This window comes from Phacochoerus africanus, chromosome 14 (genome assembly GCF_016906955.1).
Source record: "Phacochoerus africanus isolate WHEZ1 chromosome 14, ROS_Pafr_v1, whole genome shotgun sequence".
Taxonomy (NCBI): Eukaryota; Metazoa; Chordata; class Mammalia; order Artiodactyla; family Suidae; genus Phacochoerus; species Phacochoerus africanus.
Window position 1 is genome coordinate 44387013 of NC_062557.1, and position 70012 is coordinate 44457024.

Consider the following 70012-nt stretch of genomic DNA (forward strand, 5'->3'; position numbering starts at 1 on the left):
TGGGAATCTGGGAGATTCCTCCTGATACAGCCATGCCTAGGGCTAAAGTCAATGGCAGCCCATAGCAACTTCATAAAGCAGAACCACTATCAAGGACTCAGATCCTTTAGACCTAAAAATCGGGACCGCACTACCAGTTAAAGATCCCTGACTTTCTGAGTTGCTGGCTGTGAACTAAGGGAGCGTGGAGCGAGCGGAAGGAGGACGTCGTTAAATTGTCAACCCTAACCTAGGGACTGGTCACATAAATGAGCACCATAGTGTTGCCTGTATTTTCCTTTTTGCTGTGTTCATATTTTTAATTAGTTTTTCTTATCTCTTTTCCCTGTTTATAAAAGGTATATTTTTTGTTGTGTAAATTTATTATCTATATGGTGGAATACCAGGTTTATGACAGAAATAGAGGAAGACAACGGACATCGGCTAGAGATCCTAGTCTTGGAGGCGGATGTGCTAGGTCCCCGGGCTTTTAAATGCTCTGCTTTTGGGGATAGGCTCATTTTCATTTGTATGCAGGATAAATGAATTGTTAGGTAAGAAGAATGTTATTGTTACTATTTTGGGATTTTGTTGTTGTTGTTGTTTGTTTGTCTTTTTAGGGCTGCACCCACAGCATATGGAGATTCCCAGGCTAGGGGTCGAATCAGAGCTGTAGCTGCTGGCCTATGCCACAGCCACAGCCACGCCAGATCCAAACCATGTCTGTGACCTACACCACAGCTCACGGCAATGCTGGATCCTTAACCCACTGAGCAAGGCCAGGGATCGAACCTGCAACCTCATGGTTCCTAGTCGGATTCGCTAACCACTGAGCCATGACGGGAACTCTTTATTGTTATTATTTTGGAAATATAAGTCTGAAAGATGTTGGGTGGCCAAGGAGAGGAATATGTGTGTTTGTGCATTTTTAAAAAATAGCTTTCCTGGAGTTCCTGTTGTGGCTCAGTGGGTTAAGAACCTGACACAGTGTCTGTGAGGATGCAAGTTTGATCCCTGGCCTCACTCAGTGGGTTAAGGGTCTGGTGTTGCCACAGGCTATGGTGTAAGTCGAAGATGGCGGCTCGGATCTGGTGTTGCTGTGGCTGCGACCATAGCATGAGCCACCAGCTGCAGCTCCAATTGGAACCCTGGCCCAGGAACTTCCATGTGCTGCAGTTGCAGCCATAAAAAGAAAAAAAAAAAAAAAGTTTTCCTATTTAGTCAAAAGCCAGGATATTCTGAATAGCTTTCCTACGGGGTGAAGGGATGGATTTCTCACATTATGAGGTGCACCTGACAAAAGAGGAGCTGGAATTTGTCTTCCCAGCTTCCCCTGTTGCTCAAGCTCAAGCACATGATCTGTTCTACTAGAGACAATTTTGTGTGTTAACTCTAAAAAGAGAGCGACATGAGGAAGCAAGAGCAGTGTATTATCTACCTTTTAGCAGCTGTGGCCTCAGGAACAGTCGGCTCCTCAGGGGTAGCCGTAAAGGAAGTCCTGGTCACTACTGCTCAGGGTTCTTAGTGCAAACTGTGATGTCTGTGCCCAGAAATTTGGCAGCATGGTCGCTGCTAGAAGATCCTTGTGGCCTGGTTTGAATGTTGTTAATAGCGGCAAAGCGTCTAAGCCTGCCCTCTGGATTTGATAACAAAAGCCTTTAATGAATGGTTTTCTGTTAAAACCAGCTAAAGTAAAACACTATGTTTGCAATTAAGAATCCTGTTTGAGGGAGTTCCCGTCGTGGCACAGTGGTTAACGAATCCAACTAGGAACCATGAGGTTGCAGGGTTCATTCCTGGCCTTGGTCAGTGGGTTAAGGATCCAGTGTTGCTGTGAGCTGTGGTGTAGGTCACAGATGCAGCTCGGATCCCACATTGCTGTGGCTCTGGCATAGGCCAGCAGCTATAGCTCCAATGGCAAAAAGACAAAAAAAAAAAAAAAAAGAATCCTATTTGAACCACATTTAGAGTTTTTGTTGCTGTTTTTAATTACAAAAATAGAATCACTTTGCTTGGTTCATTTGATAGTATATGGTGAACATTTTTCCATGTCCATTCATAGAAAGCATTCTTTTTAACAGTTGCATGGTATTCTAGTACATGGATACTTCATAGTTTACATATGAAATCATGAACTACTGAAAACCAGATTTCAATGGTTGTCCTGTACAAATATGTTTGGGCATTTTTGTAGGACAGATTTCACAGAAGAGAGAGTTCTGAGTCAAAAGGATTTGCATTGAAAACTGGAATGATTACTGCTAAATTGCTTCCAGAAAAGTTGTACAAACTTTTACTACTCCCACTTAAAATTTAGCCCATTTCCCCTGATTCTTACCAGTTCTTTAAAGTTTAATCTGTTGGGCAAATAATGTTTTATTTGACTATTTGTTTGACTGTTGCTGAAATTTAGTAGTTTTTCATGTTTATTAGTCATTTGCTTTCTTCTGCCAACTGCTTATACAAATCTTTTTTTCCTATTGAACATTTGGCCTTTCTCTTAATGGTGTGTAGGAGTTTTAAATACTTTATGTACAGCAGCTTGTATCTGTTATAGTCGTTCCATATGTTTTTCTCCTCAGCTATAGACTGTGCCAATTTTGTTTATAGGGTCTTTTTTAGCCTTAGAGAATTTTTTTAAAGATTTTTTTGACTGCACCCACAGCATATAGAAATTCCCAGACCAAGGACTGAACCCATGCCTCTGCAGTGACAATGCCAGATCCTTAACCTGCTGCACTACAAGGTAACACCTTAGTCATAGCAAATTTTAAATGTGTGTTATTATGTACAGTTTCAATCTTTATTTACTTCATTGTTCAGAAAGAACTTGGAGGGCTTACAAAAATATATGTCATAGGCTGAAAATTGAGAATAAGATCCTGCCCAAGTGAGTTGGTTGATTCTATCAACAGGGGGGCGGGCTATCAGGAGCCCCAGCACCAGAGCCACTTTAAAAACCTCTTATGTTCAGCTGCTTGATATTCACTAATAAATAAGATGTCCACCCCACAGCAAATAAACTTTACATGTTCAGTTGCCCTGACAGGTTACTTTTAGTGAAAACTGTTATTGGGAGTTCCCATTGTGGCTCAGCGGAAACGAATCCGACTAGCAACCGTGAGGTTGTGGGTTCGATCCGTGGCCTCGCTCAGTGGGTTAAGGATTTGGCATTGCTGTGAGCTGTGGTGTAGGTCGAAGACATGGCTTGGATCCCACGTTGCTATGGCTCTGGTGTAGGCCAGCAGCTGTAGTTCCAATTAGACCCCTAGCATGGGAACCTCCATATGCTGTGGGTATGGCCCTAAAAAGACAAAAAGACCAACAACAACAAAAAAAGAAAACTATTATTAAGTTGTTAAATTTTCTTGGCCATGCCCACAGCATACAGAATTTCCTGGGCAGTGATCTGAGCTGCAGCAGTAACAATGCTGGATCCTTAACCCGCTGAGCCACAGAACTCCCTAGGTGGTTAATTTTAACTTGCAGTTTGGTTTTTGTGTTTTAATGCCACTATAAGTTTATTTTCAAGTCGCAAATTCTTTCACAGACTGTTGAAAACTGCCTGGGTCCCAGGCACTCTGGATAAGCTCTCCCACCTAGCGCGGCTTCCTCCCTCTTCCAATTTGGCCTTACCTTATCAGAGGCCCAGGTCCCAATCTCCAGCTGCTACCAGGACCTCCTCCTCCAGTCTGGGACTTACTCCCTGGGGCTTCGATGGACTCATTTAAGGGGAAAATGGAGAAATAGAAAACTTCCAGCTCTTTGTGCTTCCAACCCCAAATAGATCTTGGGGTGCAGATAGAATCTTGACCACCCAAGATGCTCTTTGGAAGGCTGGTAAATCCTTTCAAAGGACTAGGGTATCCAGAAAAATGAACAGGTGCTTCTTGGACTGGTAGGGCCGGGTTAGGCACTGTTAAATATCCCTGACCCACTAGATGTGGATTCTGGCACTTAGCATGCTTTTTTTTTTTTTCTTCTTCTTTTTAGTGCCAAACCAGTGGTATATGGAATTGGAGGAGAGTAGGAGCTATAGCCATCAGCTTACGCCACAGCCACGGCAAAGCTAGATCCAAGCCACATCCACAATCTCTGCTTCACATTTTAGCAACTCTGGATCCTTAACCCACTGAGCAAGACTGTGGACAAACCAGCATCCTCATGGATATTAGTTGGGTTCTTAATCTGCTGAACCATGACAGGAATTCCCTAGCATGGTTTTTAACTGCATATTTATCTTTGTCATTGTTAAATAGTTTACCTCCCTCACCAAACTCTAAACTCCTTGGGGACAAGGTTTGTCCTCGTTGCCCAAGCCACAGTAAGTGCTCAGAAGATATTTGTTAGGCAGATGAAAGTTGAATTGATACACGCAGTGAATCTCACATGAGATTTTGCTAGATGCTAATTTAGTGATTAAGCTCGGAGCCTAAACACTACCAAGACCCCATCTGTAACCGAACTTAGGTTTATTAACTTGGCAGAAAAGGAGCACTCACACAATGGGGGACGCTGGGGCATCTTGGAAAGAGACAGTTAGGATGGGCCTGTTATAGGATTTGGGATTGTGTTGGGCAGTTCTGGAGAGTACTTAGGGAAGCAAAACCCAGTGGCTCCGTGGGTTAAGGATCCGGTGTTATTACTGCTGTGGCTTAGGTTCAGTCCCTGGTCCAGGAACTTCCACATGCAGCAGGCGAGGTCAAAAAAAAAGAAAAGAAACAAAATTGCTCTGAGTTGGGGGCTGACAAGAAGCAAGGACAACTTGATGATGTGGCATCTTAACTTTTGTGTAGGAGGTAAGAAGGACAAAGCAGGGATGGTGTTCTCACTGGTGATGAAGCGGTAGCCCCTCATGTTAGCTGGCGAAGGATATTTGGTCATTTTTGAGTTGCATGGTGTCCTCCCTTTTGTCTTGTCCTGTCATGGCCACGGAGTGTCCTCATCTGATGGTGATCTGTGAAACTGGTTTTGCTCAGCAGGGAACACGACGGCCTGTTGGCTGCCAGGCCAGGAGGGTGACCAACATCCTAACCTGCCTGGGGCTGAGGACTTACCCAGGATGGAGGACCTTCGGTGCTACAACTGGGCCAGTCCCTGGCAAACTGGGACAACTGGTTACCCTGCTGGCTGGCGAACAGCTGTCGATTTTTTTTTTTCTTTTTCACTGAGTGCAATGATACATACGGTCATATATGGAATATCTATATACATGTAGACACGTGCATTCCAACATGCATCCCGCCAAACACTAACATTTATAAATGCATTCACATCAACACACACGTTACAAATACATATGCACTATACTCACTGTGTGTGTCTATCTACACACGCACACGTATCACAAACTCTATATACATATAAAGAAATGTATCTAAGCCCTCCTACCAATACACATCCACACACCCGAACACAAACACAAGCAGGTACCTGTAGGCCATTGGAGAGATGGGGAAAACAGAGAGAGGACCAGGGAGAGGGCCTGTGTGGATGAAGCTGGGATTAGAAAGGGAAGTGGCAGCAGGTTATGGAGGGAGGACTCCGAATAGTAAATAACAAGAGTGTGTTGATGCCCTGGAAAGGCTCTGAATCTGGAATTGGATAATCCCGAGGTTTCATCACAGCTCTGCTGTTCACCAGCTGTGTGACCTCGAGCAGCTGACTTGACTTCCCTGTGCTTCGGGTTTCCAGTCTGTGAAATGAGATGTCGTAAAGACGGAACGAAGTTCCAGACTATTGTAGGTGCTTCATACCAGTCACAACTGTTGGTATCATGAGGTGTGTGGGGCCTAAAGGCATTTGAATGGAGCCCTGACCTCCACGAAGTGGTTTCTAGGAGAAAAAACCCTCTATATAGACCCTTACTCTCGCACCCCCACTTGAGACCAGGAAATCAAGGCCCAAAGAAGGTAAAAGTACTAACCCGAGGGCTGAGTGGGGAGGTGCTTGCATCGTAGGAGGCGTCCGGCAGGATGCATGAGCCAGGCCCGGGCGGTGGGTGTGGGAAGCCTTGCTTGTCGGGCCTCTGCCCGCTCTCATGGCTCCTGAGCCAAGGAGTGGTCATGCTGCATTCCTGAGAATTGTGAGCTTGCAGGTTACATAAGGCAGGGCCATACACTCCAAAAGGCCACTGTTTTGTCCCCATGCCATCATCCGTGCCACCCAGCGTCTCCAAAGGACCTTAACCCTTGCCCTTTCCTCTCAGCTGGACATGGGTGCCCGCTCCCACTTCAACCTTTCAGGATTGCCAAGGAGTTGACCACAGGCTTGGTGGGAAAGTGCTGAGCTGGCCCTTGAGGTTCTGGGTTCAAGTCCTGACTTGGCCACTCATTAGCGATGAGCTCTTGGGCCGGTCATCTCCCTTCTGTGAGGCTTGCGTTTGCCCCTCTGTCAGTGATGATAATGACAGTGACCTCAAGCAGTACGGTGAGATTTAAAGGTTGCAGTGAATGTGGAAAAGGGCTGGCCAGGCCTGGCTCACAGTGGGGATGCACTCATGTTGCCTAAATCCTTGGAGTAAAATTAATAGAGGAAGAGACCTGTGTTCTAGTCCAGGATGTGCCCAATGCCTGTGAAAGTCTCTTAACGTCTCTGGGCCTCCGTTTCCTGAGCATGAAGTGAGAAAATGGGCCTCCAATATCCAGCCTCCTTTCCGGCACTATTATTCCCGAACTCAGTGATCTGAAGTGTCAGGGTGTCTTCCTCTGATCCCTTAAGGGCACCCATCTGCAGGAAGAAGGGTGCCATGGTTGGGGACAGAGAGCAAGGCCTCCCTCCACCTTAGAGATCCATATGCTTGGCAGATGAAATGGCAGGGGCTCTGCTTTGACATCGCGTTTAATGAGGTCAGCATGTGTATGCGTGTCGGTTAATATGTGAGGGAGAGTTCTGGATGCCTGATAGGTCCACCTGTCAGTCACGTTGTTTTCTGTCTGTTAGCCATCACCACCTTTCACACCTCTGTTCCCAGAAGAGCACTGGGCGGCACAGTCGGTTAAACTCACAACCAAGGGCAGGCAAATCAGATCCCCACCCCACTCCCCAGGCTCTTAGAGTCTAGCAAGGATACGGCTGGAACAATTGTGACCACAGAAGGCACCGCTGTGCTAGGAAACCAGAGCATCTGGTATGTCCTAAAAAGGGTTCTGAGGACAGTGTAGGTGAGATGGGCCGTGATATCCGGCAAGGGTGGCAGGTGTGACCTACTCTTAATACGGGCAGCGTATTGCAGACATCGAGGCTCTATTAGGCTGCTGGGGGTGTGGGGGTGTGGTGCCCTGAGGATGTTGAGTCAGAAGGAATGTGGAGGTCTGGTAGCTGAGTCCATTGACAGATGAATGGATAAAGAATATATATATGCACAATGGAATAGTACTCAGCCATAAAAAAGAAGGAAACAATGCCATCTGCAGCAACACGGATGGACCTAGAGACTCTCACACTAAGTGAAGTAAGCCAGACAGAGAAAGACACATATCATATGGTATCACTTATATGTGGAATCTAAAAAAAAGAAAAAAGAAAATGAACTTACCTACAAACCAGAAATAGAACCACAGACATAGAAAACAAATTTTTGGTTATCAAAAGGAAAAGGGGAAGGAGGGATAAATTACGAGTTTGGTATTAACACAGACACACTACTATACATAAAATAGATAACTAACAAAGACCTACTGGGAACTGTACTCAATATTTTATAATAACCTATAAGGGAAAAGAATCTGAAAAAGAATATACATATACACACATACATATATACACATATATGTAAATATATATAACTGAATCACTTTGCTGTGTACTTGAAACTAACACACCATTGTAAATCAGCTATACTTCAATCAAAAAATTTTTTTATTATTATTATTTTTTTTGGTCTTTTCTAGGGCCACAGCCACGGTGTATGGAGATTCCCAGGCTAGGGGTAGAATCAGAGTTGTGGCGCCGACCTACACCACAGCCACAGCAACGGCAGCTCTGAGCTGCGTCTGCGACCTACACCGCAGCTCACAGCAACCCACTGAGTGAGGCCAGGGATCGAACACACAACCTCATGATTCCTAGTTGGACTCGTTAATCACTGAGCCACGACAGGAATGCCTCAAAAAATGTTTAAATAAAAAAAGAGGAAAGGGAAAAGGAAGAAACCAACTTTGCCTCCGGACTCCTGCGTATATTGCCATATCCTCACAGAAAGCCCACCCCAAGCCTTCCAGGTAGGTTTTTCTCCTGCTCATTTTACAAATGAGGCAACAGAGACCCAGAAAGCTCAAGCGCTAGTCCCAGGGCCACTGAGGGTCAAAGATCTGACTGGAATCTGAGTCCAGCCCCTCCTCCCTCCATGTCCTCTTTGAAGAGCAGAGGATTCTTCTGCCCAAGGGGAAATACTTAGAAAGCCCTCGAAGCCCTCCCTCCTCTTGCAGGCAGCCTTCTAGGGCTCTCCTAGGCAGAAAGTTCCAGAATCCAAACAAACTCTGCCGGTTCCATTAATGGTCTTATCAGTACTCCCTCACCCAGGACAATCTGATTAAATCCTGCTGCCCTCAGTGAAAGCCGTTTTATAAAAGGCTCCGCTCTCCACAAACAAGGCCTTCCTTGCCAGGCAGGGCCCACTCCCGGCTTCCCAGTCTTCAAGGTCAGGACATGTGACGGAAGGGAAACTTTGTCACTGTCACAGTGGGGAGAGGAGTGGTCAGAGTCCTGCTCAGATGCGGTAACAACTGAAGATTTCTCGAGCCAATACACAGAAACTGAGCCCCAGAGAGCACTGGTTTCTTGATGTTGAGACTCGGGAGGCTGGAAAAGGGCTGCACCTGCTTGGTCTGGACACCAGGAAACAGCTATGGGGAGGGGGAATGAACAGAGGAGATCGGGTGCAGGTGCAACCACACAACCCAGATGGGGACTTGAAACCATTGTCTTTTTTTTTTTTTTTTTTTAATTGGCCATACCTACAGCATATGGAAGTTCCCGGGCTAGGAGGTGAATCAGAGCTGCAGCTGCTGGCTTTACACCTCAGCTCACAGCAATGCCAGACCCCCTTTCTTTTTTTAATCTTTTTAGGGCCACACCTGCAGCATATGGAAGTTCCCAGGCTAGGGATGGAATCCGAGCTGTAGCTGCCGGCTATAGCCACAGCAACTCAGGATCCGAGCCACATCTGTGACCTACCCGACAGCTCATGGCAATGCCAGATCTTTAATCCACTGAGTGAGGCCAGAGATCAAACCTGCATCCTCATGGATACTAGTCAGATTGGTTACTGCTGACCCAAGACGAGAACTCCAAACCCACTGTTTTTTAATAAAAATCACACACCTGGTCTTAGGACTTACTGCAGTTCAGGTTCTTTACGTCTCAGCACAGAAGGAATTCAACACGAGGCAAAGTGACAGGTAAGTAGATTTATTGAGAGAGATGGACAGAGATAGGTGAAATCAGATTAAAATAAACACAGAGCAGGAGTTCCCATTGTGATGCAGTGGTTAACGAATCCGACTAGGAACCAAGAGGTTGTGGGTTCGATCCCTGGCCTTGCTCAGTGGGTTAAGGATCCGGCGTTGCCGTGAGCTGTGGTGTAGGTTGCAGACGCAGCTCAGATCCCGTGCTGCTGTGGCCGTGGCGTAGGCTGGTGGCTACAGCTCCAATTAGACCCCTAGCCTGGGAACCTCCATCTGCTGCGGGAAGCAGCCGTAGAAAAGGCAAAAAGACGACGACAACAACAACAACAACAAACATAGAACGACAATCACTGTGGAAAAACAGTATGGAAATACCTCAGAAAACAAAATATAGAACTACCATATGAGCCAGCAATCCCACTCTTGGGCATATTTCCAGGCAAAACTATGATTCAAAAATATACATGCACCCATATGTTCATAGCAGCACTATTCACAATAGCCAAGACATGGAAACAACCTAAATGTCCACTGACAAATGAGTGGATTAAGAAGATGTGGTATATACATACAATGGAATACTACTCAGCCAAAGAAAAGAACAAAATAATGCCATTTGCAGCAACATGGATGGAACTAGAGACTCTCATACTAAGCAAAGTAAGTCAGAAGGAGAAAGACATATACCATATGATATCACTTGTATCTGGAATCTAACACATGGCACAAATGAAACTCTTCTCAGAAAAGGAACTCACGGACTTGGAGAATAGACTCGTGGTTGCCAAGGCGGAGGGGAAGGGAGTGGGATGGACTGGGAGTTTGGGGTTAGTAGATGTAAACTATTGCATTTGGAGTAGAAAAGCAATGAGATCCTGCTGTATAGCAGAGGGGACTATATCTAGTCACTTCCGATGGAACATGATGGAGGATAATGTGAAAAAGAGAATACGTATATATGTACAACTGGGTCACTCTGCTGTACAGTAGAAACTGACAGAACACTGTAAATCAACTATAATGGAAAAATAAAAATCATGAAAATAAAATAAACATAGAAGGAAATTTAAATGAGAAAGCAGAGCACCATCACAAGAGCAGGGCATCAATACCTAAGGACACAATCAACAGAATGAAAGATAACCTATGAAATGGGAGAGAAATATTTGGAAATCCGATAAAGAGGGTTTTTTTCCATTTTTTGTCTTTTCTAGGGCCGCACCCATGGCATATGCAGCTTCCCAGGCTAGGGGTCCAATCAGAGCTGTAGCCACCGGCCTACACCAGAGCCACAGCAACGCAGGGTTCAAGCCACATCTGTGACCTACACCACAGCTCGCGGCAACACCGATCCTTAACCCACTGAGCGAGGCCAGGGATCGAACCTGCAACCTCATGGTTCCTAGTTGGATTCATTAACCACTGAGCCATGACGGGAACTCCTGATAAAGGGTTAATATCCAGACTGTATAAAGGACTCCTGCAACTCAACAAAACAACAACAAATTTGATTTTTAAAATGGGCAAAAAGCACCTGAGGGGGTATGCAAATGGCCAACAAACATCAACAGTTGCTTAAGTCGCTAAGCATTAGGGAAATGCAAATCAAAACCACATCACTTCACACTCATTAGGACGGCTGCTGTAAAAAGGAAAATGAAAAGAAAAATAAGCATTGTTGAGGATGTGGGGAAACTGGAAGCTTTGTTGGTGAGAATGTAAAATGTTGCAGCCCCTGTGCAAAATGGGCTTCTCAAAACTGAAGAGAGAATTATCATATGATCCAGCAATCCCACTTCCGGGCATGGCAATGGAATCCTCAAGGGCCAGTCTATCACATGAACAGTCTATAATAAGAACAGAAGTTGGAGTTCCTGCTGTGGCTCAGCGGGATGGACAGTGTCTCTGCAGAGGAAGGGATGAGGGTTCGATCCCTGACCCAGTGCAGTGGGTTAAGGATCCAGCATTGCACAGCTGTGGCCTAGGTCTGTAGGTTGCAACTCTGACTCAGATTCGATCCCTGGCCCAGGGAACCCCATGTGCCTCCGGGAGGCCAGAAAGAAAAAGAATAGAAGAGAGTTTCATTCAGGCCAGACTGAGGACTACAGCCCTGGAGACAGGCTCTCAAAGAGCTCTGAGAACTGTTCCAAGGAAGCACGGATGGTTTGGTTTGTTTTTGATAACTTTTTATTTTTATTTTTATGGCCACACCCACAGTATATGGAAGTTCCCAGGCCAGGGATTGAATCCAACCGACAGCTGTGGCAATGCTGGATCTTTTCACCCACTGTGCCAGGCTGGGGATCGAACCCTCACCTTCACAGTGACCAGAGCTGTTGTAGTCAGATTCTCAACCCATCGCCCACAGTGGGAACTCCCAGCACTGTTTTATAACTTGTCAGAGGTAAGACCATCAAACATGACAGAGGTATATTCCTTCGAGTTTTCAGAAAAGACAGATCAGAGCATCATAGCAGGTATGGCTTTGATGCCTGGGAAGAGAGCCTTATCATCGAAGAAATACCACCAGCATTGGTGTCCCGGGAAGGGAGGTATTACGTCTATATTTAAAAATGGACATTCTTTTTTTTTTTTTCTTTCTTTTTAGGGCCGCACCCACAGCACATGGAAGTTCCCGGGGTAGCCATCAAAAGCAGAGCTGCAGCTGCCGGCCTACGCCACAGCCACAGCCATGCCAGGTCTGAGCCGCTTCTGTGACCTACTCCACAGCTCATGGCAACGCTGGATTCTTAACCCACTGAGTGAGGCCAGGATCGAACCCACATCCTCATGGATGCTAGCTGGGTTCTTAACCCGCTGAGCCACAATGGGAACTCCAAAAATGGAATTCTTTACTTCCAGACAGTGCACCTTTTGTTGCTGTTGTTGCTAATGGTTAAAGGAGATGTCCAACGTCTCTATAATGGGCCACAAAACAGGCACGAAGTTTTATGTTAAATCGTGTATAAGCCAAAATGACTGCTCCATACTTCAATAGATGGAAATTTCCTCCATCAGGTGTATCCAAAAGAGTGGAAATCAGGGTCTCAGAGAGATACTTGCACAGTCAGACTCAAGGCAGCATCATTCACAACCACCAAAAGGTAGAAGCAATCCACGTGTCTATCCGTGGATGAATGGATAAGCAAAATGTGGCGCGCACACACACACACACACACACACACACACACACACACACACACAATAGAACGTTATTCAGCCTTTAAAAGGAAGAGAATTCTGACACATGCCGTAACATGGATGAGCCCTGAGGACATTATGCTAAGTGAAATACTCCAGTCACGAGAAGACAAATACCGTATGATTCTGCTTTTACGAAGCATTTAGAGCCCTCGAGTGTCATAGAAACAGAAAGTAGAACGGCTGTTGCCAGTGGCTAGGGGCGGGGAGAACAGGGAGTTATTGCTTCATGGAGATAGAGTTTTAGTTTTGCAAGATGAAAAAGCTTCTGGAAGTCAGCTCCACAACCATGTGATTAGATTTGATACAAAACTATAAAGTTAAAATGGTTAAGATGGTAAATTTTATGGTTTTTTTTTTGTTTGTTTTTTAGGGCTGCACCCGTGGCATGTGGAAGTGCCCAGGCTAGGGGTCAAATTGGAGCTACAGCTGTAGGCCTACACCACAGCCACAGCAACTTGGGATCCGAGCCACGTCTGTGACCTACCCCATGGCTCACAGCAACGCCAGATCCTTAACCCACTAGAGTAAAGCCAAGGATTGAACCAGCGTCCTCATGGATACTAGTCAGATTCGTTTCCACTGAGCCCATGATGGGAACTCCCCCCCCCTTTTTTTTTAATCATAATTTTTAACAAGAACTGGGCATGAAGATTTGGAAGAAGAGGGACCAGCCCGCTGCTTGGTAGTGCAAGGAGGGTCTTGCTGATTGTCTCTAACTGGGTCTCAGGTCCCTTTTGGTATCAGACCACTCCCTGGATCCCTGCTCAGCCTTCAGCAGCTGGAGCACATGGACAGGGTCAGTTCTGAAAGGGTGACTCCCTATCTCCTCTTTATTAACTTCTTTTAAATTGAAGTATATGTGACTTACAAAATTATATTAGTTTCAGCTGTACAACATAGAGATTCAATATTTTTATAGATTGTATATATAAGCAATGAGATCCTGCTGTATAGCCCTGGGAACTATATCTAGTCATTTATGATGGTGCATGATGGAGGATAATGTGAGAAAAAGAAAGTATATATGTACGCGTGACTGGGTCACTTTGCTGTACAGTGGAAAATTGGCAGAACCCTGTAAACCAGCCATAGTGGAAAAAATAAAAATCATTTTAAAAAAACCCAGAATATTGGCTATATTCCCTGTGCTGTACATAGCTTCCTTGTGTCTTATTTATTTTATACCTGGTGTTGGTACCTCTTAATCCCTGTCCCCTATCTTGCCCCTTCCCCCACCCCTCGCCCCCCCCTGCTAAAAACTAGTTTGTTCTGTTTCTCTCTGTTTCTGTTCTATTATATTTGTTCATTTTATTTTTTTTTTTAGATTCCACTTATAAGTGGACACACGCAATATTTGTCTTTCTCTGTTTAACTTACTTCGCTAAGCACAATACCTTCCAGTCCGGTCTGTACACATTCTCAAAAATGGCAAATTTTTTTGTTTTTTTTAGGGCCTCACCTGCAGCATGTGGAAGTCCCCAGGCTAGGGGTGGGATTGGCGCTGTAGCCTCTGGCCTACACCACAGCCACAGCAACTCAGGATCCAAGCCGCTTCTGAAACCTACACCACATCGCATGGCAGCAATGGATCCTTAACCCACCGAGCGAGGCCAGAGATCGAACCTACAACCTCATGGATGCTAGTCGGGTTCGTTACCACTGAGCCATGATGGGAACTCATTCTTTTTTATAGCTGAGTAATATTCCTGTGTGTGCATGTGTGTGCGTGTACGTGCACGTACATACACAAATCCATCTTCTTTATTAATGATACTTGCTATTTGTTGTCTTTTTGACAATGGCCATTCTGACAGGTGTGAGATGATACCGCATTGTGTTTTAATCTGCATTTCCCTGATAACTAGCAATGTCGAGCATCTTTTCATGTTTTTTTGGTTATTAACTTTTTATCTAATATATCATTGGTAAGTAGCTTCTCCCATTCCATAGTTGATTTTTCCTTTTATTAGTAGTCTCCTCTTCACAATCCTTTTTTTTTTTTCTCCTTTTTTGGTCACATTTACAGCATATAGAAGTTCCCAGGGCAGGGATCGTGTCTGAGCTACAGCTGTAATCCATGCTGAAGCTGGGCAATGTCAGATCCCCAACCCATTGTCAGAGTCCCAACCCAAGGCCAGGGATTGCACCCACACTGCTGCAGAGACAATGCCAGATTCTCTAATCTGCTGTGTCACAGAGGAAACTCCCCTCTTTACAATCTTTTTTTTTTAATTACAGCCTCTCCTGCAGCATATGGAAATTCCCAGGCTAGGGGTCAAATCAGAGGTGCAACTGCCAGCCTACACCACAGCCACAGGAAGGCGGGATCTGAGCCACATCTACAACCTACACCACAGCACATGGCAACATGGGATCCTTAACCCACTGAGCAAGGCCAGGGATCGAACTTGCATCCTCATGGATACTAGCCAGGTTTTGTTACCTCTGAGCCATGATGAGAACTCTCCCTTCTTTACAATTTTCATGGTAGTGAAAACCCATTCACTTCTTTGCCTTGTGGCCTGACCAATGACCTTCTATCTGTCCTGTTTGAAGATCCAGGGACCAGCTTCAGAACATGACGGAAGGCGGGCTCGGCTCTCTGGTATGGCACCTTGTAAGTTATCCCGTGGGCATCACATCCACCCAGCCATTCATCCACCCACCCATCTATTCACCCACTTACCCATCCAACGTACTTGTTGAGCAGCAGCTCAAGAGCTGAAGAGGTGCATATGGATGGTCATACAGACAGACCTCAGCTTCATGGAACTTGGGGTGGGGGAAGTAGACAGGTTATCAGGAGAATGAAATGCAGTGTGATCTGTGCTGAGATAGAGTGAGTCTTCTAGCACTTAGCAGGGGACTTGTTCCAGTCTGTGAGAAGATTTCACAAAGGAAGTTTAGTCTTGGGCTGAGACTTGAAAGGTTAACAAGATGTAACCAGTAAAGTGGGGAGCGAGACTCAGGGAGAATAGGCCTGAGAGAAGCCGGGGCCCAGAAGACAGCTCCCTGGAGGTCTTAGAACGTGCAGTTGAGGATCTGAAAACAGTTGCATTAAGGCGGGAGTGGCGAGTGCCACGCAAAGGGGGACAGCAAGGCATGGATTCTGCGCTGCAAGGTGCTGTGGAGGGTGGTGTGAACAAAGTGAATAAGCGGGGGTGAGACAAAGTGAGTGACTCAGTGTGAGAAGCCATGGAAGACGGGGGAGATCAGGGGCCCTGGAGTCAGATTCTGGGTGAATGAGATCCTTGGCCCCCTACTCAGTGTGGGACCCCTTCCACACCACCCTACTGTCTCCGGGTGAGCCGGCCACCCAGGAGGGGCACTTCCGGTGCTGGGGGAATGCAGCGCCTTCCACCCAGCTCTGTTCTTTCTCTCAGGGAAAGGATTTCTTAAAAACAGCACCAGGGAGTTCCTGCTGTGGCTCAGCGGTAATGAACCTGACTGGTATCCATGAGCATGTGGATTCGATCCCTGGCCTCGCTCAGTGGGTTAAGGATCTGGCGTTGCCTTGAGCTGTGGTATAGGTCAAAGATGCAACTCAGATCTGGTGTTGCTGTGGCTGTGGCAGCTGCAGCTCCAATGTGACCCCTAGCACAGGAAATTCCACATGCTGCAGGTGCAGCCCTAAAAAAAGAAAAAACAAAACAAACAACAACAAAAAAAAAACAGCACCAGTGCACCTCCCTAGCCCTGCTACCTGGTGTCCTCTCTGCATACTTGAGAACATCCCTGCCGTCTTCTTCAATCAAGGCTTTGACTAGATCACCCCACACCGGTCTTCCTTCCTCCAGGCAGGGCAGCCTCAGGTCTTACCAGTCGTTCCTGGTGCCCCCAGCTCTGTCCAGCCAGCCCCATCTTTCCAGGACCACTCGGGCCCAACCTGCTCAGCCCAGCTACCTTAGGGGCTTCTGTCTGAATGCCTGGCCCCGTGTCCAGGTGTGAACTTCCTAAAAATCACCTTTGCGCCACAGCCTCAGCTCCCTCTCCAGCTTATCTGCCACCTGCTCCTGAACTTAAACAGGCTCTTGCGAGCCAGAAACCATCTCCTCTCCCCCCAGGGCCTCCTCAGCTGTTCCCAGATGACCTTCTCAAGGATGATCAATGGCCACAGCGCACTCCTCCCTGAGACGGTGCTGACACCTGTCATTCTCAAGCGCCCTGACAAGGACTGAAGAAGGACAGCCGCAGCACCTGCCATGAGACGTTTGTTCATAGTCCATTAGGAGCCACGGAAACAAAAACAGCTATTTGCAGCATTAACTGAAGGAAAAGGGACAGGGCAAACGAGAATTGGACCAAGCCTGGTCGGGGAGGGTCCTGCCTGTGATTGCCGGGCAAAGGAAATTCCTCGTAATGCTTGTGATGGTGGGAGACCTCCCACCTTTGAGATGAATTAATCCCTGATGGGGCCTGGCAGCTGGGGATGCGATAGCCCCCCCTACCCGGGTCCTCAAAAGAGAGTCAGCAGGAGTCCCAGGAGTCTGTGGCTTTAAAGGGGGCTGTGGGTGCAAAGCAGGGGGTCTCTGTGGAAGCGTAGCCATCTAATTTGGAAATGGTGAGCTTCCCCCCTGCCCCATCACAGGGGCCCAGGGCATGGAGGGCCCAGCAAAAAGCTTGGATGGTCTGGGATGTGCAATGGGTTCTCTCTCAGTTCCTCACAAGCTGCGTGGCCCTGGGTAAGTAACTTGGCGGCTCTGGGCCTCTATCACAGGGTTGGTGTGGAGAGCTGGGTACACTGGGCTGCAGGTTACACACGCAGTGGATGCCATTCCCCCTTGCAATGCCTGAGCTGCAGGCCAAGGAAGAGCCCACCTCCAAGGCGAGACAGAATTGTCTTGAGTCTCAGAAACCCTTTGTCCTTCCCCGGGCTGGCCCTGAGCCAGTGACAGGTTGGCTGCGGGGGAGCGGAGAGCCCCATGCATGGCCTGGATGGGGGAGGGGGTGGCCAGTCTGTCCTGTCTCGTAGGAGCTTCCCACCCAGTCTGGCCCCAGGAGTCCTGCGACCTGGATCCCCCTATAGCTCTCTGCCCACCTTGCAGAGGGCACTGCGGGCCAGGGGCTCTCCCACAGACCTCACTGGCTCCAGGGGCATCTCGCTGGCAGAGCCGCCTGGGCCATGCTGGAAGCATGGGCTCCAGCTCTCAGTCCGGCTCCCACACACCCACATTCTACCCACTTGGAATGTTCTTTCTTTCACATCTTTGCCCAGCGTGTTTACTTCCTGAAACAATCTCCCCAAGGCACCCTGCCTTCTTGTCCGGGCACACCGATCATCACGCTTGAATAGTCCACAGACATATGGATTAAGCTCCGACTGTGGGCAGTTGAGGGTGAGGAAGGGAGGAGGGGAGCGAGGGGATGGAGGCCCTGGGTAGACAGAGCCACACGCTCCCTCCTCCAGGCCTGGGCTCACTCTTGTCTCTGCTTGCGATCCTTCCTCTGGCACCTTAGGGCCAAAGTAGACTCAATCTTCAAGCCTTTGCTGAAGTGTCACCTGCTCTGGGAGCCTTAGCTCAATGCTCCTACTGTGTTTCCTTTCACCCGGAGCTGCCGTACTGCTTTGGACTTCTCCAGGGCACTCCTAAGGCATGTTTGAATTCAGGCTGCCTCTGGGTCCTGGGGCCTTGATCGCCCCCCCCACCCCCGCCCCCGAAAATGGAAGAGTACCACCTCAATCATGGTACGATTGTACAGAGTAAAGGAAATGGTACACTGACCAGCTTGCCCTAAATGCTGAACACGTTGTAACGATTACCAGCAGCATCTTGATCTCTGCATCCTTAGCACCGAGCCCAGGGCTGAAGATGCAATCCGTGCTAAATGCTTGTTTGGTGGATGATGCATCGATAGATGGTGATGGATAAATGGAGGTATGAAATGTGTTTCTAAAATATGAGATGATTCTTGCTGGTTTTCCATGATAGTTTGGGGTGGGATGGGGGGCCAGGCAGAACCTGCAACAATGAAGCTTTTCTTGTAAGCCTGCCACACACCCATGCTCAACACACCATAGCTTGTCTCATGTGAGCCTCATTATAGGAAGACATCACAGAGAACAAGGAAGCAGCTGTTCCAAAATCAAGTCACGGCATCAATAGCACACAGTCAATACTAGACGGTCAGGTCCAGTGGCTCTGGCAGTTTCCTTGATACCTGGCAGAAGGGCTTGCTCCAGTCCTTCCTCAATGCTAGACTGGAAACCCCCAGAGGGCAAGGTGTCTCTGGAGGCAGGGCTGCCCCACCCAGGGCCCTGTATAAACTGCTCCGGGAACCCAGCTTTGGAGAAGCAAGAGAGGCTGGGGACTGGGCTGGGGAGGGCGCTCCGGGTCTCGCCCTGTGGCTGCCGGCTGTTGGACTCCCAGGCACTCTTCCCTCTCCTGTTCCTGCAGCCACAGCCCTTAGCAGCCTCCACTCACAGAAGGAGTTAACGCTGGGCTTAACTTCCTGAAAGATCCTGAAGCTTTGACTCCTTGGCCTCGCCCTCCTCCCTTTCTTTGCAGAGTCTTCCTGATCTTTACACTTCCTGCAGCTCCCTCCTCCTCACTCTCACCTCCTGGACTCCAAAAACACTCCGATTGCCAGGGTGGGTCAATGGTTAACACTCCAGCGGCTTTATATAAGCCTGCCTAGCCGCCTACCTGCTACACCGTTGGTCCTGCCGTTGCCTGGATCCGGAGGGTGACCGGGCAGCCCTCGTGGGTCCACGCCATGGCCACCTGCTGGCAGGGCCTGTGGGCCTATCACAGGTACCTGATTGTCTTCTTCCTACCCATTTTCCTGCTGCCTCTGCCCATCCTCATCCCGACTAAGGTAAGGACTTGGGGTTCTGGGCACAGAGAAGCTCCAAGGGAGCAGGGGAGGGAACGGTCTGCCCCGGGGCCAGGCATCCCTAGGACCAGCATAACCCACTCATCCCTCCCAACCTGGAGGGGAGGCTTTCACCTCCTGGTCCTCCTGAGGGCTGAGGGCTACGGGGTCAAGGGGGCTTTGGCTTGGCACCCCGTAGCAGGTGCCTAAGTGAACGGCCTAAGTGCACTTGACACCTACTGCCTTCGGGAGGCAGGAAGCCAGTTCTGCAGGGGAAGTACTGGTGGAGGCAGATGGGGTTGATCTGATGCTGTGTGTCCACCCCGCCCTGGATGGAGCTCAGAGGGCCGGAGCCGGAGCTGGGCTTGCTGCTGGAGAGGGAAGGATGGAGATGGGGAGGAAGCTGCCTCAGGCAGTTTGTGCATTAAAGAGTACAGACCAAAAGAGAAGACCCTTGCCTGTGATCCCAAGGGCGAAGTCTCCTGAGGAGGAGGGGTCGAACTGAACACCCTGCCTGGGGGCAACACCATGTGGACCCTGAATGGAGGGGGAAATGCCACTGCTTCCTCTCTGCCCCCACCCACCCAGTGGGAGTCGTACCTCCCGCTCCCATTTCTTGGAGCCCTCACTGCATGTCCTGTACTCCCAGCAACCCTCTCCTTTATCTCGCGAGGCAGGTCTCACTCCCATTTTACAGATGGGGAAAGTGAAGTCATTTAGCCTCAATCCCGGAGCAGATCCTATTTTCTGGACCTCAGCTATTAGACACTTTGGGGACCTCCTTGGAAGCAAAAAAAAACACAAAATTGTGAAGCTAAAATTAATACGGGGCTTTGGGAGGTGGCCTTGGCATCCAAGCCTCACAGCGAAAATCCCTCTGGCAAGTCGCCTAGTTAGGAAGTGGCAGAGCTAGGGGGTGCAGTCTGCCTACAAAGCCTGTGCTGCTGCCTTAGACACGGAGACAGAATCCTGGCTCTGGCCTCATCCCACACACGCCCCCTGCAACTGCCCAATGAGCCCTTTTCTTCCTCTTGTCACAGACTGGGAAATCGAGGCAGGCTTTTTGGTTGGGGTGTCCCAAAGGGGTAAGGAACTGGGAGGTAGAGGTACAGCCCCTGGGCCCCCGACACCTGGTAAGTGACAAGGCCCGGCTGACTTTTGAGCTCACCCCCATCCCAGGTGCAAGCCAGTGGTATCTCTGGCCCCATCAGGTGGCTTTCCAGACAGGTCGAGCCTAGTGTGTGCACCCTGGGAGGGTGGACAGACAGGAGCTGGGATGCCCATTTTACTCTCCAGGAAAGTACGGCCCAGGAAGATTTAGTAACTTGCCCAAGGTCAGTAGGAGAAGCCAGACCTCCTGGGGGGGAGTGCGCTGGGTCCAGAGCCCCCATCTTCCCTGGGCTGCACCCCGCCCTGCCGCCTGCCTCCCGCCTGCAGGCACAGGCTCCCTGGTCCTGATGCAGATGAGCTGCCCAGGTTCCTCTGTGTGGCGGCCAGCCCCTCCACTGGGGCCCTGGTGGCCAGTCCCTCTCAAGGACTTTGCTCCTCTAATTATCCCCTCCTCTCCTGCGTCATCAGCTTTTCCCTCCCTGCCTGATCTCTCCCGTCCGCTTACAAACGTGTGTTCTCCTATTACAAGAACAAACTCTCCTTTGGTCCCACATTCCCGCCCCAGACGCCTCCTGTCTCTGCTCTCTCCCAGCAGAAGGCCTCAAAGACTGTCTACACTGCCCGTCTCTCCTTAGACAGCTCCAGCCTCCAAGATTCCACCCAACAAGGGGGCACTCGTCAAGTCCCCATCGGCATCCGTGTCACCAAACCCCTGGGCCGTGCTCGCCTTCCTCAGCCCCTCGGCAGTAGGTGTCACGGCTGGTCACTTCCTTTCTGCTGTGCTGTCTTCTTTTGGCTCTGGTGACACCTTCGCTGGTTCTCCTCTCCCCTTGCCCGCTTTTCTGGCTCCTTCTCCCTCACCGCCCTCTCCCCCGGGGGATCTTCCATGGTCTCCCGCTTTAGAAAGCATCCCTAGGCTGATGATCCCCCATCTGTAACCCCCGCCCTATCCTCTGAACCTGTCTTTTCTAACTAACCCTGGACGCCTCCCCCCAGCCCCAACGTTTCCTTTTACGCAGCAGACGCGTCCACACGTCCCAGACACAACTCTAATTCCTCATCTCTCCACCTGCCTCTCCTTGGGGTCTTATCAAGATGTGGCTCAACCATCCACCGCAGGGCCACTCCTGACGCCTCTCTTTCCTTCACTTTTACAGACACCAGCACGTCCTGCTGACTCGATTTCCCCCCAACACTCTGAAAGCAATGGCTCTCCACGTCTCCACTCTCGTCCAGGCCACGTTTCTCTTCCATCCTTACCCCTCCCTACCCACCCCTTCCCCAAAAGCCGGAATGGTCTTTGCCAAACATAAGACTACCCTGCTCAAAACCCCACATAGGGAGGTTCTCCCACAGCGGCACAGCGGCAACGAACTCAAATAGTATCCATGAGGACGTGGGTTCCATCCCTGGCCTTGCTCAGTGGGTGAAGGATCCAGCGTTGCCGTGAGCTGTGGTGTAGGTCTCGGACAGCTTGGGTCTGGCGCTGCTGTGGCTGTGGCATAGGCCGGCAGCTGTAGCTCCAATTCGTCCCCTAGCCTGAGAGCTTCCATATATCGCAAGTGCGGCCCAAAAAAAAAAAAAAAAGGGTTTAAAAAACCCCGAAACGCATTGGCTTCCCTTCAAACTTGAAACCCAAATCTCTCAGGGTAGCCCGTGTCTCTGGGCTCCACCCCTGCAAGACCCTCTGTCTCCAGGACCCACATCCTACCTTTTGTTGGCTCTTCTCCAGCCTCACCAGCTTTCGCTCTGCTCCTCCATCTTCCCACCTGGAAGGTTCTTTTCCCAGATGCCTCTGTCTCAGTCCTTAGGTTTCAGCTGAAATCTATCTCCTCAGAAAAGCCTTCTATCGAGCAGCCCCAATCACTCTTTACGACAAAAACCTGCTATTTAAAGGGGTTTCACTCTCTGAAACGGTGTATTCCTTTATTTTCTATTTATTCTCTGAACCCCCCCAACCCCCACATTAGATGGTAGGCTCCCTGAAGGCAGGGACTTGGTTTCTTCCCAGGACCTGGCACATAGTAGGTGCTCAACAAATACTCAAATGAATGAGTGAATGTGGGCAAAGAGGGTCCCATCCTGAATTCCCGCTGAGGGCCTGCTCTCTGCTGTGACTCCCTTAGCTTCTCTCCACGCCCCCGGCCCCTGAATTGGGAAGGAGGAAGCCCAGACGGGCTCAGATCTGTGTCCATATAATACTTTACTGACATCTGTCGAGTATTGTTTTATGTGCTAGTCATTGTGCCAAGCACTTCAAAGCCCTGGCCCATGTATGTCTCACCACCACCTCCGAGTTACTGTGAGGTTGCTGCTGTTGTCACCCTTTTACAGATGTGGAAACTGAGGCCCGGCACGGTAAAGGAATTTGCCTCAAGTCTCAGCTAGGAAAAGGCTACGTCTGGCCTGGAACCTGGCCTTGGCGGAGGTTGTCTAGAGCATGCAGGGTTGTCCCCTGCTTGGGAGTCACCTCTTGAGCCACCTACCCTCACGGCCACCCCGCCATCAGCCAGTGCTTCCACCGTCATTGTCTGGGACGTCTGTCGAGCTCTGGCTCTGTGCTGGGGGTGACCCAAAGGGAATAAAGACGTTCTGTCCTCAAGCTGCTTTCAGTCTAGAGGACCATGTGTTCATGCTACATGGAGTCTAGCCCGAAGCCGGCAGGAGCTCAGGGGAGGGAGAAAATTTTTCCGCATGGGTGAGGGAGGATCTGCGTTGAGCCTGGAAGGCTGGGTGAGATTTCAGCAGTCAGAGGCCTCCGTAGAGGGCAGGCCCGGTGAAGGGAACAGCAGGAGCAAAGGCATGGGGACCAGAAATAGTAAGGTGTGTTTGAGGAATCAGCAACAGAATCCTAGAAATTCCCATCACCCCCTGGTGGTCCCGCCTTCTCAGTGCCCCCCAACCCTCCAACCAGATTCTAAAGAAGCGCCATCGCTGTGCCAGACACCTTACATCTATCCATTCACTCATCCTTTCATTCATTTTTTTTTAATTTTTATTTATTTATTTGGCCGAGCTTTTGGCATGTGCAAGTTCCCAGGCCAGGGATTGAACCCATGCCACAGCAGTGATCCAAGCCACAGCAGTGACAATACTGGACTCTTAACCCACTGCGCCACCAGGGAACTGCCCTTTATTCATTTTTAGGGACCCGGTATTGTGTGACAGGTCCTGTTCCAGTGCAGGGAGTTGGGGGGTAGGATTCAGGGATGATTAGGCTCCTGGGGGTGGGGGTGGGGGTGAGGACAGAGAGACACACAAAAAGCATATACAGTGAAAACCATGGAGCAGGCTGTGACCAGGGCTTGGGGCGGGTCTGCTCTAGATGGTGTGATCAGAGAAGGCCCCATGGGGGGGTGACTCTTCCTCTAGAACGAGTAAGAGCCAGCCAAGCACAGCTCTGGGCAAAGAGCTTTCTAGGCAGAACACACAGTGCAAAGGCCCAAGGCCAGGAGTGAGCTTGGCAAGGTGGACGGATAAATGAAGCCATCGGGGCAGGGGCTCTGGGCAGCAGATGACTCAGGTTGAGTTCAGAGAGGTGGGGGGAGGTCAGTCAATGTCACCCCTACAAGGTCAGGGGAAGGCCTGAGGATTTTATGCTAAGGGCCGTGAAGGATAAATACTTGATCAGAGGTCTAAGAGCAAGTAAGTTAGGGAGTTCACGCCGTGGTGCAAGGGGTAAATGATCTGGTTTATTTGTCTCTGTGGCAGCGCCAGTCTGATCCCCGGTCTGGCTCGGTGGGTTAAGGATCTGGTGTTGTCTCTGCAGCTGTGGTATAGGTCACAGCTCTGGCTCAGATTCAGTTCCTGGCCCAGGAACTTCCATATGCCATAGGTCAGCCAAAAAAAAAAAAAAAGTAAGTTAGATTCAAAAATACTATTAAAATACCTCCAGGATCCAACAGGACCATCCGTGAAAACTGTCTCCCCATGGAGCCGTGTTTGCCGGGATAGAGCTTAGCTGAAAACCAGACTATATTTACAGCAAGAGCTCAGAAGGCAGAATCTCTTCCTCTGAATCACCTGCACTCCTAGGATATAAGAAGAGTGCTTATGCTTGTACATGCCTTTTTTTTTAAGGGCCACACCTGCGGCACATGGAGGTTCCCAGGCTAGGGGTCGAATCGGAGCTACAGCTGCTGGCCTACACCACAACTCACAGCAATGCCAGATCCTTAACCCACTGGGAAAGGCCAGGGATCGAACCCGCAACTTCATGGTTCCTAGTCAGATTCGTTTCCACTGTACCACGACAGGAACTCCCTGTACATACACTTTAAAATCTGTGCGACTGAGATACCCATTGGAGATCCTGTTATGGTGCAATGAGATCGGCAGCATCTCTGGAGCCCTGGGTCGCTGGTTTGATCCCTGGCCTGGCACAGAGGGTTAAGAATCCAGCGTTGCACGATGTAGGCCGCAACTGTGACTCCGATCTGATCCCTGGCCTGGAAACTCCATACGCCGCGGGACTGCCCAAAAAGAAAAAAAAAAAACACGTAAAAGAAATGCCCATGCTGCCAACTATTCTGGAACCTAAAAATGGACCAGGATCGTGGGCATGAACACCATGCAAAGAATCTAGACCTTAGTTCTAGAACCTGCTTTTATTTATTTATTTATTTATTTTTTGTCTTTTTGCTATTTTTTTGGGCCGCTCCCGCGGCATATGGAGGTTCCCAGGCTAGGGGTCTAATCGGAGCTGTAGCCACCAGCCTACGCCAGAGCCACAGCAACGCGGGATCCGAGCCGCGTCTGCGACCTACACCACAGCTCACGGCAACGCCGGATCGTTAACCCACTGAGCAAGGGCAGGGACCGAACCCGCAACCTCATGGTTCCTAGTCGGATTCGTTAACCACTGCGCCATGACGGGAACTCCTGCTTTTATTTTTTGAGACGTCCTGGCTTGGTTGAGAAGGAAGAGTCCGAGGAACAAATCAGGGATTTTGAAGTCTTGTAGATATGGGTCCAAATCCATTCTAAAGCGTGTACAGCCATGTGACCTTATCAAACCTCCCCGAGCCTTTCACCTCTAAGAGGCAGCTGTCGAGAGGAAATGCCATGACAGGTACATAGCGTGCCTGCCACCCAAGGCTCAGTAAACAATGGTTCCCCGTGCCCTCTGCCCCCGGTCTGAATTCCAGGCCCCTAGAAAACACAACACAATGTTTCAGGCACTGTGTAGTTGCTTGATTTATTTCCACAGATGACTTCTTCTGTTCACCAGGGCCTTGGTGTTCTCATCTATGAAACAGGAAGGCGAGGTGTGTCTGGTCAGGGCAGTGAGGTGTGATCCCTAAGTGTGGCCACAATCAGCACTGGACCGCATGGAGCCAGGTTCTCTGGCTTCTGGAGGGAGTAGGATTAGAAGACGGAGCCAGCCTGGACAGACCCTGGAGTAGAGAGAGAAGGTTCCCCAGCTGGAACTTGGCTCCCAGATTATCAAATCATGTCCGTGTTTTGAGCACCTGCTAATTGAAGGTCAGAAAAGGGAAATCGAGGGAGATTCTTCAGCAGTACAGTTTCCTGGACACCATCCAGCCACGAGGCACAGGGCTGTCGTGGGGATCAGACACACGGAGGAGTGTGGGAATGCCTCCCTCATCCCTGATTCCCGCCTGCTGCTTTGCTCTTGAGTGGACACAGGCAGCCCTGGCCCCGGCCCAACTGAGATGTCAGGACTCCTCCCGCCACTTTTGTTTTCTCTGACACTCAGACCCATTGGTCTCCCCTTTGGCCTCTGAAAGCAGAAGATGATGCAACAAATGCATTCCCATTAAGGTGCAGAAATAAAGTCACCAAATGAGATCACGCAGAGGATAGGAAGGGAGTCGGGTTCCAATGCTTGCTTTTGGCAGAGCCTCAGAGGCAGGCAGGGGGCGGAGACGCTTTAGAACAGAAAGAGGGAAGGCTTCATTCAGGTGTGCCCAGAATAAGGTTGTTGGCAGAGGGAAGCTGGAAGTTGGAAGGGAGGGCTAATTAGAAATGGGGCGTCCTTGGCCCCCATTGGCTAGGGAAGCATATTTGGCTTTCGCTGATTGGTCCTGAGTTGGAAGTGGAGGTAGAGAATGACGGTCAAAAATTAAAGAACCTGGCAGTCATTGAGCAAATCCTGACTGCCTGGGCCGGTTGCTGGGGTGAAGGCTGTAGTTTGGCTCTAGGGTTTTTTGTTGCAGAGATTGGAGGACCTGGATTTGCATGTGGACTGGCCACTGCCCCCTTTGTATGTTTCGTCTCGCAAAGGTGTGCCATAGGCATTTGGAGGGGCCTGTTATTCCTGGAATGAATATCTCACACACACACTCCCAGCCCACTCTGCACCTCCTTCCCTAAGTCCTGCCACCTGGCTCCTTCCCTCATGGTCACCCTTAACCTAGACACCCAGGACAGGCACCTGGGGAGGTTTCCTCCTCCCACTCAACAGCCATCACCCAAATCCTCTGTCTTCTCTCTCCTGACATCTCAGGAACCCATCCTCTCTCGCCATGTCCACTGCCATGACCTTCTCTGAGGCCCTGTCATCTCCCTACTGGACATCCCAGCATGGCCTCCTGCGACCTCCCAGCTTCCGTGTCTGCCAAGCTCCCAGAGGGCCAGGGCCGGACCTTGGCTGCCTCAGATAGGGTGCCAGCTGTGCCCTGCACAACTCCCTCTGCCAATGGCTTATGGAGTCGTACAGGGCAGAAGCCCTAGGGAATAAGCCAGTTGGGTCCCATGCCACAGCTCACCAGCTGAGCTCGGCCAGCCCAAGGTGCACAGAACTGGGCAGCAAGGCAGAAGGGATAGGGTGGCTTTGGAGGACGTCTGATTCCTGACTTCCCACTTCCAAAGCTGGGGATATAGGCCTTGGAGTCAGGCACATTGTGGGGCCAAGGAGAAAGGATCCCCAGGATTCGGTTCCCACTTCTGAGCCATGAATGCCGCTGGCTGTCTGCCGCTGGTGAAAACTGTGGGCCCTTCTCAGAATATTGCCTTGAAATGTGCAGAATAAAATGCATAGGATGACAAAGGAAACCAACCTTTTTGGGGGGCCGCCCCCGTGGCATATGGAAGTTCCCAGGCCAGGAACTGAATCTGAGCTGCAGCTGTCACCCGAGCTGCTGCAGTTGGATTCTTAACTCGCTGCACCACAGCAGGGTCTCCAAACCGACCCTTTTGAAATACCCTTATAAAAATATGAAAAAAATAAATTGCAATTCGGAAATATAGGCAATTCCTTATTAAAGCATTAATTAAGATCTAGTGTTAGTGTCCTAATGACCATACGTTCCAAAGAGTGATGGATATAAACAGTATTTGGAGATCCATTCAGAGATCATTGCGACCACGGATCTGTCAGGTGCCTAAGAGCCAAGAGCCACAATCAAACATTTGTGACAAAATTGCCAATAGTTCCATTCACAGCTACGTGGTCCTCCTGCCTCTGTTCATAACCTTAGTTATATGTTAGCTAAAGATGGAATAGTGTTCCCGTCCAACCTCACGGGTCCCTGGCATTCCACGCCCCAGTTAAGAGTTCCATGAACCAGGAAGGGTCAGTGAGTCATGCCACAGCCCGGGTAGTGGGATGGGGCCATGGGGCCAGAACCACCAGGGCCAGGGAAGACTTCTGAATGGAACTTCTAAGGTTTGGGGGTGTTCCCGTTGTGGCTTGAGCGGGTTAAGAGCCTGACTGGTATCTATGTGGACAGGGGTTCCATTCCTAGCCCCACTCAGAGGATTAAGGGATCTGGCATGGCCACAAGCTGTGGTGTAGGTCGCAGATGCGGCTTGAATCTGGCATAGCTGCGGCTGTGGTGTAGGCCAGCAGCTGTAGCTCTGATTAGACCCCTCGCCTGGGAGCTTCCATATGTCTTAGGTGGGGGTCTAAAAAGAAAAAAGGAAAAAAAAAAGAAAGAAACTGGTTTTGGCTTTTGTTCCAGAGACAGGCAGGCAGACATGGAGAGAGGATGCAGGGAAGTCGTGAGCAGGTAGGGGAACCATAGATACCACCCGCTGGAGCTCACAGCTCCCTGTGGAGGGTGGAAACAGGGCCCCAGAAGTGAAGGACCTTGCCCAGAGCTGGGTGGCAGGAAGCGGCAGGCCCCCATGAAGACAGTTCCATTTGAATTCAGAGCCCTGGCTCAGCCCCATCTGAGACTGGAGGATACCCCCCCACACACACTGCCAAGGATCGAGTCAGGGGAGAAGGCAAAAAGCTGGGGCTCAAGAACCAGACGGGCTGGATTCTTCACTTATTTGTGTGACTTGGAGATATTTACTTTCTTTGCACCTTTGTTTCTTCATCCAGGAAACGGGAACCATAGTCCTTCCCTCACAGAGAAACAAAATGCCATTAAAACCCACCTGCAGTGCGCAGAGCCCCAAGCCTGGCGTGGAGCAGTCCTCTGGGGAATTCAGCTGTCCTTATTAGTAGAACGTTCTTCCAGAGTCAGCAGAGTCATACACCCACCCCCCCACCTCCTAGCCCCCGTCCTTGTCTCTGGCCTGAGAATTCTGAGGGGTGGGGGCATGGGATCACCCCAGGGTCCAGAGCGGCTGGCCTGCCCTTCGCCCCGGGGGGAGGTGGGGGTGGCTCGGTAGCCATGCAATCACTGCAGGTGAGAAAATGGTTGAGGAAACAGCAGTTTCAGCAGAATCCACCTCTTGCTGGAAGAGGAGAAGGAGGGGCGGGTTTCTGCTCAAGGGTCAACGTGGCCCCACCCCTGGGGCACAGGAGTTCACGTCCACGGCGAGGAGAAGTGGTGGAGGGTTCATGGAAAGACTGTGAGCCTGGCATCAGACTGACTTGGCCATGCGGGCCGTGCGCCGCCCTGCTCCAGGGACGCCATTGGTGTAGACCATGCAGGCGGTTATGCAATCCCAGACACCTCGCCTGTGTTCCAGCCTGGCTCTGCCACTCCCTTGTTCTGTAACCTTGAGCCAGCCGCTCACCCGGCTTACCCTCTAGAGCTCACGTATAACAGGAGACCACCACACGCACCTGAGGCTGTAACTACCAGCATGAAAACGCTCAGATCCTAAGAGTTTCTCAATAAAAGCAGCTTCGTCTTCTTGAAACCCTCCTTCAAGCTTAGGGTACCAAGGGCAGGAGGTGTAAGAGGGGAGCCCAGCCTGTACCAGGTGGACAGAACCAGAGGGGCAGGGCAGTTGAGACAGTTGAGAGAGGAGCCCCACTGTCCCAGCATGCAGCCCCTTCCTTTGGCAAACACAGAGTGGGCAGGTTCCCCCAGGAGGCTTGGACACCAGCAACCCCTCCCCTGGAGGCTTCCTTTAGGCTAACAATTCCCCCGCCCTCCCTTCCTGGGCCTGCTCTGTCTAGGAGGGTGGGCCCCTTGGACTTCCTGTCATGGCTCAGCGGAAACAAACCTGACTAGTATCCACGAGGATGCAGGTTCAATCCCTGGCCTCACTCAGTGGGTTAAGGATCCGGCATGGCTGTGAGCTGTGGTGTAGGCCACAGATGCGGCTTGGATCCAGCACTGCTGTGGCTATGGTGTGGGCCAGCAGCTGTAGCTCTGATTTGACCCCTACCCTGGGAACCTCCATATGCCGCAGGTGTGAGCCTAAAAAGACAAAAAATTTAAAAAAAAAAAAAAAAAAAGGTGGGTGGGCCCCCGACTTTGGAATCGTCTGACTTCATTCCTGCTCCAGGTTCCCTCCCAGGCCTGCGGTCTCTAGCTTTGGGGGCCTCATGAGGGAAAGGGGGGACCTTGAGACTCCTAAGACTATGATCAGGGTTTACTAGACAATTCTCCGCACAACATAGGGATGGGAGGAACCTTTCACATATTCTGTAAATGAGAATGACGCCTCCTGGAGTTGTGCAAAGCAGTGGTCATGCCAGGATTATTAGAAAGAAGACCCTCACCATTCCCGAAACTTTTCAGTGATTCATTCATTCAGGAAAAAATTTGCTCTGAAACCTCAAGGGTCCTGAGCTCCAAGGATCCAGATACTACAAAACGGTCTCTGTCCTCATGGAACTCACCTCTCAGCAGAAAGAACAAATACTACTTATGATGTCACAGAAATGAATATATTTTTATGTGCTCTGATAAAGCCAGGGAAGGCCAGGGTGCCCAGCAGGGATTCACATTTCCCAGGGCCAGGTTTCACCTGGACGAGCTCCCATCTCATCTAGGGATCCTCACCTGAGCCCCCTGCAGTCCACAAGGGGTCTGGATTATAACGTCTAGGCTCCCCGAGGTCAAAGACAAGGTAGTGAGTGCTTTGCTTTGTTTTTTATTTCCCTTTTTTTTTTCTTTTTGGTCTTTTTAGGGCCACACCTGTGGCATATGGAGGTTCCCAGGCTGGGGGTCTAATTGGAGCTACAGCTGCCGGCCTACACCACAGCCACATGGGATCGGAGCCACGTCTGCGACCTACACCACAGCTCACGGCAACGCTGGATCCTTAACCCACTGAGCGAGGCCAGGGATCGAACCCGCAACCTCATGTTTCCTAGTCAGATTCGTTCCCACTGCACCACGACGGGAACTCTTTTATTTCCCTTTTTATAGAGGACCTTGGACTTGGGAATCAATGACTGAATGGCATGGGCTCTCCCCACACTGCCACAAATGGCCTGTTTTCTCTGGGGAAAGGAGGAGACGTGACTCTGGGATGCAGGCCCCTCCCGCAGCTTCACTCTTTCCCTCCCGCCCTCAGGAAGCCTACTGCGCCTACACCATCATCCTCATGGCGCTCCTCTGGTGCACGGAGGCTCTGCCCCTGGCCGTCACCGCCTTCCTCCCTGTCATCCTATTCCCCATGATGGGCATCATGGATGCCTCCAAGGTAAGCCTCCCATCTGCGGGAGGAAGGGCTCCCAGGGACCGGGGAGGGGGGGGTCTGCCCTAGGAGGCTGGTGATGGAGGAAGCCTCGTCATAGGCAGGGGCCATGGAAGAGGGCTCCCTGCTTCTGCTGGGCAGGTCAGGGGGCACTGAAGGCAGAGGCAGCTAGAAGATCAGGGGAAGGCATTCTAGAAAGGCCAGGTGCATACCTGGTGTCGAGTTAACTCCAAGTGGGAGCAGGAGCTCCTGTCATGGCTCAGCGGTTAACAAACCTAACTAGTATCCATGAGGACGTGAGTTCAATCCCTGGCCTCGCTCAGTGGATTAAGGATCTGCCGTGGCCGTGAGCTGCGGTGTAGGTCGCAGACATGGCTCGGATCCTGTGTTGCTATGGCTGTGGTGTAGGTCGGCAGCTGTAGCTCCAATTAGACCCCTAGCCTGGGAATCTCCATATGCTGCGGGTGCAGCCCTAAAAAGACAAAATACAAAAAGAAAAAAAGGGGGGGAGGGGAGCAACTGGGCCTGGACCAGGGAGGAGGAAAAGTCTTTATCCAGGAAAGGGGGCCTTGAGAGCCAACTAAAGAGCTTGTAAGAATAGATAGATAGATAGATAAAAATTAGTTAATAGTAAACACACACACACACATACAAGCTTGTATCCTTCTAGTTCAGTGGCTCTGAAACTTGACCGTGCACTGGGATCACCTGCAAGGCTAATGAAACCACAGACGGCTGGGCCCTACCCCCGAGTTTCCGATTCAGTAGATCTGGTCAAGGTCTAAGCCTTTCATTGCTAGCAAGTTCCAGTTAGGGGTGATGCTGACCCAAGAACACTCTGAGCACTGTTTTTCTAGAAACAGCATTCAGTGATCTATCTCCCAGCCAGTGGCTTGACACACGAGTGGAGTCTGGCTCCATGATCGCTCCGTCACTCCTGAAGGGAGAAAGAATGAGTTTGGCAGGAAGAGGGGACACCGGTTAATATTAAAGGGCGCGTGATCCAAAGACCATTTCCATGTGGGTCTAAGAGCCCAGGGGACCAGCCTCTGCGGGAATATGAGCGCCGGCACCCTGTGAGGCCAGAGGCATGCGGGGACCCCTTCTGCTTCTCAACCGTCCCCGTCTGCCAGGTCAGCGTTGAGTACCTTAAGGACTCCAACATCCTATTCATCGGGGGGATGCTGGTGGCCATCGCCGTGGAGCACTGGAATCTGCACAAACGCATCGCCCTCCGCGTGCTCCTCATCATCGGCATGCGGCCCGCCCTGTGAGTTCCCACGAGCCAAGACCAGAGCCCCTGGGCCAGGCGGGGGCGGGGGGGGGGGGGTGTTCTGGGGATCCAGTCCCTGAAGGGATGCTGGAACACCAGTGTGTCTGTCCGTCCGTGCCTAGGCTGATCCTAGGCTTCATGGTGGTTACGGCCTTCCTGTCCATGTGGATCAGCAACACGGCCACCACTTCCATGATGGTGCCCATCGCCCACGCCGTTCTGGAGCAGCTGCACGAGATACCGGTGGGCAAGGATGTGGAGGAGGGCAGGGGCAATCCCGCCTTTGAACTCCAGGAACCGAGTCCCCAGAAGGAAGAGACCAAGCTTGATGAGAAAGGTGAGGCCAGGCCTTGCCCCCCAACCCTCGGTTCTTGGGGAGGCTCTGAAGCCATGTCCATGATGGGAGGGGTCATCTTGGCAGCTTGAGGGACAGAAGAGGGAGGTGAGCAGTGCAGCGACCAATTTGTCCTGGCTTGCCGGGATTTTCCTGGTTTTGAGATGAAAAGTCCCACAGGCTAGGAATTCCCTCCGTCCTGAGCAAACCAAGCTGTGGTTCTCCTTGGCAAGCAGGGAGCAGGAGCCTGGGTGGGCCGTCAGGGCTCCAGGCTCCATTCTTCCCTGTGATTTGCATAATCTTCTTTCTCTGTGCCTCAGTTTCCCTCTCTCAAGAGAGAGGTGGTAGAGTTCCCATCGTGGCTCAGTGGTAATGAACCTGACTAGTATCCATGAGGACGTGGGTTCGATCCCTGGCCTCGCTCAGTGGGTTAAAGATCTGGCATTGCTGCAAGCTGCAGTGCAGGTGGCACATGCAGCTCGGATCTGGCATTGCTGTGGCTGTGGTGCGGGCTGGCAGCTGCAGCTCTGATGCAACCCCTAGCCTGGGAACTTCCATATGCCTTTAGGTGTGGTCCTAAAAAGACCCAAAAAAAGAGAGAGAGATGTGTCTGAGGGTCACTGCCACCTGAGACTCCAGAGGGTGCTGGCCCTTGCAGGCCTGAGGCAGCCTCTACCCTCCCCCAAGCCCAGGTCTAGGCTGCTGGCTCACAAGGTGCCCCCAGAGGCCATGGAACCCCCCGCTGTGCTCCCTGGAGCTGGCCGTGCATCCACCAGAGACCTGAGCCCTCCTTTGTTTCCAGACGACAAGCAGGATCTCCCTGTCCCAGCTGCCCCTTCGGAGTCCAAGACACAACAGAATGAGGAGCAGCTCCGCTTTACCCAGGGCATGAGCCTGTGTGTGTGCTACTCGGCCAGCATCGGGGGCATCGCCACCCTGACGGGCACCACACCCAACCTGGTGCTGCAGGGCCAAGTCAACTCGTGAGTGACTGAGGGGCAGGGGGTCTGCATTCTGACTGGGAGGGCAAATGGAGCTGGCTTGCTGCTGGGCAATGCCACACATCATCAGCCTGTACCCCTCCGCAGGATCTTCCCCCAAAACCCCAATGTGGTGAACTTCGCCTCCTGGTTTGGCTTTGCCTTCCCCATCATGGTCATCTTGCTGCTACTTTCCTGGCTGTGGCTGCAGATCCTCTTCTTAGGGTTCAAGTAAGTGGCAGCGCGGGTAAGCGATGCCCTGGTGCCTGCTCTTACCCTCTGGAGGCTTCCAGTTGGGTACCCAGTTAGCCCTGTGGAAAAGGACTTGACCCCCATCCCAGTGAGACCTCTCCTCCCAAGGCCTTTTCATACACTTGTCCCCACCCCCTGCCAACTTCAGGGGATTACTGGTTGGACAGTATTACCCCATTTATCTGATGAGCAAACTGAGGCTCAAGGCATGGTACACAACTACATGGGTCAGTGCCGGAGCTGAAAACCAGTTCTTGATGCCCAGGCCAGGTCCCAGTCTATAATGATCCATAGTCCTTTGGCAGGTGCTGAAGGAGCACATGCTATGAGTGCCGTCAGTTATAAAAGCACTTGTGCTCCTACTGTGTGCTGACACTGCACTTGTGAATACTAGAAGCATTAGGCACAGCCCCTGTCCTTGGAGCTCACCATCTAATGGGTAGTGATAAGACGGAGGCAGTGACAGAGGGAAGAGCACGTGCTGTAGAAGCACAGCCCGGGATAGTGGAGATTCTGGAAGGTCCCTGGCAGAGATGATGCCTGAACTGAATCTTGTGGAGTTAGAAGTCAGCCAGCTAGGGAATGGGGTAAAGGCATTCCAGCAGCAGGAAGAGCTTGTACAAAGACACAGAGACAAGAAGGATGGGTTTGAAGGAACTCTAGTTCTGTGTGGTTGAAATATAAGGAGCAAAAAGGACCATCAGGATATGAAGCCAGAGAGGTAGGCAGAGGAAGATTACGGGGGCTCCTGTGTGCCACATAGAGTGTGGACCTTGTTCTTGAGGCCAAGAGTAGTAAATAGGTTTTATTCCTCCTATTTCCAGTCCCTGATTACTAGTAGTCACTAGAGATCTGGGTTGAAAATCATGTGAGACCTTGCTGGGGCTCAACTGGAATCAAGTCTGGGATTGATTAGTGATGTCTGCTATGAATACAGGTTAAGAGTGGTGGTATGAGTATCATTGTGGTTCTTATTTGTCCTTCCTGCCCAGGCAGTGCTGAGCCATTGAAAGTTTTTGGTTTTTTTGTATGGCTCCACCCATGATGTGGTGCTCTGGTTCACTCGGGAGCCAGGCTTTTTCCAGGGCTGGGGCAACCTGGCTTTTTCTAATGCTTCTAGTATTCACATGTGGAATTTCCTGAGCCAGGAATTGAATTTGAGCTACAGCTACAGGCCACACCCCAGCTACAGCAATGCCAGATCCTTTAAACCGCTTCACTGGGCTGGGGAGCAAACACACACCTCTACAGCAAACCAAGCCACTGCAGTTGGATTCTTAACCCACGGTGCCATGGCAAGAACTCCCATTGGAAGTTTTTAAGTACTGTTGCTATACTTTGGAACAATCACTTGGGAAGGTACAAGGAGGCTAGCTTGAGGTTGGGGGCTACCAAGCAAGGTGGTAGTCAAAGAGATCGGCACAGCGCCAGGCACCATGAAGGAATTCAAAGATGTGTGAAGCATGGCATTTGCCCTTGAGGAACTCACAATCCAGCACGGGAGTTGAGCTTCACCCAAATGAAAGTTAAAAGTCAACGTGAGTTAAGCCAGTAGCACTTGGATGTGGGCTGCAAACTCCTGTGGGTAGGGTTCAGGCTGGCAGAGGATGCCCAGAAGCAGTCGGAGAGGGAGGGGAGGATTTCCTGAAAGGCTATTGGAGGAGAGAAGTGATGAGTCCAGGCCAGAAGGAGGCACGGGGTCCAGGCCGCTAGGGCCTCCTCACGCTGGGCAAGGGAGGGCTCCGCACAAGAGAACCCCTGGAGGGCTGAGGGGTTCCATGGGGCAGACGGAGCAGGACTAAGCATAGGGAAACCAGGCCCCCAGCCCCAGCCATCCCTCTGTTCAGTAGGAGCCATGACACCCCAAGGATCTTCTGTTCTTCTTCCAGAATCTTGGGTGCATCAAGAACCTTAGGGCAGCAGCCCTGAGGTGGCCTCTGCAGGCCTCAGAGCCCCTTGCTCCCCTGCCTGGTGTGGTGCCCTCACGAGCTGTCCCCACCCCCACCTGCAGCTTCCCGAAGAACTTCGGCTTCGGGGACCAGATGAAGGAGAAAAAGCGAGCGGCCTTCGAGGTCATCCGGAGGGAGCACAAGCAGCTGGGTCCCCTGAGCTTTGCAGAAAAGGCTGTCACTGTCCTCTTTGTCCTATTGGTGGTGCTCTGGTTCACTCGGGAGCCAGGCTTTTTCCAGGGCTGGGGCAACCTGGCTTTTTCTGATGAGGATGGGAAAAGGTGAGTGTTCTGTTGAGGGGAGGAATATTTCTGGGAGGAGGGAAGAGAGGAGGGCCCCCAACACAGAACAGGAAGTGACACTGGGTTGGGGGGGTGGATTTGCCAGGAGGGGTTGGCACATCTGTGGGAGGGGCTCCTCTCCACCACCCCTCCGCGCTGCAACCCGAGCAGCCCTGAGCCACTAAGCCTGCCCTCCCTGCACCACCCACAGCATGGCATCCGATGGGACAGTGGCCTTATTAATCGCTGTAATTATGTTCACCGTGCCCTCCAAGATCCCAGGGCTGACTCAGGAACCAGGTAAGCACCTGGCCTGGGGCAGGGAAGGGCCTCTGGGCAGACCCTGCCTTCTGGCAGGCAATGTACCTTCAACCACCCTCGGCAGGAGTAGGCAAAGCCCAGAGAAGGTGGAGTGACTGGCCAAGGGCCCGGGGACTCAGCGACAAAGTCAGAACTGAGAGTCCATCTCTCACATGCATTAAGTTCTGATAGGGACCCAGTCAGACAGAGGCCCCAGGTGGAGGGGACAGAAGCCTGTCCGCTCTTGATGACGCCTCCTCCTCTGCTTGGGGAGTAGGAAACCCGGGAAAGCTGAAGCCGCCTCCTGCCCTCCTCAACTGGAACATAGTAAAAGAGAAGCTGCCTTGGAACATCGTGATCCTTCTGGGTGGTGGCTTTGCCCTGGCCAAGGGCAGTGAGGTGAGAGACCCCGCCCCCTCCCCAGCCCTGAGTACCCCCCTGGAGGGCAGAGCCTTTGCAGCCCCTGGAGAAACAGCTTAGAGCCCTGAGGGAGGCGGAGGAAAGACAAGCCATAGAGACATCTCCCCAGTTGTGTTTTCAAAGCCAAAGAGAAGGCAGGCTTCTCTGAGCAGGGACTGTTCTCAGGGACCACCCACTCCACCCCCTCCACCCCCTCACCTCCTGCCAGTCAGGGAGTGCTGTAGCTTTAGGGAGGGCATAGCTGGCTGGCAGTGGATTGATGCAGTTTTGCCAGCTGAAGCCACCAGGGGGCGCCATAACCACATACCCAGGCCGGCTCCCTGGGACCAGGTCGCAATTTCCCCACAGCCTCCGTCCAAGCGAGAAATCCCTGAACCTGCACCCCCAAGCCTCAGTGCACCGGCTAAGCTCCTTCACTGCACAGACAAGAGCTTCCCTGGGTCAGGGATTAGTTAGTTCATCCCTCGGTCATTCACTGACCAAGCCAAGTGCTGTGCTGGGTGTTGGGTGGGCAGCATTGTAGAAGATAAAAAGTCCCCAAGTTCCGGTCGTGGCTCAGTGGGTAACGAACCCGACTAGTATCCATGAGGATGCGGGTTCGATCCCTGGCCTTGCTCAGTGGATTAAGGATCCAGCGTTGCCGTGAGCTGTGGTGTAGGTGGCAGATGCAGCTTGGATCCCGCATTGCTATGGCTGCAGTGTAGGCCAGCAGCTACAGCTCCAATTCGAGCCCCAGCCTGGGAACCTCCATATGCCATGGGTGTGGCCCTAAAAAGACAAAAGACAAAAAAAAAAAGATAAAGTCCCAGCTCCCTGGGGCTCACAGGCTGGCATTACGTGGGCAAGGCAAGAGCTTGGAGATCTTCCGACCCTGTGGACTGTCCTCATCCCCCTGTTGGGCCTTCCCAGCCTCTACCAGTGCCTTCCCCCTCTCCCCCTTGCCAGGAGCAAGGTTCCCTCTGTCCCAACCTGCTGGGCTGGAGGAGGCAGGGAGAGGGCTAAGGCTGGCCAAAGACCTCCTGGAGAGAGGCAGGAGTAAATGCGGGCCAAGTCTTTACTCCCACCGAGCCCCAGGTTGCCCAAGAAAGCCCCTTGGCCCCCTCTCCTCACTTCCCACCTGACCCTTCTCCCCACACCCAACTGTTCTTCAAGAGCAAGAGAGGGGGCCCCTTGGGTCTAACTGGGTCTCATCGTCCCCTCCAAGCTTCCCTTGATTCGGAAGACTCTAGAGAAGTAGGGGCAGGAGCAGGACCCTCCCAGAGCTTCAGCAGGGGACTCCGGGGCCCCGGGCAGCCCAGCCGTTCAAAGACCACTCTCCTCTGCCTACAGGAATCGGGCCTGTCAAAGTGGCTGGGGGACAGGCTGACCCCCTTGGAGAGCATGCCACCTCCTGCCATTGCCTTCATAATATGCCTCCTGACGGCCATCTTCACCGAGTGCACCAGCAACGTGGCCACCACCACCCTCTTCCTGCCCATCCTGGCCTCCATGGTGAGCTGGCCCCGAAGACACACCTCCTCCAGAGGGCCCTTCTGCCCACCCCACCCAGGGGCCCTGCCTGCAGGTCACAGTGACCTGTCTGCACCTGCTCTCATTTCTGAGAAAGGACCCCCAAGCTTCCACCCTTCCCCGGGCTCTTCAGCAACCGTGGGCCCCAAGGCTCTCTGGTTCCTGACTCACTCCATCCCTGGTGACATCACCCCTGGAGTATCCTGATGGGGCTCGCTGGTGGCCTCACCCACCTCCCTTGGCCCAGCCCCTGTTCTGGTCATTCCTGGAGTGACCGGGTGAAATTGCTTCCCAGAGCGTCCCCAGCCCCTTCTTCCCCAGGTGCGTTCCCGCAGCCTTTGATGATGACACCCCGAGCCCCTTTGAGATCCATTTTATGGGCCCCTCCCCTTACCATGCCCCACAGGCCTGGGCCGCACCCTCATCCCCTCCAGAGAGGTCAAGGGGCCCTTCCCAGGTCACCCAGTCTCTTCCAGCAGAAGCAGCAGGTTCACAGCCAGAGTGTGGATTGGGGTGGGGGTGGGGAGTCCCTCAGAGAGGGAAGAAGGAGAATTGGGGACCACGCCATCCCCTCTGGGATGGGGACTAAGATCAGCTCTGCCACTCTACCCCCCTCCAGTCGCAGGCCATCTGCATCCACCCTTTCTACGTCATGCTGCCCTGCACGCTTTCCAGCTCCCTGGCCTTCATGCTGCCTGTGGCCACCCCGCCCAACACCATCGCCTTCTCATTCGGAGGCCTCAAAGTGACTGACATGGTGAGCGGCAGGGGTCGAAGATGCCTCAACACTCCTTGGTTTCTCTTTCCCACTTGGTGCCCCACAAAGTAGCTTCAGGTGACTGAGGTTCTCAGAGTTGAGCGTGGCCCCTCTGGGGTGGGTGGGTGAGTGACAGCGGGGGAAGTTGGGACATGAGCCCTAGTTGGAGTAGCTTCCGGCCCTGCCAGCCCAGGCCACATGAGAGGGAGAGAGGGGTGAGGAGTTTAGGGAAGGTGCCAAGATGCCAGGTGCCCGCACGCAGGGAGATGGACTCAGAATAAGACCCGGGGCCCCCGAAGCTCCCTTTTCCCTCATTAGCACTGAAAGTAATGCCAGTGGCAGGGGCATCGCCTAGTGCTGCAGGTTAGACCCGAGGGGGGACTTCCCAGGGGGAGTTTTGCTGGTGAGCGAGCACCTGTGAACACCTGAGACACGGGTGCTGGCCCCGCTCAGCACCCGCGCACTCACACTGGCTGTCCTCACCCCAGGCCCGAGCGGGACTCATGCTCAACATCCTTGGGGTCCTGGTCATCACGCTGGCCATCAACAGCTGGAGCATCCCCATGTTCAACCTGCGCCACTATCCCTCCTGGGCCCGTTCCAACACCACGACCTGCGGGGTCAGCCAGGCAAACACCACAACACCTAGTCCCTAGACCGCGGGATCACCTGCCCAAACCAGGGAGACTGACCACCCCTTTCCTAGAGATGGGAGGGGCTCCATAGGCTCCAAGCCAGACATGGAGAGGGAGGCATGGGTAGGTAACCTCGTGTGAGGCTGCAAGGAAGATGAGCTCGATCCGGAGGGTCTGAGGAAAGCATGTGTATGTGTATGTATGCGTGTGTGTGTGTGTGTGTGTGCGCGTGTGGCGCGTGTTTGTGCACGCATGCGTGTGTCTGAAGACGGTGTGTCATGTGAGGACGTCTGACAGGGGTCTGCGGGGGGCCCATGATCCTAGGTGTGTATCCTTGATGGTGTGCATGTGTGAGGTGACAGACGCGACAGACAGTGTGCTGTGTCCGGCACTCCGGGTCTTTGTCTGCCCCGCTTGGTGGGTGACCAAAGCCCCTTTGCCCTCTATTTATTGAAACTCATGTTGGTGCCGCAAAGCTGCCCTGCGGTTGCCATGGCAACAGTCTCTGGGCCCTGCCCAGCACACGGAGTGCTCCCCAGCCTGTCGGGTTTGTGGGGAGGGTTCAAAGATCAGCCACATTAAAGTCTTTCAGTAGAGTCTGCGGTGGTTTTTCACGGCCCTTTCCAGGGCTGGTCCACAACACGGTTTGGGCCCCAGGTGGGGGAATATGCTGGGAGGGGACCTGGCATCTGTCCTGCAGGGGGGCCCCCTTGGCACCCCTCCCACCCAAGGGAGAAGGTAATGGCCAGGAACCTCTGCCAAGGCCAGTCGGAGTGGGCGCAGCCACCCAGGAAAGCAGCAGTGACATCACCCAGCCTGGCTAATTGGGAGCTGCCAGTCCCTGCGTGTCTTTGAGAAAACCAGCCTCCCTGTTCCCAGAGCACTCCCTGGGCATTTACATAAAACCCTCTGCCCCTGCCAACTCCTCACCGACCCCTCCACCAGCTAGAAAAACCAGTCCCACCAGACCAGGGGAGGCAGGCTGACCCATGCTACGTGCCTGAAAGACGGACCCTCACCCCAAACGGCGGCCTGCAGCAAGAAGGATGCCCGCGAGACTCCCAAGAACCGGTTCAAAACCATGGCCTTCACAGTCCAGGACCAGACCACACTCTGGACCATTCTGCCCTCCCCCGCCTCTGCCTCTCTGCCTTTATCAATTCCAGAGTTTTCATGTATCTGGCAAGGTCGGGTGGGGGTGGGGAAGGATGTTACCACATCTGTCATCCACTCTGGGAGCTCAGCATCCTCTCCTGGCTGGAAGTTCATCTAGATGGACATTTCCAAGCGTCTCCTCCAGGTCGCTTCTCCCGCGGGGGCGAGGCGGAGAGAGAGTCACCATCGGTCTCATGCCCGATAAAACAGGGGGCTGAGTCGTGAAGAAAAGAAACCAGAAAGGCTTTAACCCTGGGTTCCCCCTAGGCTGGGCCTGCATTCAGTGATCCCCTATCTGGGAGGCTGAGGTTTCGGGGGAGGCGCAGATGGGAGGGGGCTGCTGCATGGGGGAGAACATGGTAGTCCCCCCGGGACGGGGGATCCTGACAGGACATGCCAGACAGCCAGCAGAATGAGGAGTGTCTTGCGAGTGGCCCCACTCCCACCCCAGCCCCCTAGGCTGGCATTCCTCACTCATGAAGCATAACCGTAAATCACAGCTCCCACCCAGGCCCACATTAGTAACCCCCCCCCCCCGCCCCCGCCAAGGCCCCAGGCGACAACCCCTCACGCCCCCCCCCCTTTGGAGTGGGCCAGCCCCAGAATGGTGGGACTTCTCCAGGGCCTTACCCATAATGCCCTGGGTTCCAAAGGCGTCGCCCCGGCCCATCTGCAAGGAGGACCGGCTGCTGCTATTTTCTTCGGGACCCTGGTTGGGTACCCACAGTGCAGCCCTGGCTGGGGAAGAGGTGGGTGGGCTTCCTTGGGGCACAGGCCCCGCCCACTGCCCTCAGCTCCCCGTCACTCCTCTCCATTCCCACCCCAGAGGCCTGCTGAGAGAGGGGCAGGTACGGACTGAGATTGCACAGCAGCCCCAGGGGAGGGAGACGGGACTGGCCCCATCTTTTCAGGGGAGGAGGTGGACAAAAATGGTCTGAGCGTTGAGGGGCCGGCTAGGATGGGTGAACCTGGCGGGAACTCGGAGCAGGCTTCCTCCTGGTGCTTAGAAACCACCCTCTTCGCAGGAGGGAGGGCGCCCAGGAGGCAGGCGGCACCTGTTGGCCTAATCACCATCATTAGCTGGGCAATAAAGTAGCACGGAGGGGCCAGCCTTTGAAGGAAGGGCCTGTCAACCCAGGTCAGGTTTGTGCAGGCAGCCTAGCAGCTCAGCCCCTCCTGGACACACACACTCCAGGCTGCAGGTGGATGGGGCACGGCCGGGACGAGGGTTTATGCCCTCCTTGCCTAAGCACGCACGCCCCTTCCCCCATGGCTTCCAGGAAGGTAGCAAGGGGCTTATGGTGTCTCCTACCATCTGGAGGTGTACAGCGCTGAGACGCAAGAACTTCTGTGGTAGGAGTTCCCCTCGTGGCGCAGTGGTTCACGAATCCGACTGGGAACCATGAGGTTGCAGGTTCCATCCCTGGCATTGCTCAATGGGTTAAGGATCCAGCGTTGCCGTGAGCTGTGGTGTAGGTCGCAGATGCAGTTCAGATCCCGTATCGCTGTGGCTCTGGTGTAGGCAGGTGGCTACAGCTCTGATTAGACCCCTAGCCTGGGAACCTCCACATGCTGTGACAGCGGCCCAAGAAATGGCAGAAAGACAATTAAAAAAAAAAAAAAAAAAACTTCTGTGGTAGTGAGCTCCCTGTTGCTAGAGAAGATCAAATGAGGCCAAAAACAAAAACAAGTTGAGGGCAGTCGGCCTGATACAGCTTGGTTCCCAGTTCCCAGCACACGGCCTGGTGACTATTGTATGATTGAATGAATATATCAGCAGCACAGGGGGCTTCTTGCTTCTGGAGGGAGGTTGGACCCTGCCCCCAAGGCGTCTTTCCATACTGCTGGAGTGGAGTGTTGTGGTGACCTTGAGCCGATGTCACCTCTAGGCTCATCAGATAAGCCCAGATTTATGAGCCAACGCCTAGTTTTCCCCTGTCTCTGTCCCCTTGGGCCCTGGGAATGTCCCTGGTTCCCTTCCCCCCTCTTCCTATTGGCCAGCCCCAGTCCCAGAGGCAACTGAAGCAGCCAAGGGCCAAGGGAGGAGCTATCAAGCCAAGTTTTTTAAGGGGAGAACTGGTGGGGGGGGGTGCTTGTTAGGGGGATGGAGAAGGTGGGAGCAGGGATACTGATCTTCCTCTGGGGGTTTACCTTGACGTGGGCCTTAGGTCAAGGGAAGCTTCAGGGATTAGGGTCCTCAAGCCCAGAGTAGGCCCCTTGGGACTCCAGCCCTGACCTCCCTGCCTCCCCAAAGTCTCAGAGAGGAGGCTGTTCCTGAAACGGAAGGCATGAGCTGTGTAGGGGGGTGCATGGAGCAGCCAGGGGTGCAGGGTAAGGGGTGGGGGAGGACTGGAATGGGTGAGGTTCTGGTGGGTGCCAGCCTGGAGAGGGTGCCCCCTTGCAGCCTCCACCCAGTCTGGGCCCCATTAGTCATGATCAGCAGAGCTGAGAGGTTTTACTAGGGGCAGGGAGTCTGAGAGCCTCAAAAGGGTGAGCCTCAACCTCAGGGAGAGGAGGAGGGAGGAGGGGACATGGTTGGGGTGGATAGAGCAGTCTGATTGGAAAGAGTGTGACAGAGATTCAAAAGAACTGCTCTTGGAGTTCCTGTCGTGGCGCAGCGGAAACGGATCCAACTAGGAACCATGAGGTTGTGGGTTCGATCCCTGGCCTCGCTCAGTGGGTTAAGGATCCAGCATTGCCGTGAGCTGTGGTATAGGTTGCAGACCCACAGCAACCTACACCAGTCATACAGATATATATGTATATATATATATATCTGTACAGCAGAATTTGACAGAACATTGTAAATCAACTATAATAGAAAAAATAAAAATCTTAAAAAAAGAAAAAGATCTATGTTATACCCAAATCCATCTTCTGTACAGCAGAAATTAACACAGCATTGTAAATCAACTATCCTTCAATGAATTTTTTTTAAAAAGAGCTGCTCAGAGTTCCCTGGTGGCTCAGCAAGTTAAGGATCCAGAATTGTCACCGTGATGGCTCAGGTCACAGCTGTGGCACAAGTTCAATCCCTTGGGAACTTCCGCATGCCGTGGGAGTGGCCAAAAAAAAAAGAGCTGTTGGAGTTCCCGTCGTGGTGCAGTGGTTAATGAATCCAACTAGGAACCATGAGGTTACGGGTTTGGTCCCTGGCCTTGCTCAGTGGGTTAAGGACCCGGCGTTGCCGTGAGCTGTGGTGTAGGTTGCAGATGCAGCTCAGATCCCACGTTGCTGTGGCAGCTACAGCTCTAATTAGACCCCCAGCCTGGGAACCTCCATAGGGAGCAGCCCTAGAAAAGGCAAAAAAAAAAAAGACCAAAAAAAAAAAAGGTGGGGAGACCCACAGACACCCCTACACAGAGTCACAGATGCCTGGTCACACACAGAACAGTGCACAGACACCTGCACTAATACTTGCACATCAGGAGTTCCCGTCGTGGCACAGTGGTTAACGAATCCGACTGGGAACCATGAGGTTGCGGGTTCGGTCCCTGCCCTTGCTCAGTGGGTTAACGATCCGGCGTTGCCGTGAGCTGTGGTGTAGGTTGCAGACACGGCTCAGATCCTGCGTTGCTGTGGCTCTGGCGTAGGCCAGGGGCTACAGCTCCAATTGGACCCCTAGCCTGGGAACCTCCATATGCTGTGAGAGCGGCCCAAAGAAATAGCAAAAAGAAACTTGCATATCATAGTTACACACTCACAGGCACTCGCAGCCCTTCAGACACTCGGAGTCATTCAGAGACACACACACAGAGTCTGTCTGTGTCTTATGTCACAGACACTGACACAAACATGGATGCCCATGCACACAGTGTCAGACCTGAGTGTTCCCAGACGTACAGAGAAGCTCACGCACACGGAGACACCGATTCTGACAGGGTCACACCCAGCGTCACATTATAGCTCCACGGATCTAGTTCACACCCGTGTTGGCACATGTGAGTGTGAGAACAGAAGTATATATGCTTGCACACCCATAGTCACATACAGGTACCCGTGTATTACACAGACACTGATGCCAGTGAAAACACACACACACACACACACACACACACACACGCACACCACAATATTACTCCTCCCTGCCTCCACAAAACTGCCTCCTGCAGCAGGAGAGATTAAAGTGTGACAGGAGAAGCCTGTCCTCCCCACCCAGCAGGACTCTAGCTACAGCCCTCGCCACTGGTCCCCCCCGCCACCCCCAACCAAGCTCTCAGCTTGGAAACTCCCTGAATTTCCCAGCCGGTCAGCCAACCGGAACCAGCTCAGACCTCCCAGCCCAGCGCGCCTGTCACACGCCCTCCACGGCCCTGGCCAGTGCGCCTCTGATCATCCACAGCCGCCACAGAGCGGCCTGCTCTCCCCCAGGAAGCCCATCCTGACCAACTCCAGGCCTCTCCAACCCTCTTTGATACGAGGTCCTTGGGCTTCCAGGCCTTGGGACAGCTATGCTCGGGCCCTGCTCCTTGGCAGATGTTCTAAAGCGTCTTCCAGGCCAGTGGAGTGAGGCTTGGAAGGCCAGGAAGTGGCAGGCTCAGCCTTGGGAACTCACTCTGGGAAGACAAGTTGGGCTCAAGTGGACGAATGAGCACAAGTGGACAGAAGATAAGATGGCCAGTCCTGGAGTTCCCATTGTGGCTCAGCAGAAACGAACCCAATAGTATCCATGAGGATGCGGGTTCAATCCCTGGCCTCGCTCAGTGGGTTGGGGATCTGGTGTTGCTGTGAGCTGCAGTGTTAAGTCCCAGATGCTGCTCAGATCCCTCATTGCTGTGGCTGTGGTGTAGGCTGGCAGCTGCAGCTCTGATTCGACCCCTAGCCTGGGAATTTCCATATGCCACCGGTGCGGCCCTTAAAAAAAAAAAAAAAAAAAAGGCCAGTCCTAATGTGGAGTGCAGGGAGGGGACCCCCCTCTTCCATCATACCAGGACGCCCAAGAGTGGGAACCTACTCTTCCTTTTTCCTGGGGATACCAGACTGCCTCTTGGCCAACATCGGCCAGAGAGATTTCCATCCCCGGTCAGAGCAGCCCAGCAACGGACAGTGAACCAGTTCTGACCTCTGGTCTCCAGAGAGACGGGACCTCCCCTGGCCCCATCTGTTTAAACACCCAGCTACAGCCCATCCAGCTACGTCTGCAGGTCCTGCAGTCAGGGTGCTGGAGTGTGTGGGACCACACCCCCAGATGGAAGCAGCTTCCAAGGGGGCAGAATTGAGGACAGACACCAGGACAGAATGTCTGGGTCTAGAGAGAACTCTGAGGGGCTGGAATGATGAGAAAAAGGAGAGGGTGGTCCTGTCTGGAGGCCAAAGGGGAGGAGAATGACCTCACAAATCCCCTTTCAGTCCCAGTTCTCTGGAATTTCCAAGGCTCCTGCTTCAACTCCCAGACTGCGTGCAATGAGGAAGCAGTGCTTCCCAAAGGAAAGAGGGAGCCAGAGCCCGCACCCATTCCTGGGGCACAGGCGGATCCAGTTTCAGAAGGGAAAGAAGTTCATCTCACCCACGAGTCTCACCGCAGGAAGGTGAAAAACTGCAGTCTTTCCTGCCCTCCCATCAGAGCCTCCATGGTACCCTTGGCCCCTAAATCCATTTGCCTTCCCTTGATTTTTAATGAAGTGGAAAGCCTTTTCATTTGTTTATTAGCCATTTTTATTTTAGCTGCGAATTGCTTATTCATGTCCTTTGCCCATTTTTCTGTGAGATTGTCTTTCTTCTTTATTTAGAGGAGCTCTTTATATATTATGGATATTAACCCTTTGTCATATGTTGCAACACTTTCTTCCCAGCTGTTTTTTGTCTTTCAACTTTGTTCATAGTATATTTTGTTCTAAGGAAATATTTAATTTTTACTTAATCAAGCAACATATTCCTTTATGGCTTCTGGATTTATGTCATACTTTAAAAATACCTTCTCCTTTCCATAATTATAAAAATGTTTCTGGGGTTCCCATGGTGGCGCAGTGGTGACAAACCAGACTAGTGACCATGAGGACGCAGGTTCAATCCCTGGCTTTGCTCAGTGGGTTAAGGATCCAGCATTGCCATGAGCTGTGGTGTAGGTCACAGATGCAGCTCCGATCCCACATTGCTGTGGCTGTGGTATAGGCCAGCAGTTGTAGCTCCAATTTGACCTGTAGCCTGGGAACTTCCATATGCCAAGGGTGAGGCACTAAAAACCAAAAAGCAAAATACATATATATATATGTATTTATATATATATATATATTTCTTATACTTTTCAATTTATGTTAGATCTTTAATCCAGCTGGATTTTTTTTTTGCTTTTTTTTAGGATTGGATTTTTTTTTATGCATAGCATGAATTAGGATTTAAGTTTATTTCTTTCAAGTGGAAAGCCCATTATCTCAAGTCCATTTATTGAATTTTTTACACTTTATTGCTGCTTTAAAACATGTTTATTTATTTGTCTTTTCTAGGGCCTCACCCACGGCACATGGAGGTTCCCAGGCTAGGCGTCCAATTGGAGCTGTAGCCACTGGCCTACGCCAGAGCCACAGCAATGCAGGATCCGAGCCGCATCTGCAACCTACACCACAGCTCACGGCAACGCCGGATCCTTAACCCACTGAGCAGGGCCAGGGATCGAATCCACAACCTCGTGGTTTCTAGTCGGATTCATTTCCGCTGCACCACAACAGGAACTCCAAAAACTTCTAAACTATTATCATGTAGTTACTCTTTCTCAAACTTTAAAATCAACTCATCGGAGTTTCCATCATGGCTCAGCAGGGTTTCATCCCTGGCCTTGATCCATGGATTAAAGATCTGGCGTTGTCGTGAGCTCTGGTGTAGGTCGAAGACACGCCTCGGATCCCTCGTTGCTGTGGCTCTGGCGTAGACCGGCAGCTACAGCTCCCATTAGATCTCTAGCCTGGGAACCTCCTTATGCCAAGGGGACAGCTCTAAAAAGACAACATAAATAAACAAACAAATAAATAAATAAAATCAACTCATCAATTTCAGGGGGCATGGGAGATTAGACATTTGATTGGAATTACATTCAGTTTACAGATTATTTAGGACAAAATGTACATCTTTACAATATGATTTGAGCTCATGAACATGATATACATTTATAGTTGTTCAGGGTTTATTTTATGTCCATCAGTAAAGTTCTCTTGTTTTCTTCATGTAGATTTTATGTTTTTTTTTAATTAAGTTCATCCCTGGGTATTTTGTAATATAATTTTTTTGTTATTGTGAGTTGGATCTTTCGTCTCCTTATATTTTCATATTGGTTGTTTTAGAAATAGTTTTGATTTTTCTATACTTAATATATGTATATTTGGCTACTTACTGAAGTTTCTCATTGGTTCTCAGTTTTTCAGTTGCTTCTCTTAAGTTTCCTAAGTGAACAATCACATCATTTGTAATTCTTGAAGATTTTGCCTCTTTCTTGCTTGTGTTTATGCCCCCCTCTTTTTTTGTGCCCACAGCATGTGGAATTTCCTGGGCCAGGGATCAAACTCATGCCACAGAAGCAATCCAAGCCACTGCAGTGACAAAGCCGGATCCTTAACCTGCTGTGTCACAAGAGAACTCTTGTCCCTTATTTCTTCTTTTTTTCTTTTCTTTTCTTTTTTTTTTTTTTTTTTTTTTTAGGGCCGTACCTGCACAAAAGTTCCCAGTCTAGGGGTCAAAACAAAGCCATAGCCACTATGCCACAGCCACAGCAACACCAAACCTGAGCCACATCTGCAACCTTCACCACAGCTCATAACACTGCAGCTCATGGCAACGCTGGATCCTTAAACCACTGAGTAAGACCAGGGATTGAACCTGCATCCTCATGGATACTAATTAGGTTGGTAACCCTCTGAGCCACAAAAGGAACTCCTTGTGGCTTTTTTTTTTTTTTTAATCTTTTTATGGCCACACCTGCACCATATGGAGGTTCCCTGGCTAGGGGTCCAATCCAAGCTGTAGCTGTCAGCCTACGCCACAGCAATGCAGGATCCGAGCCGAGTCTGCTACCTACACCACAGCTCACAGATCCTTAACCCACTGAGCAAGGCCAGGGATCGAACCTGCATCCTCATGGATGCTAGTCAGATTCATTTCTTCTGAGCCACGACGGGAAATCCTTTTTTTTTTTTTTTCTGTCCCTTTTTTCTTTTTCTTATCTTCTTGCACTGGCTAGGGCCTTCAGAATAATGTGGATGCGAGAGCAATGATAGCAGCCTCCAATCTACAACTTCTCATGGTTCTCTGTACCCAGATTATCAGTAAGGAAACACCTGTGAGTCTAGAATAACACTTAGCTCTGTATACATCAGATAGGAGCAATTAGCAAACACGCTGGGTCCTGGCAGTTGCCCTTTCACTGTGAAACTCCACTGATTGCCAGGTGAAGGGAGCAGGGCTTCGATTGCTAATGGGAGTCCCAAGAAAGGTAGATTGAGTCAGGGCTCCTGTTCTTGGCCCCAGAACCCAATTCCTATACCCAATTGGGCAAAGTCAGTACATCCTCATTTTCCACCCAGCACCACTGGGCTTGATAACTAGAAAGGGGGCACATATTTACTGAGCATCTACTGTGTACCAGAGATTGTGTTAGAAACTTTAAACATAATGCTATTGAGTCTACAACAAGTCTATGGGTGAATAATATTATTCCTTTGTTAGCAAAAGAGGAAACAGGCTTGGAGTGGTGAGGACGGAAGATGACACAGCCAACCGCGCTCACAGATGACGTCATTGTTATCCGCCTCGGCATCCTCTTTTTGAAGTAGATAGTCCCCGCTTCGACGAAGAAGTCTCCAAACGTTTTAGTCTACCCCACACAGGTTCCAGATGAACCCCGTCATCCCCCAGCCAAGGCTGACTCTACCTCCCCCCTTGGAATGAGATAAAGTTGGGAGGAGCGGACCTGTCCGAACCCTCAAACTGAAGCCAAATCCCAGGCTTTGCTGGGTAGCAGCTCTGCCATCGGAGCCTTTAGTTCCAGGAAGGACAAGTGGGCTTGAAGGCGAGGACAAGGGGGGAGATAAGGAGGCAAAAAACGGCCAGAGAGAGAAAACAGGGATGGGGCAAAGAAGATGAAAAAGGAACAGTGTGTAGGAGGTAGGGACAGGGTCTGGGCAGAGAGCCAGGGACTGGCCCCAGGCCTGAGTCCAGGTGGGAGAAGTAGGGACCAGGTTCCAGGGCTCACCAGGCACGCCACTGTCAATGTGGACTCTGAGGGGCCAGGACCAGGGCCACAACCGCATAAATTTCTTCTTCTTTCTAGGGCTGCGCCAGAGGCATGTGGAGGTTCCCAAGCCAGGGGTCGAATGAGAGCTGCAGCTGCCAGCCTACACCACAGCCGCAGCAGTGCAGGATCTGAGCTGTATCTGTGAACCTACACCATAGCTCACAGCAATGCCGGATCCTTAACCCACTGAGCGAGGCCAGGGATCAAACCCACATCCCCACGGATACTGGTTGTGTTAGTTAACACTGAGCCACGATGGGAACTCCAACCACATAAGTTTCTGTTTCCATCATCCAGACCATAAAGAGTGGCCATGGATAAGAACCAGGGGGTCCCCATCTCGACCTGCGTGGACACAGATACACACACAGGATTGACCCAGACCAAGATGTCTGCAAAGACACGAGGGTGTAAACACACAGATGACACACAAAAGGATACAGGCACAGGCCTGGAGACAAGGACACAGATCCACATACAGACATGAGAAAAGACACAGACACAGATGCACACCAACCCAGAAGACAAACGTGCAAACACATGGAGACACTCATATGCCCGCAGACACGCAGAGGAAGTCACAGATACCGCACACATGGGTGCACACACCCACACCCACGAGGAGACACCCTGAAGGTGTCAGAGGGACTGCAGAGAGGCAGGCAGGTGGCCGGACCTCATGGACAGACAGTTTCTTGCTTATGCCTGGCCCTTGAGGGGTCACAACTATTGCCTGTGCACGGCAGGCTTGAGGATCCAGGGCCGCCACACAGAACTGCTCCCCAGAACCCCCTCACCAGCTTCACGAACACACACGCGACGGCCCAGATCTCCTGACACACGTGTGCGTGTCCTGGCAGGCCTATGCCCCACCCATGGGGGCTGACATCCCATTCTGGGGTGCAGAGAGGGGCCACAAGACAGCCCCCTCCTCCACAGGCCACAGGCTGTGCCTGCTGGCAGAGACAAGGGGCCCAGGCTGGTCCAGGAGGAGGGAGGGGTTGGGGGGGGCCGGGGCGCGGCTGGGGCGGGCACAGGAGCCCGTACCTGTCAAACAAGAGCCAAGGAGCAAACTAGCTTCTTAGTCACCTTGCTCTTCTCCCCGCTTTGGCAGCAGCCCCTCAGGGCAAGGGGAAGCTGATATCATAATTATTGGCTCACCCAGCAGCTGCCTCCCCTCACCTGATGTCAGCACAGACCCAGGACGGCCGAGCTGACGGACTGACAGACAGACGGAGCTCCTGGCCCCCCAGACCCCGGCCCCCACGCCGACCTGCTTCACTGAGCAGGTAAGAGGAGACCCGGCCCAAGTCAGCCGTGGAGGCCAGCGGGGCTGGGCCAGGGTATGGGGGGGGTGGCCTTTTTAACAGGCCCTGGGAGTAACTGGGAGCACCTGGGTGCTCCCCGTCTTCTCATTGCAGCTCAAGGGAGAATCAGGAAGTGGGGTGAGTGCCTGGAGGCCAAGGAGGACCCCCTCCTCCATGCTCCTACCTCTTCTTCCTGTTCCAGGTCGTCTAACTTCAATCTTTCTTGCTGTAGTGTGGTTTCTCCTTCTGGTGCCTGGTGGATTTGGTGTGTGGGTCTCCTTGTGTTGGGAGGGTGGGCTTAGCCACACGGTACCAGGAGAAAATAAGGACTCTGAAGGGCTAGAATTGGAAAACGAGAGCCGAAAGACCGGGAGGCAGATTCCCAGTTTAGTGGCTTCTCCAAGTGGAGCGGGGAGAGCCCGGCTCTGGGGGGCTGAGTGGTGCTAAGGCTGTGCGTCGATCAAGGAATCACTCAGCATCTCTGAGCGGAGTTGGCTGGGATCTAGATACCTGGGCCTGGTTGCGGGGGAGGCCTGGGCTGCAGGAAGGAGATGGTGCAGCTGGTGGAGAAGGAGACAGATGGCAAACAGGTGTTGTGGCCAGAACCTGATGCTGAGCTGAAGGCAGAATCCCCCAGAGGCCTAGGACCATCTCTCTCCCTCCAGACCCCTGAAATCAAGAGGCCTGGTGAGCAGACCTGGGATATGCAGGGAGGTCTCAGACGCCTGGAGTTGGGGGTCTGGGGAGCAAAGGCCCTTCGGGAACTGGCTGGAGCAGCAGGAAGACCCCTCTGACTCCTATGGCTTCCCCCCTCCCCAACACCCAATCTGGTCGAGTAAGGTTCTGGCATTCCCCGTGGAGTCCCCAGGCCTCCCTAAATGTCCAAAGAAACAAGTTAGATTAAGAATAGACTCGATTAAGTGGGTGTGTTTGCCTCTTCTCTCTGCACCTATAGGCGTGGGAAGAGAGGTTTATGTGTGTGTGTCACGGTCACGACTGGTCCGCAGGAAAGAACCTGGGTGGAGAGGGCACATCCTCTTGAGAAGTCATCTCCTCTGTGCCCCCTGCTTCTAGGGGGGCATTCCCCACGCTGGACAGGTTGCTCCCCCTCCCCACTTTCCTGAGGGAGGAAACATGGTCATTCCCTGCCCAGCCTGATGTGCTTCCTGGAGGCTGAAGTCTCTGCAGCCCAAGGATCTGGCTCTGCTTTGCCCCCACAGGCTTCTCCATTGCGTGCTGTTAAACCCAGGTCCTCTGGGCTGGTTGGTGAGATGCGGAGGGTGGCACGGCACTCCCGTCCTGTCCCCGCGGGCCCTTTTACCACCTTGGTCATTCTCTGACCCCCAGGATGCAGGCCATAGAAAGGCACCCCCAACCGCCCGGGCAGTGCCTCCGTCCCAGACCCCCTCTGCTGCGGTGAGCCAGGCAGGGCCAGAGGGGAGCTGGGTCCTGGGGAGGCTCGGGTCCCCAGGAACGAAGGTACCGTGGGGAGAGGTGCATGTCCTCCCAGCTCCCCACCCGGCCCCGCCCGACCTGCCTCTGCCGAGCTCAGCTCCGGGCTCCAGGGCCTGCCGAGGCACGCTGCCCGCCCCCCAGGCCCGGCGCCTCACTCACCTCCCAGAGCCAGGAACCTGTTCTCCCAGGAATGCCAGGGAGTTCTCAGAGGACTTTATTTCCCAGGGGCTCGGAGCCCCAAAAACCCTCTCGGTTCTGCTCCTGGGAAGGCAAGAGAAAGATTAAGGGAGTTGGGAACCCTCCCTGTTCCCCATGTTTGTCTCACCCATACACTGACCTCATATGGCCCCCAATCAACAGCTGTGCCTTCATTCATTGTGAGACAGGAGAAGGCTTGGGACAGTTAAAGACAAGAGGGAAAGCCCACCAGTGACACTTGGCTTCTGGGAAGCTCACCTTGGTCTCAGAGAGAGCCTTTTTTAGCCCCCAAGGAGAGTTCCATCCACCCTCTAAGAAAGGACCACTTCCAGCATTTCCTGTTGTGGTTCAGCAGGTTAAGAACCCAACCAGTATCCATGAGGATGCAGGTTCAATCCCTGGCCTTGCTCAGTGGATTAAAGGATCTGTCATTGCTGCGAGCTGTGGTGTAGGTAGCAGTGGTGGCTCAGGTTCCATGTGGCTGTGGCTGTGGCATAGGCTGGTAGCGCCAATTCGATCCCTAGCCTGGGAACTTCCATAGGCTTCAGGTGCAGCCATAAAAGAAATGAAAAGGAAGTACCACTTCCCAGGGTCTCTCCATCCTTCTCAGCCAGGAAGTCCTTCCCACCATCTGACCTTCCTCCTTTCAGCTTGAGTCTTCATAGACCAGCAGAACCCCCACTGCCTGCCTCCCCAGGGTTCCAGCACCTAGCTAGAGACTAAGTCACACTGACATTTCCTAGGAGCTTGTGTACAGGAAGAAAGAGAAATAAGGCCTTGTGTGCACTGCCCCTTCTATTAGTCTCTCTGGCTCCACGCTCTAAAGAGACAGAGACTGGTGGGAGGCATTTCTGCCTGCCTTCCCTTATTCCCCTACATCAGAGGGACCCCCAGAAACAGAGGTCCTGCAGATGTGCCCTCCCCTCTTTCTTCCCCAGTCCCAGCCCACCCTCCCTGCTGAAGCCCGAAGCGGGGAGCTTAGCAAGCTGAGATTGGCTTCTGCAGCAGGAGAGATTGACATTTGACTTCAGAGAGCTGCTTCAGCCTTTTTAATTGAGTTTAGCCGGACTATGTGACCACGGGAGGTGGTTTCCAGAGTGGAGAGGCAACCATTGATCTGTGATGGGTGTGGCTGGGCTGGTGACATGCCCAGGAGCTGGGGAATGACAAGATGACCTCTGCAAGAGTACATCGCAGAAGCATCAATCAAAGGTCCCTGAGCAATTTTGGTCTTTCCAGTGTCATCATTCCTATCCTTTGCCCCTTCCTCCAACTCTGCACCCATCGCAACCTCCACCCCGCCACCCTCCCATCTCCTCTCACAACCCAGGTCTATCCCCCTCCCCATCTCCAACCCCAACCCAGCCCTCTTCCTATCCAATCCCCATCCCCAATTTCACCTCCACCTCCACAACCCCATTCCTCTCTTCCCTCTCTCCTTCGCCTCCTTAGTCCCACCTCCGACTTCATCCCGCCTCCATCCTCCCATCTGCACACCATTTTCAGCCCCCCAGAATAGATCTACCCATACCTCGGAGATCCACTTTGGAGTTCAACACCCTTCATCCATGCCCCCGCCAGGTCCTGGTATGTCCTTCACATTCTCCCAGTGTTCAAAAAAAGCCCAGGGCTTTTTTTTTTTTTTTTTTTTTCCCTCTTGGCTTATATTGGCCAATAAGCCAAAATGGATTGGCTAGGAGAAGCCGTTCAGCTTCCTAATCCTATCTGGTCCTTAAGGGCTGGATGTTGGCTCAATAGTAAAAGTGAGTTCATGCACAACAAGACAAGTTGAGGTCTGATGTCCACATGGACCTCTTGACACTGCAGGTGTGTGACAGGGGAAGTGGGGTGATGAAGAGACAAGCTCAGAGGACCCCAAAGGGAGGCAGGGGGGCAGGGGAGGTGCTGGGAGCATAATCGGTCCTATTAGGCATGGCCAGGCCCAAGGCAAGGAGATGGACAAAAGCTCAGGCAAGGAAGCCTGCCAGGTTGTTTAGGAATGACTGCAGCCGTGAGCATCCCTGGGTCTCTACCCCACCTGTGGCTCTTGCTTAGTCAGCTCAGATTAATGGGGCTTGGAGAGAATTAGCTGAATCGTGATCTCTCAGGGAACTTGACTCGAGAGCCAGCTGTGAGTCACAGGCAAAAGGAAACCTAGGCTCTCATGGCTACTCTGGAAGCTCCAGAGGATGGGCACCCCTCAAGACCCCCCAGACTGTGCCAGAGAGCTTCCCAGAGGTCTGACCCTAAACCCTCCACCCTGTGCTCCTCAAGCCCTGCTCCCTCAGCCTGAAGCTGCTGCTTCTGACAAGCTTCAGCCAACCTAGGCACCACACACACGCACACACACACACACACACACACACACTCCCAGAACGACGGGGTGTGGCCCTGGAACCGGATCGCCCGGAGACTGTTGGATATCCCACCTACACTTGTAAATTCCACAGCCATGTCCCAGACTACACCAGCCCATCAGCCGGTCTTGGAAGGCATAGGATGTGCATGAGGACACATATACACACACATCGCCGTGATCAGAAAACCCAATTATCACACTCTCCACTTAGCAGAGGCAGAATGCCAGCAGTGTTCACTGTCAGAGGGGTCCCCACATTGGACCCCAAGGAGCAAGTGGCTTTGGAGAAGAGGCCCTGCCTCTCTGAGCCTTCTCACGATCACATCAAGTCTGCCCAAGGTGGGAAGGGTTTGGGAGAGAACGTTTTTTGGGATGACAACGCCAAGCCCAGGAGGATCTGGAGGTAGTCAAGGGAAAAGTGGAAAATATAAGGATGGATCATACAACCTAGCGAATATAGCTAGTATTTTATCACTAAAATGGAGTATAACCTGTAAAATTGTGAATCACTGTATTGTACATATAATATTGTACATCGACTATACCTAATTAAAATTTTTTTCATGAATAAAAACAAAAAACAAAGGAGAAAGGTGGGGGCTGGATCCTAGGAGCTGGATGGGCTCAAGGAAACACCTCAGAACCTGCCACTTCTCCACATCCTTCTCCTTGGATGGGCAAGGGAGTGACCCTGCTGTCAGAGCAGGCTTCACCCAGCCCAGGTGCCTGGCAGAAGGGCCAGCGCACATGCACCTGCATAGCAGAGAAGAATCCCTTCCACAGTGTGGCGGGGGCCTGGGGCGGCCGGGGCTCGGTTCCCCATCTGTCGAGTGAGTGAAGAAGAGGCTGGATGGGAGGGCCTCCCAGAGCTCGTCTCACCCTGAAGCTTAGTTAAATCCGGGCAATGAACTTCCTGCCTCCCATGTGTGTGTGTGTGTGTGTGTGTGTGTGTGTGTGTGTGAGGCGCGTGTGCGCGCACGCATGTGCATTTGTGCTCTAGATGGCATGGGGGGAGGGGCTCCACCAGTATGCATTTGTCTTGTGCTCCATCTGTATTATTAGCAGTGGTGGCAGAATTAATACCCCTAATAATAGATTGGTAATAATGAGCAGTCCTTCTGATAATGATATGTACAGAACAGGAGAGGCTCCTGGCTCAAAGGGTGGTAGGATCCTGAGCCATTTCATGCCCCCACTGAGGCGAGCAGGCAGAGAGATGCCTGGGTCATCCCAGGGGTAGTCCCTGGGGAAGGGCAAATGCTCGAAGGGGCAAAGGTCTCAGGCCGCATCTCGCTCCTGAAACCCCATGGGCCCGAGGCCCCAGGGGAGACAAGCTGGTATCCGTTTATCGTCCTCAGAGCATTTTGACATCCTGGTTCTTGTTCAGTCCCCAGGCCAGCCAGGGCGGTGTACAGGGCAAAGAAGAGGTTCCCATTTTATATAGGAGGAAATGCGGTTCATTTCTGTGACTAGCCCATGCCGAAGGCAGAGCTGGGAGAGGAGTTTCTGGGGTCGCTGGTCAGAAAGATGCCCTATGAGGGAACGGGGCGCAGGTGCGGGAGCTTTGTAAGGCAGCCCAGGGCTTCTGAGATAATAAAGGCCAGGCTAGGGGATAAGGTGAAACAAGGCCCCCTCCTGCCTGTTGGTCTCACAGCTCATATTCTCAGCCGCCAATCACTGCCACAGCCAATCAAGTCTGTAGCCAGTTACCAAAGCAGCCCACAGGAGGTGGGACCACCAGGCTCAGCCCTGAGAAACCACAGATAGAATGGGTGCTCAGAGGCTAAGAACTTCAGTCCATCTCCCAGCTCCTTCCTCTACCCTCGCGTCAGCCAGTGTGGTGGGAGCAGCTTGTCCTAAGGAAGGATGGAGGCCACACGGTATCATCTGTGAAAAATCCTCTTGCTCCTTCAGTCACGTCCCACCTCACCATCCACCCTTTCAACCCCTTCACCACAGGCAGACTGAGGATTAGAAGGAACTTTCTTTGGCGCTCCCACTGTGGCTCTGTGGACTAAGAATCCGACTCTAGCGACTCGTGCAGCTGTGGAGTGGAGGCTTTCATCCCTGTCTTGATGCAGTGGGTTAAAGGAGCCAACATTGCCGCAGCTGCCGCCTGTGGCTCAGGTTCAGTCCCTGGCTGGGAACGTCCGTAGGCCACAGGTGCAGCCATAAAATTAAAAAAAAAAAAAAAAAAGCCAACAAACAAAACAAATAAAAACAAAAACAAAGAAGGAACTTTCTTTGGAAATCAGACCACTGCTTTCTGCACACGGCCCCCTGGGAGAACTCATCAGGTCCCCAGGGGTTCTAGGTCACCTGGTCCACATACAAGTCCCTTGCCAGGCCTGTTCTCACCGTCAGACCCAGTCATGCCTTTAAAAATCTCTGGGTAAGGTAGGGGGTGGGGCACACCTACTCCCTTAATTGCCCGTGTAAGGGTCTCGTACTCTTAGAATTGAGAATTTTTTCTCCCACTCCCAACCCACCTGCTAACCTTGGTGGGCAAGCTGACTTTGCTTCTGGGAACAGGATCTGGAGGTGGCTCACAGCCTCAGAGCTTGAACTCCAGAGTAGGCGGAAGAGAGGAAAAGGCAGACCAAGAACAAGAGATCCCTGGGGGTTGGAGGTGTTTCGGCGGGGCGTCTCTTAGTGTCATCTGAGGGGTAGGGAGACCCCGGTAGAGCCAGCCTCTCAGGCTAGGTGGTCATAGCAGAGGAGAAAAGGGGACCAGGCAGCTATGCCTCAGAAAGCGAGAGACGGGCGTTTTTTGAAGGATGGCCTTTCTTATTTCCTTGAAACCAAGCATCTCTTCCCTCCCATCTACCGAATGAGCATCCATAGGCAGTTCAAGAACACCCATTAATCTGCAACTGTCCATTCATTCATCTGCCTGTCCATCTGTCCATGCATCTGTCTTCCAGCTTTCCATACAGTCATTTATCCACTCATCAATCTGTCGGTCCATTGATCTGTCCATTTCATCCATCCATCCATCCTCCATTCCTCCTTCCATTCATTCATCCATCCATCCATCCATCCATCATGCATCCATCCAAAGAGGTCACGCCCCAGTTGGTCTCCCCAGGGCTGCTGGGAAGAGTCTGTGGTCCTGTGGCATTTATAGGGCATGTGACCTGCCTGCCTGGCCTGGGGAGGCAGTCCCGCCCCAGCCCTCAGGCAGGGGGCCGGTCCAGGCATGTGGGAGTATTTATACCTCGATGGAGGCTCCCGCAGAGCTGCTGGGCTGAATGACTCCCCGAAGCTGTGATGGTGGCCACGACCCAGAGCCCACTGTGAGTGCCTGGATTCAGCTCTTTTGGGGGCCAGGGCTGGGTGGCAGGGGCTGGAGACGGATGGAAGAGAAGGGAAGCTGCCCACTGGTGGCCAGGGATGGAGGAAGGGAAGGAGAATGGGAGAACAGGAAGGTGTCGGAGTCAAACATCCGCAGCAAGGCTGGGACCCATCCCAGAGGAGGGATGAGTCCATCGCCATGTCCTTGCCCTTGGTGAATGGCAGGAAGGATAGGGCAAGAGGACCAAGGTTATGAGAGAGACTAAGGTTAGACATCTGGAAGAACTTCCATGTCAGCCCCAGGCATGGAAGGTGGTTCAAGTGCTTTTTTAGGACTGACGTCCCCAGTGATGCTCCAAGACCAGCCTCCTTCCAGAGGCAGGGGAATGACTCAAGTGGCTTCAGGAGAGCCCTGGTTTGGGGGATGGGAATGCCTCAGCTGCAGGCATTGGTGGCTCAGACTTGAGGAAAACACCACAAGGACAGCTCTTCATCCTGTGTTCTTCCCCCCTCCACCTGCTGCCCTTTCCATTGGTAGCTGCTGTTCAGAGCACCTTACTCAGATCTCAAGGCAGGGGCGGCTGACCCACTTCCTGACCCTGAGCCAGAGCCAGAGGGGCCAGTATTTTGGCCTCAGAACCCCCAACCCTTGAGGAGAGCAGAGGAGCTAGAAACCTCCTCTTTCTTTGCATCCCTAGACCCCAGTTCCCTGGGTGCCCAACTTTAGGAATGGCCTGCAGGCCCTTCCTGTCACCCCTGCTAGGTAACTACCCAGCTGTTCCGGGGGACCCCTCCCAGCAGCAGGGCGGGCGGAGCCCTGGGTGGGGCCACAGGCAGCACTGGGCACGGTCCCCACCCCTTGTAAAACATGCTGCTGCAGCCAGCGACAGAAACCATTAAGGCGGAACTGCACCGTCTCCACCTCTCATAAAGGGCGGGGAGGAGCAGCCCGGTGGGAGGGAGTGTGGAGAGAGCCCGGCGAGGGCCCTTCGTGGCCTCTGTGACTCAGCTGCCCACAGGGGGTACAGGGACAGGCCCTCCCAAGGAACCCTCCAACCTTGCCCCTCACCTGCCACGCTGGCTTCCAGATGTGAGCAAGGAAGCCCAGGTGTTCCTGAGGCGGGGCGGTGCAGCGTAGTGGTTAAGCACCTTGGCTTTGAAGCCTGTGTCTGAATCCTGGGGAGCAATATTTACTAGCTGAGTGACCTTGGACACGTCAGGTTAACCTCTCTGAGCCTCAGTTTCCTCATCTATAAAATGGGGGTGATAATACAGTGCCTCCCTGCCGGGGCGGAATAGCTCACCCCGCTGTTCCTCGCGCCCTGGAGGATTTCCTCAGGGAGGCTGCTCCCAAGGGAAGAGCAGAGGCAAGGGCCCAGCTGACAGCTCTGTGGACCATACACTCATCCACAGGACCAGCTGTAGCATCTTGAGTTATTTATTTTTAACGAAGGTATAGTTGATTTACAGTGTTGTATCAATTTCTGCTGCACAGTAAAGTGACTCCATCATGTGTGTGTGTGTGTACACACATTCTCTTTTTTAGTATTATTTTCCATCATGTTCTATCCCAGGAGATTGCAGCATCTTTAGATGCACATGGTCCCAGCTCATCCTTTTTCTTATAAGGAAACTGAGTACAGAAATGGGAAGTGACTTGTCCAAGGTCACGCAGCCAGCCAACGGGGTATCCCCTGGTCCCCACCCCCAAATGCCCCCTGTGCCTTAGTCCTGGGATAAAAGAAAAAGAGTCGCTGGGAGTGGGAAAATGTGCTGGGTGGAGGGAGCACAAAGCCTCTGTCTGTGTTGGTAAGAAGGGCACAGAGCAGAGATTTGGTAATGATGGTGGTTGATCCCGTGGTCATACATTCTGGGGAATTTCTTCCTTGTCATGGTCCCTACTCAGGTTAGAGGGCCATTTCTTTCTTCCTTCTGCCTCAGGGAAGATCAAGTCTACTTCTTCCAGCCCCCACCCCTCCTCAAGGGTCATGGCAGAAGGGGAAGTTCGGAGAGCAGAGGGTAGCCAGAATACTCAGATGCTTAGATGGTCTGCAGCTAATGTCTTGCCAGGATTGTCCCTCTGGAATGTGTTTGGCGGTGTAGTGGGGGCTCCTGAGGCCTGAGACTCAGGAGATGTGGTTTTCAGTTTTAACTAGGTGGCCCTGGGCACGTCATTTCTCAATCTTCTCCCCTGAAAAATGGGATTAATGACCTTTCTCCCCTACCGGTGGTGTGCTGGTTTGGAGGGCTACCAACCAGCTCTCCCAAAAAAAAAGTCTGGGAGTTCCTGCTGTGGCACAGCAGAAACAAATCTGCCTAGTAACCATGAGGACGCAGGTTCGATCCCTGGCCTTGCTCAGTGGGTTAAGGATGCGGTGTTGCCATGCGCTGTGGCGTAGGTTGCAGATGCGGCTTGGATCTGACATTTCTGTGGCTGTGGCATAGGGAAGTTTCTGAGGGAAGTTTAGTGTAGGCCAGTGGCTACAGCTCCAATTCGACCCCTAACCTGGGAACCTCCCCATACCGCGGGTGCGGCCCTAAAAAGCAAAAAAAAAAAAAAGAGTCTGATTTGTAGCATTCACTAATGTCCTTGGGTAAACCCTCCCACCATGGCTGATTTGGGAATTAGAAAGAGATGGGCACAATTGCCCTAACAAGTTCATAGCACCTGGCTCCGGGGCACCACTGCCTGCTCTCTCTGGGGCAAAGGGAGGATGCCATCCGATAATAAATACAAAAGTGCCTTGTAAACTTCAAGATGCTTTATAGATGGAAAGTTGGGATTAGAAAACTTTACAATCAAAGGACCCCCCAGGGCACAGTCCACCATGGAGAGCCCTGGCCCAGCTCAGCCCAAAAAGGGGTCAGGCTGTAGCTCGTGGGAACCCACCCCAAGTGAAAGGGTCATGGGTGCCATCGGGAGTAGCTCCTGGGATCTGAGAAAGGAGGAGAGTGGACTGGACCCCCGGACTGGTTCACTGATGCTCTTTGCACATACACATCCCAATGCGCCCCCTGAAACTGAAGCAGGTAGGATAAAAAGGCTTCAGCTGCAGCCGTCGGAGAAGCCCCCTGGGGAATGCAAAGCATTCCCAGCACTTCCCTGGGAGTTTCTGCAGCCATTCTCCCTCAGGGGAATGGCTAAAATGACCTCTGAGGCCAGAGGGTCAAGAGAAGGGACTTTAGCTTCTGCGGGGGGGAATGATGTCAGGGAGATGGAAGTGGCAGGCAGGAAAGAGGAGTTTCCTCTGCTCTCCCTGACCCTACCCCCAGAGCTCATGCTTTAAAAATAACTCTGTCCCACTGGTAATTATTAATAATAGCTATCATTTGTGGAGCCCATACTATGCATTAAGCTATTTACAAGCAATATTTCATCTAACCCACCAGAGAGGTATGTATTATTAGCCCCTTTTTACCGATGAGGAAACTGAGGCCCAAGGAAGGAAGTTAAGCAAGTCGCCCAACCAAAGTCCCCCAGCTACTGGCATTCAAACCCAGTTCCAACTCTAGAGTTTCTGAACCAGATCATCTGACTCCAGAAGCTCCACCAGTTACTCCAGAAAGGGATCAGGGGCCGAGGCAGCCTCATCCTTCTCTCAGTGAACCTGCCTGGTGCTGGGCAGAACCCCCCCCCCCAGTGTATCCCAATTGAAACCCCTCTACCCAGCCCCTGAGGCACGAGGACCCTTTGCAATGCAGTTGGTGAAGGATCTCATCTTTCAGGAGCTGTGCAGTCTTCGGCAAGTCACTCAACCTCCTCTCCAAGTCAGTTTTCCTCATTTGTAGAAAAGCGCGTCCACTGAGGAAGCCAAGGGGATTTGTCACCAAATCAGGAGTCATCCTTTGTAAAACCTACGCAGAGGAAACCCTGCACTGAGGTCCAGTCAGGGACTCCTGTACCCTCGATGCAATCAAGAGGTGGGCCTCTGAGCTCTGCACAGCCTCCTTGCTTCTCATCCTGTCCCTGGGGGCCTGGAGGAGGTGGAGTGGTGGTTTGGCCAAGCCAGGATATAAAAAGCGTCAGCCTTGGGTGAAGGCCTGTGACATGTGGGCACTCAGCCGGGGCTACAGGTTATGTCCCAGGCCATAGGGGCTGCGGCCAGGATGGGGGTCCTCAGCAGGAGGGGCGGCCCACGCTGAGTCTCAGAGGCCCCCTCAGGCTCACATCGCAGAGGAGCAGAGCTGTGGGTCTGAACCCCCCGGGTCAGGCTGAGCGAAGGCCAGACAGACAGGGCAGGGCTGCAAAGGCAGCTGCCACCTGGGCGCTGGGTCATTAGCTAATCTCCCCAGGCCCGAAGCAGTGAGACCAGCAGGAAAACCAGTCTGGGGTCCGAAGGCACAGCCACACTTGGTCAATGAGGCAGGTAGTACAATATGCGTCCTCGAGCGTTTTCTATGTGCCTTTTACTCATCAAGCCGCTTAATATTCATGATGACCCTATGAGGTGGGTCCCAAGCCCCATTATCAGAGAAGCAAAGGGAGAGACAGAGAATTGCACAGTCTTTTTCAAAACCACACAGCCAGCAAGGGGCACAGCTGGGACTCAAGCTCCGGTGGGCCCCAATCCCAAACCTTTGCTCTTAACCACGTGCTCTTCTGCCTCCAGAGAAGAGAGGGACCACTGGCCCACGTGTTCCAAAGCCTGAGACCTGGGGGCAGGAAGGGCCCCAGCCTTGCCTCTGGAGGGGCTGGAGAATGCCTTGGCAAAGTAGGTCTGGCCCGGAGCCAGGCGTGGCAGGCAGGCCCCAGCCATCCAGGGGCTGTCCAGGGAGCAGGGGCCGGGGCCGGCGGTCATGCGGAGCCAGAGATGGGCTGCCCTGCCCCTTGGGCCCCAGTCCTGCTCCACCACGGTGTCCAGTTACAGGCACCTCGGCGCTTCCCTGGTCACGCCACATTTAGCATTGCCGAGTGAGCAGCACCAAGACATGGAGAAAGGGTGGTGGAGACTCTTGAAGGGGCGGGAGAGCCTCCACCAGGCGCCCTCCCTCCCCCAAGCCCCCTGCTACTGGCCCCCTCCGTCCCAGAGCGACTTTGGGCATATGCCCTCCCTTCCTTGTCCCCAGCATCTCCCTTATCAAATAAAGGAGGGAGCTATTTAGCAAAGATGTACCAACGCCAGGCTGGGCACATGGGGACAGGGAGGCCACCCCTCCCTCCCAGAGACCCTAAGAGAGCAGGGCTCAGGCAGTGCAGTCATCCCACTCTGCCTGGGGGGGGTCTTGGGTAAGCATAAACCTCTGCTTTTCTTGTCGCTTGTCCCCCTGCCCCAGCTCAAGCACCCCCACTCTGGCTCCTGCCACAGGAAGAATCTGTAAGAGGAGTGTGGCCTCCAGAGTTGGACAGCTCTGGCTTGGACTCTTCCCTCTATCAAGGATTAGCTGTGTGACGTGGGCAAGTCACTCAACCCCTCTGAGCCTCAGTCTCTTCATCTGAAGGGTGGGGTTAATACTGTGCCCCCCTCACAGGATCATTCTGCCAATAAACCCATGAGAAAGTTCTCCTAATCCTGTGCACAGTGACCAGCCAAGAGCAGGCCCTCAGCAAATGGGAGCTTTTCTCAGAGGCCGCTCGGGCAAAAAAGAGTAAATTCTGGAGAGACTGCCCTTTGCAGGTGCTGAGGGAAGGCAGAGAGCTGAAGAGAGTAAGAGCCATACTCCTAATGATAAAATGAGAAGAGCTGGCATTTATTGGTCACTTACTACATGCCAGGCACTGGGCTAAATTCTTCGTGTGCCTAATTTCATTTAATCTGGCATCCCCCTGAGGGCAGGCCCCTCTCTTCCCCTGTTTTTGTTGTTGTTGTTGTTGTTGTTGTATTTTTGCTATTTCTTTGGGCCGCTCCCACAACATATGGAGGTTCCCAGGCTAGGGGTCGAATCGGAGCCGTAGCCACTGGCCTACACCAGAGCCACAGCAACGCAGGATCCAAGCCGCGTCTGCAACCCACACCACAGTTCACGGCAACGCCGGATCGTCGACCCACGGAGCAAGGGCAGGCACCGAACCCGCAACCTCATGGTTCCTAGTCGGTATTCGTTAACCACTGCGTCACGACGGGAACTCTTTTTTTTTTTTTTTGTCTTCCCCTGTTTTGTTTGCTTTGTTTTGTTTTGTTTTGTTGGCCACATTCTGCATGTGGAAGTTCCCAGGCCAGGGATCAAACGCACGCCACAGTGGCAACCCAAAACCCCTGCTGTGACAATGCCAGATCCTTAACCCACTAAGACACATGGGAACTCATCTCTCCGTGTTTTTCAGACAACTGATGCGGAAGCTCAGAGAGCTTCGCAGACGCAGCTAGCAAGGAGAGGCAAAGGCTGCTTTGAGCTGGGCCCTCTTAGCTACCCAGCTGTACAGAGTTCTCTTATTCCAGAAGGTCTGAGCAGAAAGAGCCCTCACATGTCACAGGCTCAAGCCCCAAGTTTTTCAAATAGTGAGACTCAGAAAGGGTAGTGGCCCACACAAAGTCACAGGTACGGGATGGCGCGTGGAGGACAAAGGAAAAAAAACACACGTTGGCAGTTCTCATCGTGACTCAGTGGTTAATGAATTCGACTAAGAACCATGAGGTTGCAAGTTCGATCCCTGGCCTTGCTCAGTGGGTTAACGATCCGGCGTTGCCGTGAGCTGTGGTGTGGGTTGCAGACGCGGCTCGGATCCTGCGTTGCTGTGGCTCTGGCGTAGGCCGGTGGCTACAGCTCCGATTAGACCCCTAGCCTGGGAACCTCCATATCCCACGGGAGCGGCCCAAGAAATGGCAACAAGACAAAAAAAAAAATGTGCCAGACATTCCACAGTGGGCCAGGGTCGTGCCAGGCTAACAGGGCCACCAGCATCCAAGTCCCCTTGAGTCCACCAGCCTTCTCTCTCTGTGTGTCTTTCATACTCTCTCAGGCTATTTAACTGCTTCCTTCTGTTTCTGATGTTTCGCTCCGTTTGTCTGTTCATCTGTCTGTCTCTATCTGTTTTTCTCTCTCTCATTGGCTCTCTGACTGGAGTCTGGGTCCCAGCCCAGGGATGAGGTGGGAAGGGAAGTGGTGGACTTGGGCTTGGTCAGCCCTGGACACCAGTCCTCGCTCTCATCCCAGCCGGCTTTCTTCGAGGCCAGGACCCGGTGATGGTGTCGCTACTCCCGCCGCAGTCTGACGTCACGCTGCCGAGCCCCACCAGACTGGAGGGCGAGCCCCAAGGGGACCTCATGCAGGCTCCGGGCCTCCCAGGCTCACCAGCCCCACAGAACGTAAGTACCTGGCAGCTGGGCCTGGGCTGAGCCAAGACCTGAGGGCTGGGCCGACCACCCCCACCCCTGGGGACCTCCCTGCATCTGCCTCATCCCTTCTACCAGAAAACAAGTTCCCACAGACTCCCAGATCCAGAAGTGTTCAGGTCTGGACCTCTGCTTGTCCCTTTAGTCCGCGGTTTTCCCAGGGTGGGGCTGTGCCTCCATCCAACTGGGAGCGACCCCCTTTTAGGGGCAGTGTGACCTCATCGGATGGGGACTTCCAAGGGCAGGCTGTGTCTCCTCCATCAGCTGGGGGCTCCCCAGAGCCCAGCCACAGACCCTTTGCCCTGGCACAGAGTCGGGTCCTGGTACAGCCTCTGCTCACAGGCTCTCTACCCTCTGTCCATGCCAGAAGCACGCCGGCTTCAGCTGCTCGTCGTTTGTGCCCGATGACCCTCCAGAGAGGGCACCCTCACTGCCCCCACACAGCCCCAGCATCGCGTCACCAGGTCCCGAGCAAGTCCACTGCCCCGCCGGCCCTGGCCTGGGCCCCTTCCAGCTCTCACCCTTGGACAAGTACCCCGGCTTCGGCTTTAAAGAGGGCCCAGCAAGCAGCCCTGGGCGCTTCCTCAAGGGCAGCCACGTGCCTTTCCACCCATATAAGCGGCATTTCCAGGAGGACGTCTTCCCGGAGGCCCAGACCGCCCTGGCCCTCGATGGACACGCCTTTAAGACCCCAGGGGCGCTGGAAACTTTCGAGGAGATCCCCGCGGATGTGGGGGAGGCTGAGGCCTTCCTGCCCAGCTTCCCAGCCGAGGCCTGGTGCAACGGGCTCCCCTACCCGAGCCAGGAGCACAGCCCCCAAGTCCTGGTGAGTACCAGGGGCCAGTGGGCATCCGACCCACCCCGTCCCAGTTCCCAGCAGCCCGGAACGAGGCTTCTGGGCTCAAACCCCCTGCGATCCCTTTCTGGACTTTTCCTCTCAGGGTCAGTGTGCACCAGGGAAACAGCAAGCTCAGAGAGTCAGGGTCTCTCAGCTTCATGCTGGGCCTCCAGGTCAGCTGGGCGCGGGGATGCCGACCTGTCCAGCATGGAAGGGGCAAGGTAGGGAAGGCTGCTCAGACCAAAGAAGCTGGAATCTTCCCAGAGGCCCCTGAGTCAGGGTCCCAGTGTGCAACTTCTCTTTGTTTAAGTGTCAAGAATCCCCAGCCAGACCTACACGCCCATATGCAAATGTGAGAAGAAAAACACATTCCACAGGCCAAGAGAAAGGGCTTAGGGAGGAGCCACAGAGCATAATATTCTCCTCCCCAGTATCAGCATCCTGAGTTGAGAGAGGACTTAAGTCTTCTCAGAGGACACTTCCAGGTCCCATTCTTTGCCCAGAGCGGGGCCTGGGTGTCCTCAAAGAAATACCTTGGAATCTCAATGTATCCTTCCACAGCCAGACCCACAGGCTGTGTGACCTTAGGCAAGTCAGTTAACCTCTCTGAGCCTCATCAGAAAAGTATGGTTAACAGTACCTACCTCATAGGCTTGTTGCCTTAAGAAGAGGAAAGCCCAAGGGAGCTTGCTCCCCACTCTCAGCCTGAGCTGTGCTGCTCCAGACACCCACCAGCAATCCTCACCTCTTGCTTTCAGGCAGGCCCCCCCAAGCCACACCCAACAAAAGCCTGTTTCCAGGCTTAGAAGATAGAGAGGGGCTGGGCACCTACCAGTTGTGGCCAAGAAGGGATCTGGTTCTGGTTCTGGGGCCCTTTGATGGATTCTCCTCAGGCCCACTAAACATGACAGCAGTGCACAGTGAGGATACCATCATATAAGCTACTGCCCCTTAAATGACCACCCTGGTCATTGTGCCAGGTCTTTCTTTCAAGGGCCCTTTTGTGGTGGGTTTTGGGTTTTTTGGCCATACTCATGGCATGTGGAAGTTCCCAGGCCAAGGACTGAACCCAGGCCACAGCTGTAACCAGAGACATACAGTGACAATGCCAGACTCTTAACCCAGTGAGCCATGAGGAAACTCCTCAAGTGCCCCAATTAGTCCTCTAAAGAGTTCCCACTATCCCCTTCAGAGGTCCCATCATGGCGCAGTGGAAAAGAATCCAACTAGGAACCAGGAGGTTGTGGGTTCGATCCCTGGCCACACTCAGTGGGTTGCAGACGCAGCTTGGATCCTGTGTTGTTGCTGTGACTGTGGTGCAGGCTGACAGCTGTAGCTCTGATTTGACCCCTAGCCTGGGAACCTCCGTATGCCATGAGTGCAGCCCTAAAAAGAAAAAAAAAAAGAAAGGAAAAAAAAAACACAAACAAAATAAACTGTTTCCACTATCCCCATTTTGCATATGATGAAACTGAGGTTCAACAGAGGTCAAGTGACTTGCCCAAACTGTCTTGGCCTATAAGAGATGAGGCTGAGATTTGAGCCCATTTTCTTACACACACACACACACACACACACACACACACACACACACACACACACACGGTAGAGAAGAGCTCCAGCCCAGAGACCCACAGCAGGCTGGCCATCTCACTGAATGACCCTGGGCACATCATGTCCCCTCTGTGGGCTCAGCCCCATCATCTACCAAATGATAGGGTTGGACATGGTGTTTGTGGCCCTTCTAGGCCTGAGATTCTATGATTATGGTTATCTCTGCATCGGCAACCCCAGGGCACACCCAGAAAGAGCTCACAGCTGATTGGACCCTCTGGGCCCAGATGCTGGTTCCAGAAGCCCCTGGTAACCCCAGGAAGGACTGTCCATCTGCTTTTGGCCTTGTCTACCTTCGGGTACCTACCTGCATGCTCCTTCTGGCCCTACTCGGGGTAGAGCACTACGCAAATCCCTGCAGGCTCCATGTGGGGCTCACAACCCATGGGAAGCCAGGCTCTGCCCACCCCCATCGGCAGCAGCAGCAGGCTCCTGTGCCAGAGTGAGAGAGGCCACGGGGCTCCAGCAGACCAGCAACTGGGTAGACTCCCCAAAGCAGAGCAAAGCAAAGTAGACTCTGAGTGAGAGATGCCCAGAGCAGAGAGAAACTCACTAACCCCCTTCAGAGAGCCCACTGGAGCTCCCTTGAGCTTTCCCAAAGCAGTCGGGCCTTGGGGCCCCCAGCTGGACCAACCTGTCTGGCAACTTCCTGTTCTCGCCTCATCGTGGCTCTTCGGTGGGAATTCTAGAGCAGTGGTCCTTTGCAGACCTGCTCTGAGAGGCTGGCAGCTCTGAATCAGCAAGCAGGCCCCAAGCCAGGCTTGGCGAGCAGGGTCAGGCAGTGCACCTTTGTGCCATTCCAGGGAGACTCCTGGTCCTACCCAACCTCAGTGTGACCGCTGACAGTGTGTCCTACCCCCACTTCTCTGGACAACCCAGCCTCAGCCTCTCGCCCGCAGTGGGGTCGGGGGTAGGGAGCACTGGAACTTCCGGCCCAGCTCCACCGCTAACTTACTGGGTTTCCTCGGGAAAATCCTTCTCTGTTCTCTGTTTGTTCTCCAGGAATAAGTTTGAGGGAAGCAAAGCAGGGGATGCTTTTGTGTAAGGCTCAAGACACAGAAGAGATGAAGGAAGGAAAATAAGGCCCAGCCTGGTCATCTGTTTGTTTTCCTTCCAGCAGGGGTCGGAAGTCAAGGTCAAGCCCCCAGCTCTGGAGAGTGGTCCCGGGGTGTACTGTTACCAGCCTCCCTTGCAGCCCATGTACTGTCCTTCCCAGCCCCCCTTCCACCAGGTGGGTCTGGGGCAGGTGGGCAATTCCCCCCCGGGTCTCAGGATATTGTGTGTGGGTGTGGTGTGTGGGT

At 52.7% G+C, this 70012-nt stretch overlaps 2 protein-coding genes across 9 annotated transcripts in view; both read left to right on the forward strand.

Moving 5' to 3' along the window:
* Nucleotides 1-18888: 18888 nt before the first annotated feature.
* On the forward strand, nucleotides 18889-40596 carry SLC13A2 (solute carrier family 13 member 2). Of its 2 annotated transcripts, XM_047758716.1 has the most exons (12): nucleotides 18889-19406; nucleotides 31188-31316; nucleotides 32444-32580; nucleotides 32706-32920; nucleotides 33720-33900; nucleotides 34006-34128; nucleotides 36161-36379; nucleotides 36591-36679; nucleotides 36957-37078; nucleotides 38429-38590; nucleotides 39228-39365; nucleotides 39854-40596. In XM_047758716.1, exons 1-12 carry the CDS (start codon nucleotides 19305-19307, stop codon nucleotides 40019-40021), a joined length of 1785 nt encoding a protein of 594 aa, XP_047614672.1. In that variant the 5' UTR covers nucleotides 18889-19304; the 3' UTR covers nucleotides 40022-40596. The 2 variants fall into 2 exon arrangements, with proteins under 2 accessions (XP_047614672.1, XP_047614671.1); XM_047758715.1 differs by lacking the exon at nucleotides 18889-19406 and having other exon boundaries at nucleotides 31033-31316.
* A 10851-nt stretch (nucleotides 40597-51447) lies between these two features.
* FOXN1 (forkhead box N1) overlaps nucleotides 51448-70012 on the forward strand; it is a 30504-nt gene continuing 11939 nt past the window's right edge. Inside the window, exons 1-5 of one of the 7 annotated variants that reach the window (XM_047758811.1) lie at nucleotides 51448-51664; nucleotides 51797-51820; nucleotides 66081-66232; nucleotides 66627-67085; nucleotides 69829-69942. In XM_047758811.1, the coding sequence (XP_047614767.1) occupies nucleotides 66110-66232; nucleotides 66627-67085; nucleotides 69829-69942 (696 nt within the window). In that variant the 5' untranslated portion in view covers nucleotides 51448-51664; nucleotides 51797-51820; nucleotides 66081-66109. The remainder of the gene's footprint in view (nucleotides 51665-51796; nucleotides 51821-66080; nucleotides 66233-66626; nucleotides 67086-69828; nucleotides 69943-70012) is intronic. The other 6 variants (XM_047758810.1, XM_047758814.1, XM_047758816.1 and 3 more) reach the window with 6 other exon arrangements.

Coding starts and splice junctions, on each gene's coding strand:
- SLC13A2 (XM_047758715.1), top strand. CDS start 31,062: ATGACTGAATGGCATGGGCTCTCCCCACACTGCCACAAATGGCCTGTT. Junction 34,129..36,160: donor ATCCTCTTCTTAGGGTTCAA/GTAAGTGGCAGC, acceptor CCCCACCTGCAG/CTTCCCGAAGAACTTCGGCT. Junction 38,591..39,227: donor TGCCCATCCTGGCCTCCATG/GTGAGCTGGCCC, acceptor ACCCCCCTCCAG/TCGCAGGCCATCTGCATCCA.